General features: G+C 46.6%; 1 protein-coding gene and 1 long non-coding RNA gene across 7 annotated transcripts; one reads left to right on the top strand and one right to left on the bottom strand.

Moving 5' to 3' along the window:
• Positions 1-16,677: 16,677 nt before the first annotated feature.
• On the bottom strand, positions 16,678-26,082 carry LOC147652784 (uncharacterized). 2 transcript variants are annotated; one of them, XR_015287836.1, is made up of 4 exons: positions 25,636-26,082; positions 21,973-22,095; positions 21,750-21,905; positions 16,678-19,373 (listed from the first exon to the last, which is right to left on the bottom strand). It is a non-coding gene; the product is annotated as an uncharacterized LOC147652784 (long non-coding RNA). The 2 variants fall into 2 exon arrangements; XR_015287837.1 differs by lacking the exon at positions 25,636-26,082 and adding an exon at positions 23,997-24,170.
• Positions 26,083-26,118: 36 nt separating this feature from the next.
• TMEM260 (transmembrane protein 260) lies at positions 26,119-59,951 on the top strand. 5 transcript variants are annotated; one of them, XM_086892390.1, is made up of 17 exons: positions 26,364-26,421; positions 26,468-26,563; positions 31,804-31,835; positions 32,925-33,073; positions 45,297-45,474; positions 47,406-47,519; positions 49,347-49,526; positions 51,842-51,882; positions 52,213-52,296; positions 52,665-52,782; positions 53,020-53,195; positions 54,394-54,565; positions 55,763-55,911; positions 56,755-56,931; positions 57,663-57,716; positions 58,118-58,208; positions 59,307-59,951. In XM_086892390.1, exons 1-17 carry the CDS (start codon positions 26,364-26,366, stop codon positions 59,577-59,579), a joined length of 2,142 nt encoding a protein of 713 aa, XP_086748516.1. In that variant the 3' UTR covers positions 59,580-59,951. The 5 variants fall into 5 exon arrangements, with proteins under 5 accessions (XP_086748515.1, XP_086748513.1, XP_086748516.1 ...); XM_086892387.1 differs by lacking the exon at positions 26,468-26,563 and having other exon boundaries at positions 26,123-26,403; XM_086892386.1 differs by having other exon boundaries at positions 26,377-26,563.
• Positions 59,952-63,848: the final 3,897 nt, after the last annotated feature.

The raw sequence follows: 63,848 nt of genomic DNA, 5'->3' as shown, positions 1-63,848 counted from the left end.
ATTTGTGGGTTTCCTCCCCCTCCCTCCCCTTTGTTAAAGGACAGTCTCCTCCTTCAAAGTGAGTGATGGTCTAAAGTCGTAATGCCGATTATTGCTGAGATTCTCACACAAATGCGGTGGGGAGAAGGGGGGAAGAATAAAAATCCCTGTAGGGTAGTTTAAAGTCGGCGTGAGTAGTGTGTAATCTACCCAACAGGATTGATCCAGGTCAGGCATTAAAGGCTAAAATGGATTAAACAAAAGACATTCCCCTTGTAACAAGAAGGAAAAACTTCAAAGGTGGGATTTGTTCTTGTTATGACAAAGGAAGTGGATTTACCAAGTGCCTGGGGGCACACACCCCTCCGTGGCTTTCAATTTGCTCGAGTTGCTCTGAAGAAACAGGACAAAATGCGTGGGGGTTTTCGCCGCGCGCCTCGACGCTGCCGGGGCCCTCCCCGGGGTAAGAACGCTGGGTTAAGAGGATCGGCTTGGCATCGCTTTTTCTTGTTTTGTTTTGTTCGCTCTTCAGGGGGAGGAAAAAAAAATAAGAAAAAGGAAGCAAAAAAAAAAAAAGAGAAAGGGCGGGGCAGGAACAACAAAAGGAGGGAGAAAGGGAGGGCTGGTGGCTGTCAGAGAGATGCGGTGGCTGAGGGTGGTGGGGACAGGTGGGACAAGTGTAGGCAGGGGTGAGATGGGATGGGAAATGGGAGTTTCAAAGCAAAGAAAGAACAGGTTGTCCCAGACAGGTGTGAAGGGCTGGAAAAGGGGCTGGTCCTGTTTTCGATACCAACCACCCTCTGCATGAAGATGCCTTTTCCCTCCTGCTCCTCACTGGTCACACCATGGCCAAGGTCAGTGCTGATTGTCCCTGACCAGTGGAAATGCAGCTCTGAATGGACCACGAGGGAAGGGGACGGGACCTTCAGGCCAACAAATCTCACCAGGCCAACAAATCTCACCAGGTCTCCAGGAGAGCGTTGCGGCCACTTGTTTTTACAAGATTTGCACCCTGCGGGGTGTGGGGGGGGATTATTCTTTTCTTTCTTGTTCTTGAACCCACTCCAGGGTGAAGCTAATTCTCCTCCCTGGCTGGGAAAAGGCATCGTGGCAGTAGGCATGGTGACAGCAGGGCCTGGTGGCAACCAGTCGTGGCTGCAGTGAGTCCTTCTGCCTGCAATAATGTTCCCTCCATCCTCCCCAGGTCCTGCCACACGCTGTGACACCAAACACCTGCAGGACTCAGCGAGAGAACACTCCAAACCTTTCCTAGCATGGTGCTCCCATAAAGCCTGAAATGGTCCTTGGTGTCTGGTGAACCCAAATCTGGAGCATCTCAAGCTGGGCTGGACAGGGCTGTTGGGTGATCCTGCAGATGTGCTGGATGATGGCAACGTGCTGACTTCCATGTTGTCCGGTACCTCTAATTGCTTGAATTCAAACTACAGCTTCTTTGGGACCAAACCTGTGCCATTTTGAGCTATTTCTTGAAGGGAACAAGCCCCATGGTCTAATCTGTGTGATCATGGCCGGGTTGAGTTGAATGTTTCTCTGTGCCCGTGTGTATGTACAAGTTTTCCATACTAAAGCCAGGTTAATTCTGTTAGGAATTGGATCCTCGCTCTGGTGCAGCACAGGGTTGTTGTATTTCTATCTAATTAGCCAGGTAATGCAATTAGAAAATCAGGTCTAAGCTGACATCAAGAGGAGAGGTCCCCAGGTTTGCACAGCAACAGGACTACAGCGATTAAATGTGCCACACTCAATTATTGACATGTGAAAGAGACTTTGGAAAACTCCATCTCCACCCACATTCTCTATAACCAAGAGATCTGAGCTGCAACTCACTGCTTTGTGGACAGAGAAGGATTTTACGAGGGCTTGGGGTGACAGGACGAGATGGAATGGATTCAGACTGGTAGAGGGCATGTTTAGATCAGATATTGGGAAGAAATGCCCTCCCTGTGAGGGTGGTGAGGCCCTGGCACAGAGTGCCCAGAGAATCTGTGGAATTGTCCAAGGATAGGGCTTGGAGCAGCCTGGTCTGGTGGAAGGTGTCCCTTCCCATGGCAGGGAGGTGGGAAGGAGATGAGCTTTAAGGTCCAACCCAAACTATTCTGGGATTCTGTGACCATGAGCTCCTTCTCCAGAGTGTCTGGGAGTGGGCTGACTCATCTCTTCAGGGCCTTCTGCTTGGGCTCAGCATCTTCCTCAGGAGACCTCCCCATGCAGAGAGTGTGAGGGACAGGGATCACCTCTAGCTGGGAAGGGCACTGGAGGACAGATGGGGATAAACAGCAAATAAAGGTGCTCACAGTTACCACAGAGCCCCTTTCCCTTTCCTACAGCACAGTTATTTCCACAGAGCATGACCAAATCCCTTTAAACACGAGAGTAAATGGTTCCTGCTGAGGACAAATGATGGAGCTGTGGATCTTCTCACCTCAGGAGCCCAGGCAGCTCCAGAGGACCACCCCTGGCTGGGAGCAGTGGCCTGGCAGAGCAGTGGGGGTGAAGAAAAGGTGTGAAGGCCATGCTTAACTTCTTCTGACCTCCAGCAGCATCTGGAGAGGGGTGGCTGTCCCTGTCTTTCTCTGACACTGCTGTCTGGGCAGCTTTGGCTTAATGCACTTGTATTTATCCATGTCTGTGCCAAGCTTTAGTGACAGTGTCATTTATTTCTGTGTGAAGGAGTTGTGGACTGACTCCTGCTGTGGTTTGTCCAGCTCTATGGCTCTCATTCCTTTTTAGCAGGTTCTGGCAGTCCTTCATCGTGTCCTTATATCCCCTCAGCTTTGCTGGGGGTATCAACTCCCTCTGGTGGCTGGATGGATAGCCAGGGACATGGAGTGGTCTCTCTGCCTGGCTGGTGATGGCAAGATACCCCACACAAAGGCTGATTGTCCAGAGAGCTGAGCTGGTCCAGGTCACTCCATGCCTCAGTTTCCCCCCTCTAAAGCAGGGGTGCTGCCACACAGTCCTTCCTGCCTCCTCCAAGCAGAGCACAAGACATCCTGTGGCACATCAACGTCCTCCCACAGCATCTCCCTGCAATACTTTGGGGTCTTTTTAGGTGTCTCAGTTTTATATTGAGATCTTGGAAGTCTTTCCACACCAAATCACAGAATCGCTTATCTTAGGAAAGGCCTCCAATATCAAGTCCAACCTTTGATCACCATCAGACCAGAGCACTGAATGCCATGTCCAGTCTCTTCTGGAACACTTCCAGGGATGGTGACTCCTGGGCAGCCCATTCCAACCCCTGACATTCCCTTTCCCTGAAGAAATTCCTCCTGATGTCCAACCTGAACCTTCCCTGGTGCAGCTTAGGGCTGTTTGGTCTCGTTCTGCCGCTGGTTCCCTGGGAGCAAAGCCTGACCCTCACCAGGCTGCCCCCTCCTGCCAGGGAGTTGTGGAGAACTAAAAGGTCCCCCTGAGCCTCTTTTTCTCCAGGCTGAGCCCCCTCAGATCCCTCAGCTTCTCCTCACAGTCCTTTCTCTCCAGTTTTGCATTTCATGGCAGGGCAGTGGGCACATGGTCAACCCCATCAGCCCCAAACATGTTCCAGGTGGTCTCTCCTCACTCCCAGCTCACTCCAGGCTTCGAAAATCCTCTCTACCTCCCCTCCACCATTGCACAGCCTCTTTCTTTGCATTATCTCAGCACCTACCAATGCACTGGGGCCACCACACAGCGTCCCAGTGGGAGCTCCCGAGGGCTGGCAGCTCCTCCATCCTCTGCAGCTCTCCCACCTCCTGCTCCTTTGCAGGATTCTCGGAAATCCCGCTGGGTTTTGTTTGGGTTTTTGCAAACACCCCCTTGCCCTGCGTTTTCGTGTTTGCCTCCCTATTTTCCGCTCTCTTGGAAGGGGCTGGCGCTCCCCGCGAGCTTGGCACGCTCTGAAAAAGACAAGCGTGAGTTTTCTGTCTCCACAGGTGAGCTTTCTGCGCTGGGATCAGCAAGGAGCCCTCGCACACGGGGAAAACATTCGCCTGATTACGCTCTACCACCGCCAAAGCTCTTGTTGGCACCGGGTACGCAGTGCAGTCAGCTTGAAAATGGGGGAAAAAACACAAAAAACCGCGCAAAGCGAAGGAGGCGCGGAGTTTGTAGGATGGGGCAGTGGGGGAAGACAAGAGGTGGTGCTAAAAGAGCAGCAAGATAGGGATGCTGGGCACCACGGGGCAGAGGATGAGGGGATAATTCCCCATGGCAGGAATATGCTGTCTGTAAAAAGCCATTTGGGCTGTTTTTATAGGAAGCAAGGTGGTAAAACTACATTCGCTAGCAAATAATTTAAATATTGCCAGTCACGTCACATTGTGGTTGTTTGGAAATAATTATATCCATATCACAGACAGTAAATAATAGATGTGCTTTCACTAACATTTTATTCATGTTCTGTTTTAATATGGCAAACTTAGAAGTAATTTAATCTCCCAGTAAATTGAACTGGTAGGGGGTTCTTCACACAGAAGATTGCAAGTTATTAATTCCAGGCAGTCTTCATCTTGTACAATTAGTCACTGTTTGCAGCTGGAAATGTTTTATTAATTTTCCATAGCAGTTGATTTTCCACAGTTTTCTCAGTTTAAATTAAGCAGTAAGAGCCGCTGTTTCTTCTTAAATAAATTTCCTTTCCACAAAAATACATGCCTCTGGCTATGTCAATTTTCCCGTTTGATTAAAGTGCCAGCAGGCAATTAATAACTTAATGCATTTTAAAGTACTTTTGGAAAAGTAATTTGAATAGCCAAACTTGTATATTTGAATTGATTGTTGCAGAAGATTTAACACACATTCTTAAATCACAGAACCTTGTAAAGGACAAATGAAGAGTTGCAGAAGAAGCAGCCACCATCCAACACTGTCTCCTAAAAACAGAGGGATCTTCTAAGGCTCCTTCTCTTCTGGGATTGTCACCTGGATTGTGGTCCTGGGAGAGGGGTTGAGGCCTGGTTCATTGCAGGCTTGCAAGAGAAGGGATTTGCTGTGTTGGCTGAGCAAATTGGAGATGAAGTCCTTGGGAAGCCCCGGGGAAAGGACCTGCTCTGGTCAATAATTGTCCCTTCTCCACTGCATGGGCTGGGACATTCCCAGCCCCAACAGAGGCTCCCACTGGCAGCAAGAATCTGCTCTCAGGTGGATTCCAGAGGGTCCTTATGGTGATTCAGACCTAATTTCATTGCACATCCATTGCAGAATCACAGAATTGGTTCAGCTGGAAAATTAAATATCACCTGATTCCAACCACTTCCACATGGAGGGACCCCTTCCACTAGATGAGGTTACTCCAAGCCCCATCCAACCTGACCTGGAATTCACTTCCAGGGATGGGGCAGCCACAGCTTCTCTGGACAACCTGTGCCAGGGCCTCACCACCCCCACAGGGAAAAATTTCTTCCCAATATTCTATCTAAACCTACTCTCTTTTCGTTTGAAGTTTTAGTTCCCCCTTATCTTGTCACTTCATGCTCTTGAAAAAGTCCCTCTCCATCTCTCTTGAAGTCTCTCTTCAGGCACTGGAAGACCAGGTCACACCAAAGCCTTCTCCTTTCCAGGCTGAGAATTCCCTATTCTCCAGTCTTTAGCCATCAAGAGTTTCATCATAACCAGTCTAAACTTGCCTTCTGTCAAATTAAAACCATTGCCCCTTGTCCTCTCCCTATCTGCTCATGTAAAAAGTCACTCTCCATGTTCATCTCCATGCCTATGGTTATATCCATGCCCTTTCCCATGTCTATCCAGGGTCAGCCTCAGCAGGAGCAGCTCAGCTCAGCCCCTCCTGTGATTCCAACCCTTCTGGGACCTCAAAAGGCCACCTCACCCATGCCTGGCTCTCAGGTGGGATCAGCAACTTCCAGACTAGAGAGATGTTTGTCTGACTGGCTCATGAGACCCCACCACATCCCCTGGGCGCCCACCCAGGCTTTGCTGCCCTTCCAGCGACTCTCTCACGGCTGTACCTCCTGCTGGATGTGTTTTCCAGGGAAGCTGAGGCCGGGTGTGCCGAGGTCACGGTGGGGCGTTTCTCCTCCCACACCTGACACCCTGATCCAGCAAAGCCCTTAAGAGCCCTCATAAATATAACCAGATAAACACCCCCTTTGAGTCGGTGGCATTATTCCTCTGCTTGCCTTAAAGCAGGTTCTTAAGGACTTTGTTGGATTGGATTTGAAATGCTTTAGCCCTCGTCTTTATCTGCCTTAAAAATCAATCTTGGAATAAGGGCTGTCTTGTATTTGTTATTCCTTTCAAGACAGCAGCAATTCCATCAACATTTCTTCCTTTTTGCAGAAGTTGAGGAATGCTGGGGCATCACCCAGCTGCGAGGAGCTGAGGGCACCACGAGAGACAACCGTGGATTTCATCTGGTGCATCCACAAACTGGAAAGAGATTATTTTTCTCGATGCTGAGCTGATTTTTCTGACCATCTCGATGTAGACCTGGAGCCAAGTGTGGGGTGGTGGGAAGGGAAGGGAAGGGGTGGGTGATTCCTGCTGTGGCTACCAGCGTTTCACACATCTGAGAGCGCCGAGCGCCCCAGCTGAGAACTTCAATTCACTTAGTGCCAGGTGAAATGACAGCTGTGTTGGATTGATAAAAAAAAAAAAATAATAATCGTGATGAAATAATAGGATTAATGCCAGCTAGTGCTGTTCAACCAAAAGGTCATTTTGACAGAGGTAACTTTTATTAGGAAGCATCAAAATATCAGATTAGTTTTTGATTTTTTTGAGGAGAGGGCAGTAAGAAGACAAAGTAGGGATGTTGAATGTGCCAGGACTTTCCTGGGCTATGGCATTTGGCTGGAGCAGCTCCCAGTCTGCAGAGAGCAGGTTCTCAGCTCCAGGGACATTGTGGCCAAAGCTCTGCCATGACCAGCACCAGGCTCTGTGTCCCAGCTGAGAAACTCACCCTCCAACCATATTCCTTTGGGAGAACTCTCAAGGGTTTTATTTTTCTCTAATTTTCTGAAACTGTGGGGTAGTTTCTGATTTCTCCACTAAAAAACACCTTCCTGTTTGTCTTGAAAACCCAATTCAGCATCACTCCTGTTCCCAGCTGCCCCTGGAGTCCTGTCTGGTCCCCGTGGGCAGCCTTGGCTCTCCAGGGACTGCTCAAGTTATGCCAGCACTGACAACTCTGCTTTTCCTCCCTGAACTGGCTTAGTGCCCATCCTAAGGATGATGGGGCTAAAATACACACAAAAGAAGAAATAAAAAGAGGTTGTAAAGCTCTGCTCCTGGCCTGGGGCTGTGGCAGAAGGAGAAAAGTTGATTGGGAGGAATAAGTCTTCGTGTGTCTCCCTCCTGCCGGTGGCGTTTCTGGATCTCCACCTCTCTGCTTTCCCACCAAGCCTGTCCTGCAACCCTGGATTTTCCCAGTGAGTCTCATGTTCCTCCTGGAGGAGGGACCCTGCTGCCAGGGGACTCTGGGCTCTCCATCTGTCCTTGCTGCACCATGGACTGTGCTTGTCCTGTCCTCCGAAGGCCAGGGTGGTGTCCTTGATCCTCCCGTGCACCTCACTGCCATGGGCACTGGTCCAGGGATGTCATCGCTGGCTTCCTCACGCCATGAGCAACCTGAGGAGTTGAAGGTGTCCCTGCCCACAGCAGGAGGGCTGCACTGGATGATCTTTGAAGGTCCTTTCCAACCAAAGCCATTCTGTGATTCTGTGATTCCACGACAGCTTGCACCTAGCTGTGCAGTCAGCCTCAGGCTCTGCGTTTTTGGAAGTTCCTTGGCATCCCAGGACCAGAGTTGGGGGATTGTCCCCTCCTTTCCTGCTCCACCTGCCACCTCCCTGCTGCTCAGGGTGGTGTGTATCTTTCTGGGTGTGCACCCTCCAGCAGAGCCCAGTTAAAACCAGCGTATCCCAGTTCAGCAAGCGAGCGGCGGAATAGCTTTATTTTTACCTTTGGAAGCAAGAGGTGGTTCCCAGAAAAAGCCAAAAGTGGGTTTTCTCCAGGATTTGGCTGCTGAAGTGTGGGACTGTGCTGTTTCCATCCCAGGAGCTGCTCTCCCACCGCTCCCAGATCAAATGCAAACAGGAGCTGTGGGAGGCCAGCCCGTCTCTAACTGTGTGAATCCATCTGAAGGGAAGAGACAAAATCCCCAAATCTCGAAATAATGAAAACAAAGATATCCAAGTAATAAAATCTGCAAGAAGCACAAAGACAACATAACTCAGATCTCAGCTGGCTCAAAGAAAGTGTCCATTAACAAGGGATTAGCGAGAGGGAAGTACACAACCAGTCAATAGGAAGTGAAAACACACCAAACAATCACCTAATATCACAGCCCAGTGCAGGGTTAGCATGAAGGATGTGTTGGTAAAATCAGAATAACAGCAACTCCAGAAATCTATCAAATAAAAAAAATAAGTGCTGCCAAACCTGCCTTTGCTGCGGGGCCTGGTTCTCAAAAAACCTTGAAAAACAGAGATTTTGCTTGCCTTGGGGATATCTCCTCACAGATTTGTACTTTTGGGGTGTCTTCTTCACACAAATAGGAACAAAAAACCGAATGAGATTGATTATATTCTCCCCACTGCTGTTTTTCAGCTAGTCAGAAAGGGTCCCAAACTCTTCCTTCCCAAAATTGCATTGTAATCACTTGTTTGAAAGGCACTGGTAGCTTGTGGAGTATTTCTTCAAAAGCAGGGCAGGAGCAAGTGCTGTGTAATTAGATATGCAGAGAGCGTAGCGTGTGTGGGTGATACATTCATTTGGAGTAATTCACACACTTACACTTCCATCGTTATTTAGAGATTAAACCAGTTCAGCTCCTTATTGCTCACGTCTGCCCAACACCCCCGTGGGCTGCAGGCACTGGGGTCCCTCCTGAAGCCACAAAATATTAAACCCCATCCCAAAACGCTGCTCTGACATGAGTGTTCACAAGCAAAGCCTTATTTTAGTAATGCTGAGTTTTAGCTGCTCTGTGTCAGGAGGATGGGGGGGAGGCTGGGTGGCACCCAACACCCCTCCATGGTGATTCACAGCCCTCTGGGGGGGTCAGCCCAGCTGCATTGGAAACAGGGCCAGGTTTTAAATAGGGGCTTAATCTGAGTTAAAATTAAATGGGTTTAATCTGGTCTTAATCTGAAATAATACCTCCGGTGTTCTGGATGTATCGGCGGAGGGCTGGCGGGACCAGCCGCCGTCCTTCACGAGCCCTGGGCAGCGCTGCCAGGCAAGCTGGCTGGGACAGCAGCACCCTGCTGCCCCCCAAAATCATCTCTGGCTCTCTGTGGCCACCAGCAGTAGTGCTGATCACACCCTCATCCCAACCACCCTCTGTAGACTGGAGACTTCTGAGTGCAAGACAGAATTCTGTTGGATTTGTAGGTTTGTGAAGGGCCTCACAGGCCTGCCCTGGAGTCAGTGGAACTCCTAAACCAGTGCAGGTGCTGTTGGAGGTGGTGCTGTCAGGGTCCCCTCAAGGCAGTGCTCATAGGGAAATGGAGCCCTGAGATAAAGGCTGTGGGTTAGCTGCTTAGGATGCAGGTGGAACCATTTGCCTGAGCCTGGAAGAAAAGGAAAATGCAATGGGAACAACAGGGAGGATGGGAAGGGAGTGTGACAGACCTCAGGGACAGGGTCACACCGGCAGCCCAAGAGCAGCAGGACCTTGGTGGGGCTCAGCCCAGCACTGGGGTCAGACACTTGCACTTCAGACATGAGCAAAAGTAGCAGAAGGTTCCTCCAGGAGAGGATGGGAGGCTCTCCTACCACCAAAGCCTGTACATTCATAGGAGATCCTGAGCTGAAAGGGCTGCACAGGGATCATCAAATCCAACTCCTGGCCCTGCACAGACACCCCAACAATCCCACCCTGTGCCTGAGAGCATCATCCAAACACTCCTGGAGCTCTGGCAGCCTCGGGGCTGTGCCCATCCCCTGGGGAGCCTGGGCAGTGCCAGCACCCTCTGGGGGAAGAACCTTTCCTAAAATCCAACCTCATCCTCCCGTGCCTCAGCTTGATGCCATTCCCATGGCCAAAACCCAGTGAAAGCAAAGGGGGAGCTTTCAACTTCCTCACTGGAGCCTTTATCCACCCCAAAGCCATCTCAGCACCCATCAGAGGCATCAGCAGGTCCTGCTAAAATCCTTCCAGCTCTTCCAGCATGCCCCAGCGAGGGTAGGGTATGCACCCAAAGCCTTGCATGCCTTGCCAGAGGATCTGGGCACCTCCAGCTCAAAGGTTTCTGCTCCCTGCGTTTGCAAACTTAAAGCAGAAGTGTTTTTCAGGACGTGTGTCCTGAATCCTGCTCCAGCCTGATGGATTTAGGTGAGCATTGGTCTGAGTGGCATCACCTGACATCAACTGGCACCTCTGGCAACAACTCCTGCGTTGGGGGAGAAGTTTTACAGCTTTGATTTGCTTTTTGCCTGGCAATTGGCATGCAAACGCCTGCTCCCCAGAAAATAATGTACATTGTCCCGAGGATTTATGTGTTGCCAGCTGCAATTTATGAGATTTTGCAAGCTCTGCTGGTAGCTTTGTATACTGGAGGTTTCATTTTAGTGTCATCAGCCACAGATTATGACTGCAAGGGGTGCCTCTCTTTAATCTCATTTTTGAAGGAATAAATGTTATTAGTTTTGATGAATTAATGGTATTTAGGTGTGCAAGGTTAGCATGAATTAATGTCCACCTATTTCTGTTGTGTGGCTGACTATTGTAAAAGGACTCTGGTAAGCAATCTTTACACAGTCTCTTTTTTTCTTCCCCTTCATTCTTTTCTAATGCTCTTTTAGAAGCTTAAAAATAATGTTTGAGATTTCTTTTTTTCCTCTTTCTTTTTAAGTAAAAAGAAATATTGAAGATTTTCCCCTGGGTAGAGCTGACATTAACTTAGCCACTGCTGAGTCACAGAAGGCTAACAAGCATTTGGGAGCCCAACCAAAAGGCTCTGATTTATGGATGCTGCAGGTGGAGGAATAATTCATGGCATAGCTCAGCTTTCTGGGGAGGTCTGGCATTGCTGGGGGTTGTGGATTTACTGGCTGATAGAGGAGCACCGAGAGGAGTTGCAGGGAGCCTGCCACCTCCAAAGTGGGTCACAGGAGCACAGGGCCACAGGGATCTGCTGCCACAAGGAGCCAGGGACCACAATCCCTTTATGAGCTGTTCACCTTCTGCTTAAACCACTTTGTTTTAATTTTACCTCAGAATCACTGAGTCACAGAATGGTGTGGGTTGGAAGGAACCCTGGAGACCATCCCAGGGCCATGGGCAGGGAAATCTCCCACTATCCCAGGTTGCTCCAAGCCCTGTCCAACCTGGCCTGGGACACTGCCAGGGATGGGGCAGCCACAGCTGCTCTGGGCACTCTGAGCCAGGGCCTCCCCATCTTCACCCTCAAGCAAGAATTTTTTCTGTATAGCTAATCTAAATTTCTCCTTTTTCAGTTTAAACCCATTACATTCTTCTTAAACTTCCATGCTTTCCTCTGATCAGAATCAACCAGCCCTGGTAATTCCAAAACCTCATTTCCCCATGGCAATTCATAATCATTGTAACCTGGCTTGTTTGGGGTCCACGCTGTCCGTCAGATCAAGGCAAGTGTGCCGCTTCTACTTGTTTGAGATGATTCTCTAGAATAACATCACTTTTATGCTGGGGGAAAAAAAGAAAAATCAGGACAAACATTGAGTATTTCATGTCCAAATGGTTGTGACAGGTCATGTTTTGAATTTCTCTGCTGGCCTGAGAAGGTTTAACTCTGGAATGGGTGGACAATGTGTTGAAGGCCCTCACTGTCACTTCATCCTTTAAAAGTCAGGACAGACAGATATATCTGGCTCTTTGCCCACCCTGCAGGGAGCTTGGCATGGGCGTTTCACGAGGTTACAGGTGAAAGATTAGACTGGTCTAATAAATTTGGCCATTTAGAAGGGGACTCAGCACAGAGGTTTCTGGTGGCAGCTTTGTACTTGTAGGTGCAAACAGTTTTTCTGAAAACAGCAATATTCACTTCCAAACCTTGAGGAATAATTCTACCAGAAAAATAATTTTCTGGGACAAAATAAGTGAAAAATCTGGTTCCAAATAGATGTGCAATGAACACCTAGACCAGGTATTTATTTATAGATCCCTGGCAACGTTCAAGGAAGGCTGGAGAGCCTTGGAACAACCTGGTCTAGTGGAAGGTGTCCCTGCCCATGGCAGGGGGGTGGAATGAGATGAGCTTTAAGGTCCCTTCCAACCCAAAAAATTCTATAATGCAATGATAGTCAACAACCTGGGGACTGAGAACAATGATCATTAAAAACCCCGAGATTTCTTTGCCTTCCCTTGGTCCCATCAGCTGAGGCCTTGCTCTGTTATAAGATAATCAGATCTAAGATCTGGAAGTATTATCTGGATGGAAGGAACCTTTAATTGAGGAATTTTTTTCTTTCTTAATGAGGAGTCTGTAGGAATGGGCATGGGATGCCTTTACAGCTGGAAGGATCCAGGTTTTCTTGTGCTTGCCTTAAGGAGATGCTGTGTTACCTGGTGACAGCTACACAGCCTTCCCCAAAATTGGGTTTGTTACAGTGGATTTGCTGAAAAAAATTGAACACAAAAGATCTGAACCCCTTTACAAGGGAAGCACCTGTAGTATGTGATAGGCTTCTTTCTCCCATATAGGTATATTTAGGAATAACAAAAAGTCTGTGTAAAACTGCCTTGAGCTGTTCTTTAAGTTAATTATCACTTCTTTTGGTACTATGAATGGCTGTTCAATGACACTGTCAGCGAGTGGAATGAACCAAATTACTTTAATTATGGAGTAATTGCACAGAGTGATGGTAATTAAATCTTGATCAGTTTAAGTGAGTGAATTAATTGCTCCAACTTGGAATGCACACCGCAGCAAGAGGAGTTGTTTTGTAGTTTAATTAACACCAACCACTAAATTCTTATCATATCTAAAATGCAGACAATTAATGAGTTTGATTCTGCTCTCACCTTAATAGGAACTAGGACAGAATGCACGCTGAGAAAGGTAGTTGTAGTAGCAAAATGACAGAAAACTTAATATTCCTGTCAGTGGTGGAGATACATTAGCTATACTCTCTGCTTTGCCTTGCAGTGAAATGTGCAAATAGAAATATTTCCATATAATTAGCTCCTGGACCCATTTTATTTCAATACTTGCTGATCTGCCGAACAGGAGACATTGCCAAATTTGTTAATGTTTTCAAGTTCAGCTTCCTGTGTTTCCAGGTGATTTTTAGCCTCTTCCCCCTGTGTTATCCCAGCCTGGATAAACAGGCTGCCACTTTCCTTGTGCCACGTGCAAAGGTGCTGCCATAATTTTGGGTGTGTGATGGTCACAAAGACCACTCCTTAATGCAATGTTCACCTTCTGCCTCACCTGACAGCCTCCCAAAAGTGACTCCTCTCAAGGGAAGGTCTTTGTATCTCTTCTTTTCACTCCTGCCATGATAACATCTTCCTGAAGGGCCAGGGGATGTAGAGGTTGTGGTGTTCACATGCTGACAAAACCGAGGAAAGCTGCAAATGCAACCCACAAGTGCTTGCCAAGCCTGTGACACTGCTTAAGGGACACTTAAATATACAGAAGAAGGGAATTCCCAGCAGATGATGCATCTGTGGGCTCAGAGTATTAACTTTTAGCTTAATCATGGAGATTAGAGGAAGGGAGGAAACTTCCTGGACTGATACCAAATGAGGAACTTGGCTTAAAGGTGCTTTTAAATAGTAAAATATCTCTCCTGAACACCTGCCTGGGGCACTTCCATGCAGACAGACAAACAGACAGCTCCATCTTTCACTAACAGCACGAGGAGGTGATAATTCACTCTGCAGAGAAGCTGGTGGAGGTGTGAGCCTGAGCTGGAGCTGCCATTCATGAGGTGACACCCACCACCATGCCACCAGGGCACTGATGGCCACTAGCCATCATCTTGGAGGGCAGTGGCCACGGTGGGAGTGCCATGGCTTCAGTGGCACCGAGGTTTTACAGGTGTCAAGTATTTCACTGGAATTTGCACCCCTGAAGTCTCTGAATTTGACCAAACACGGTAAATTTTCCAATGCAGAAGAGCACTCAGTGGTGTGGCAGGGACACTGCCCAGCTGGCAGTGCCAGAGCAGCTGCCCCTTCGTTAGCTCTGATTTCTGCTTCCTCTTTAATTGGTGCTCAAAGCACTGCCATGGGTCTACAACACTGCTCTGCCCAAGGCCAGCTCTTGATCAAATTTTCCACATCTTGTCCCGACCTTGGTCACATTCCCTCACTCCTTCCACATCCCCACTCAGCTCCATGTCTAGGACACAGGCACAGCTACAGGAGATAATTCCCTGCTGAGTGATATCTCCTCTGATTTGAATTGCTGTCAGTGGCAAAACACCATCTTTTGGAAGGGAAAGAAAGAACCTGCCGAATTAGAGGTATTTCTCCATCCATTTGCAAGATTTCACGGAGTTAATTCGAATGCATGGCTCCTGTGGCTGCCATGACAAAATCAGAGCCTTAGAGATGGCCAAGGAATTCCCATTTGTAGGGATTTTTGATCCCCCGAGGCATGCTCAGCTTCTGCTAAGGACTCAAGCCACATAAAGGGTTTAGATAGCAGCTCCCTCCTCCTCCAACACCATCAGACTCACAAACTAATTTTCATTTGTATCAAAGCGTTTTCCTACTGTTTTCCGAAAATACCATTACAGCACAATGTCTGGGGCTCACTACTCAGTACCCAAGATTTTAATGTTTTTCCTCTTCCTTCTGTGGTGACTTTGTTCGTGGACTGGTGCATGATGTTTGTCTGGGTTATGTCCTGAGGATATTTGAAGGCAAAAGGATTTTTTCATTTTGAAAACTGGGCCCCTTGAGTGAAAGGCCTTGTTGTTTGATTTTTGTGGTGCTGGTGTAGTTGGCCAAAGGACTTGCAGCAGCTCGAGGCTGCTGTGTTGAAGGCAGCATCACAACTTATGTCCACACCAGGAAGGGCTGCCTAAACTGTGTGACAGGCTGGGAAATGGCAAATCTCAAAGTCATAGCATTCCAGAATGGTTTGGGTTGGAAGAGACCTTAAAGATCACCTTATTCCATCCCCTACCATGGACAGGGACACTTTCAACTAGGCCAGGTTGCTCCAAGCCCTGCCCAGCCTGGCCTGGAACGCTTTCAGGGATGGGGAAATCACTTTGTTTTACATTTCCCTCCAAGTTCAGGCACTTATTCTTGGCACTTATTCTATCTGTCCACCCCTTTCTCCACTCTTTCTTCTCCAGGCTTCACGCAGCAGATTTAAGGCCTGAATGAAGGAGGCTGTGCCAGACTGGGTGGGCCCTCATCCCCTTTGGGACCTTTGTCCCACTCTGCCTTTCCCCACAGAGCACCACCTTCATTTTGGCACTGGAGAGGAGGCCACACGACCCCTCCACACAGACAGGGCCCTGTGCCACCCACCAGCCACCTTTGGGCACCTGCCTGAAAGACAAAGCACAATGTTTGCCTGTGGAATGACAGGGAAGGAAGGGAATTGCTTGTTTTTACTCTAGGGAGGGTCTGGACCCACTTGGACCTGAATTCCTTCCAGGTGCTCATCCCTAAGGCTTTTCTGCTATTCTCCCTGGACCTCCAGCCTGGGTCTTGGGTGGTGCCAACCCTCTCCAATGCCACTGAGACAAGGATGACCAGGAGTGACTTGCAGTGATGGTGGAAAGGTTTGAACACCACCCCCCAGCTCCCTGTCCCTCAGCAATCCATCCCTCCTGCAGGACCCTGGCTATCAGGAACGGTGTGGAAATTCTGCTAATCCCATGCAGCCGTAGAGAGCTTTTCTCCCATTTGCTGGATGTACGAAATCCATATGTCATCAATCTCTTTCTGGTGGCTGGAGCCTGTTCATGAAGCTTAAATCTCTGGCATGTGGCTGGGAGCACGAGGGCCAAGTCCTGGTGCCTGCCAGCGCGAGCTTCCACCTCCCACTTCTCCTGCTGCCCTCTCATCTCCCTCCCCAGCAGCCAGCAGCCCCTGCAGCAACTTTGGGATCCATTTTAGGGGAACCAAATGGTTCCTGCGTAAAGCTGCTGGTGGAACAGCCCAGATGTGCTGTTGGAGAAAGGAGGAGGCAGAGCTTGGCAGCTGGCTACGTGCTTTCCCCTGGGGAGGGCATCACCAGTGCTCCAAAACCTTCTTCCCAGACCACCTGCCAGCCCTCAAGCCGCCAAAAAAGCAATAGCTGAAGTGCAGCAGGGTCAGCTGCCTGGCCTCCACCAGCACTGGGGAGCTGATGCTGCTTAAAAATGATGGCATTGGCAAATTTGGGGGCAAAAGTCAGCCCTTTGTCGATATTGTCTTTGCTTCAGTACCTGGCTTGGGCTCTCCAAATTCCTCTCCAGAGGTTGGGCAAAGGAAGTGGGCAAAGGGGGTTGGTCTGGGAAACAACCCAGCCCTCTGCAGTGGGAATGTGTGGCTGAGGAGGTCCTGCAGCTGGCAGGGAGAAGCTGGCAGAGGCTGGGCTCCGTGGAGAGGTGACAGAGCCGCTGGTGGGGACCAGGGTGCCAGGAACACTGCCCCACCACTGCCAAGCTGCCCCTGAGCCCCAGCACTGGTCAGGCACGGAGATGTGGGAGGATGGGGAGTGCTGCCACAGAGAGGTGCACAAGAACAGGGAATGAAGCCCAGGAACAGCACAGGATTGCAATGAGGGGAGAATTCACATGGGGTCAGAGCCCTTCTCCCTTTATCTTTGGGAGATTTGGGTAGCTTACTTTATTTTAGTCCCTTGCAATACATTTATATAAAGCTGCTTTGGGCTGAGTGCTTCTTAGTGCTGGTCTCTGCTCTATTTAAACATAAATGTTTTAAAGTGCACAGATAGGTTTTTAACAGGGGAAAAAATTGCATGTGAATTACATTTATTTCTTGTTTACCCATACGGCTCCAGCCGACACTTATCAACAGATTAACTTTCACTAAACTTTCTATGTAATATGTTTTAAAAACCCACTTCAAGTACAGATTCTATTAGTTCCTGACCTTATGTTTTAAGAGGAAGAAAGTGGCTTTCCACCACATGAAATGTGTTAATGCATGGATAGAAGTCCTCTTATCCTCCTGCTTACATTAGGTCCAATCAGGAGAATGGATTATGTTTTTAATAATCTGACATTAGTATTAAAAGTAATATTTAAGGCATTAGGATCCATAACTGGTGCAGTGTGCTCAGAGCTTTCTCTTTGTGTGTGTGCACACACGGCTGGGCTAAAACATATGTTTATGAAACAATGCATTAGCCCAAAACCTCCCCAAATATATGGGGATAAATTGGGGCAGCAGATTACTGCTGACATCACTTTTTCAATTAGAGGTGGAGGGAAGATTTGATGGCCATTTTAAAACTGATTATGGAGGGCAGGGATTAGAGGCTGTTAGGAACAGGAGGTCTTGCTCTCCTCTCAGCCTTGGCCTCCTGGAGCTCTGTGAACTTCAGGAGTGGGTGCTGTTTTATGGGGTGGAATCAGGCCAGAGGCACTGGTGGCACTGGTTTTATGCACAGGTCATCTGCCCATGGGGCTGGGCCTCTCTCCCTATCTTAGTCCCTTGGAAACATTGAGTGGGCCCAGAAAGAAATTTATGGGAAATGCATGGACATAGGAAGAGTGTTTATTCCTAGAGTAAATATTTTTGGGGAAATCCAAGCCCTCCCCACTAGGAATTTGATATCCTGGTGGGTAAACACTGAACCCTGCTAGACTGGATCCCTTCTGTCTGTCTTCACTCATGGCTGGAGGGACACTAAAATCATCTCGAGCCCTGATGTCCCCTGTATCCCCTGGAAAAGACAAAAGAGAACTGGAAAATAAACAGGGAACACCAAGAGGAGAAAAAGGTGTGTGGGGCCATCACCATGCAGAGGAGTGAAAATCTGCCATCCCAGCCAGATTTCTGCAGTGTTTAATTCCCTCCACTCAGAACCTTACTTCTAGGTGTAGTTAGTCTAATTGCAGCTTTTAGCACTTTGGGTTTACTTCAGCTTCATCTGCTCAATTAATCATCCTTCCAGAGTCAGAAATCTTCTCCTCATGGGGCACTCACAGCCCACGGCCACATTACTCCCTGCCCTCCTCTCTGTTAAGCTGTAGATTGCTCAATGGAATTACAGAGGGGTTTTTTTGCACCCTGCCTGGTGCTCACAGCAAATTTTAGACCTGTCCTATGTTTTAAGAATCCTCCTTGGGAAGCCCAGCCTGAGCCTAATGCTCCCATCAGTGCTGGACCAGATGTAACTCCAAGACTGCTATTTCCTGTTGGCAAGAATTTGAGATCAAAATCAGCTTTCATTCCTCAGCTGCTGGGAGAGCATCCTCCCTTATTTTCACATACACACACCTTTCTCTCCCACATCTCTTGGACAGCGGGAATTGCAGGGAGGCTCTGCCTTTTCCCCCTCCGACGGCAAACAAGGCTTTATCTTCCCAACATATGTGCAGTAACTGTTGTTTGGTGGCAGAAGGGAAATCCACAAGCTATCCAGCCACTGCACCTGCCTGCTTGGACCGAATTCCCCTACTCGTGTTTGTTCACTGGAGTTAAGCAGGTCCTGGGCTGGGAAATCCAGTGATTACAGGCACAGAAAAACCAGCGAGGGGTGGGGATGGGCAGCCGCTCCTGTTTGACCACCACCGAGGGAATTTGGCAACACATCATCCTGACTCCTTATTTTAACTCCAGTCTGGGGAAATTCCAGCAAGCCAAAGGAGGTGGGAGACAGGATATCCCCCACCCTCCAATCTGGTGAAACATTTTGTCTGGGGGAACACAGCAGCTCGAGGCGGCCACCCTGGGGTCCACAGACTGTCCTGCCTTCCTCCTGCTCTGCCACAGCCTCTTCTAACTCTGAGGGGGTGTCTGAGCACAGATTCTTTGTCTTCAGCTTCCAGACACAACAGCTGTTTCATAGGGCCCTCCTGGCAGCCTCTCACAGGTGTGGTTTTGGCCAGCACACGGGTAGGAAGTGCCAGGTGAAAGGATGGGTGATGCAGAGCTTGTGGTGTTTAGCTGAAAATTACCTTCCCCAGAAGTGCTGCAGAGCTGGGTCGTTTCTGGGTAGATAAGAGATGAGACCCCACAGATATCTCCGTGCTTGGTGTCTCCCAGGAAATAACAGGAGTGACTCCTTGAACTTGGCACCACAAGGGATTTCACCCATGTGTAGAGGAATCAAATGAATTTTAAAGGTTTTTGTTAGTTTTCATGGTGTTCTTTCCAGTTGGTCAGCTGCAGTGGACAAAAAAACAGCCCAGATAAACTGATACCCATGAATACCAGTGGATGTTATTCTGCAAAAGCTCTGTTCAGGAAGGTCAAGTTGAATGGCATTATCTCATATTTATGAGTGAAAAAAAAATCCACAAAGTTCCTAGAAAACGGAAAAAGGCTGCAATTACCTCCTGTATTGTAGAAGAATTATCTGTGCTGATTAAGCTGTCGCTTATTAGCTCACCAGGCTTATCAAGGCCTCAACCCACAAGGCCTTTGACCCCAGCAGGAATGATAGCACAGAACATTTGGAACACCTTGGGTCGCCATGCACCCATTTTTTCCTTTTTCCCTGCTAATATCATGTGTAAATATATGCACAGCTGACCCTGCTGGAGAGTCCCCTGTCCTCTGCAAGAGGCTTCAGTTCCCCTGCGCTTCCTTTTGCAGTGTAAGTTCAGGCAGATTTGTGGAAAGCAGGAGATTTTGTTTGCGCCTAAATCTTTTTGTAGGATTTTCCTTAAAGGCCTTAATGCCATGGAAAAACATCAAGAGGCAAATTCTGCTTTGGGTTACACCAAAAGGGGAGTAAATCAGCTGAAGGCAGCGAGGGAAGCTGGATTTATCCCAGTGGAGACAGAAGCAGAGCTCAGCCCCTTGCACTTTGCTATTTTCTGCACCAGCAGTTCTGGCCTTTGAAAAATGAGATGCATTTTTCTCATTGTGGCTCGAGAGGAGCCTGCAAATGCCAGATGACAGAAAGCAGAGGAGGAGAAGTCTGAGGCTCCTAAATTAGAAGATGTGGCAACTTCAGGCACTCTCCTATAGAAGCTGCCCTTGGCTTTATGTTAAATGTTGTTTTCTTGTGATTGTCAGCATTTGGTGTTAAAAGGATGCTCAGGGAAGGCTCATTTTACCTCAAATCCATGATTGGGAAGTACCAGATTGGAAGATTTGCCTCTTTATGGGATGGGATTTGGAGCAACTTTGCCTAGTTGGAGATGTCCCTGCCCATGGCAGGGGGTGGGATGAGATGGGCTCTAAGATGTTTCCATCCCAAACAATTCCACCAAGATTTTGGGGTCCTTCCCACAATGTCTGCCACAAGCTGGTTTGGGCATGGACTTCTCATGGAGTGCTCTGGCCACATGGGTGCTGAGCAACTGGTGATGTTACCAGGCAAGCCAGGTCTGGGAATGTGCCAGGATTTAATCTGGACTTGATATAATCCATTTAATCTGTTTCCTAGCCTGGCCTTCCACAGGAAATGGGAGATGGAGCCAAAGTATTCTGATTCTGTTTTTGTGCTTCCTGACCTCTAAGGAGAACAACTGCAGGACCTGAGCAGACCTTAAAACAAGGGGATGGAGCACATTCAGGAGATTTGCCTGGATGTGTGGAGGGTAAAATTCCACCTGATCTCTGGGGAGCTGCTGAGCTGGGACATGCTCCTGTCATGCTGAAGGAAACACGTCTGAGGTTTTGCTTGTTTTTTGAAGCTATGGAGAATCCCACTGTCCCAGCCAGAATTTGCTGTATGCTTAAATGGTTCAGCCATCACTGTGAGTATAAAAGAAGAATATTGTGTTCTGCTCCTGTGTAATAAAAAAATAAACCAGCTCTGGGACTGTCACCCCTGGGACAGGAACTGAGGGGCCTGAGCCAGAGATTAGGCTGGGAAAAACAAACCAGTCTACTCAGCCTAACTCAAAATCCTATCCTTGGGTTAACCTCCCAACTTTCTCCCCTCCAAAACTTAGATTTATTACATTGGAGCTCTCCAGTTAATGTGAACTATCCATAGGATGGCATGTCCAGCATGCTGGCACATCTCTAACATAGGTTAGAGGGCATCAGCAGGGCTGCTCAGATCCAGGGAAATGGGAATCATGGAATCCCAGAATGGTTTGGGTTGGAAGGGACCTCAAAGCTCACCCCATTGCACCCCTGCCATGGGCAGGGACACCTTCTACAATCCCAGGGTGCTCCAAGCCCTGTCCAAGCTGGCCTTGGACACTTCCAGGGAAGGGGCAAGTCCACCATCTCTCCTCTATTCCAACACTACCTGCTGCTCAGCATCTACACAAGTTCATTTTGGCCGCGTATCAACACACCACAGTCCTTGTCTGCAACTTCATCTATGAAGAACAGGGGGAGCAGAAAAGGTTCCTATCACAATCTTACCAGAATGAGATTAATACAAAAACCCTGTGGGAGAACACAGGTTTTGGAACTGGCTCTGGAGCTGCACCAATTTCCAGCTGGAATAAAAGACAACCTGGAGTAGCTTAACCACGAGCAGCAGCACCAAGGATTTGTTCAGTGGAGGAACACAACAAAGATATGCTGGGGCCAGGCAGGAAAAATCAGGTTAAACCAGATACAGAGAGAAATTTTGGAGGGTACAAGTCTTGTCCTACTTGACATCTTTTGTGCAAGTTCCCTGAGCATGATCCTCAGCTGACACAGTTCTGATAGAAGCTTAAAGAATGGGAACGAAACAAGAGAGGACTGATGGAATGTGAAAAATTCTTACCTAAATGAGTTCCTTGATGAGTTTTGCTGGACCTGTGAGCACAGGTGAAGAAATTAGAGTTTTAAACCCTGGAGATCACTGAACTGCTGGTACAGATTTTCAGCCACATGCTGTGTGGGTGTTTCTTGGTATGAGCTAAAAATTGATGTCCTACACCTGTAATTAAAAGAAGGATGAAAATATGTAAATTATTAAAAAATGTTCCCTTATCCCAAACACTTACCAGAGAGTAATGGAGCAGCCCAGGGATGAAGGGAACAGGGCCCTCAAGTGGTGCAGCAGCCAGAGAAGATGGTCTGGGAGGTGGTGGTGGAGTCACTGCACAGATCAGACACCAGACCTGAGTCTGCCAATAAGGCATGGGGATAAATAAATAATATTAGTTCAAGGAAATCAGGTGTGAAAAGACAGAGATGACTGCCAGCTGAGACAAATGGGGTCTGTGACTGCTCAGTGTGATAGAAAATCAGCTGGGAGGCCACTGAGACTGGTGCAGGAAGAGACTGGAGTCTTCTACAAGCCAATAAAGCCTTTCTGACAAAGATGCAAAACTGTGGGAAACAAGAATTGGGGAAATTAAAATTAAAAATTGAAGCGAGAAATGTGGGGAAATTAGTTCAATCCATTTTCCTATTTGGAGAATAAAATGCAGCTGAGCTTTGAAACAAAGAACAAGAGGTTCCACAGAAATGGAACCAAGTCTGTTTTCCTATGGATCTGAGCCCCTGTTTATGTCCAGACCTCTGACTCCTTGTCACCTGGGAGATCTTTACCTTGCTTTTGAATTTTGAGGGGTTCACAAGGCACTGGGCATTTCCTGGTGGATGTGCTGTGAGTGAATCTGGGTCCCTTGGATGGCCAGGGAGAGCACAAGGAACCAGCACAGAGGTTCCCCACGTGCTTTGGGTGACCAGCCACATCCAAGCCTGTCCTTGATGCCTGGATGTACCAGGGACAACAGGATGTTCCCTGGACCCAATGTGCTTTTATTCCACTTTATTCCCTTGGAAATTCCCTCTGCACCATCTGCAACATCCACTGCAGCCACGTCACTGTAACTATGGGAGGGATATGGGAGCCTGGTCTTGCCCCCCTTGCAGGCCATAAAAAGCAGCTTATTCAAGCAACTTAAGAACAAATAAGAGCAGCATAACCTCCTTTCTCGTGCTTTGCAGGCAGCCATAGATTGTTGGCAGAAATTCTGCCAAACTTCTTGTTTAAATGTAGGAGCTGTGCTTATTTGTATTGTTGGTAGTCCCCCACGAGGATCTGCTCTCCTTGCACGGGGATATTGCTTAGAATGAAGCCCAGGCTGGCTACTTTGCCATTAAAATTCCGTGCCAGCCCAGCGCTGACAATATTGAAGCTTTGCTAAATGTGTGTACGTGTAAGTTCATTAAATGGGTGCTGACTGTTGTTACATGAGTACAGCAGTTGAGTGCTTTCTGTATTAACCTTATCACCTGATGGGCAAAAGAAAAGGTTTAACTAAAGCTTAGGACTAATTGAACGGTATTTCAGTATTTTCTTATGTAAAACTGGTTCTGGTCTATTGTTTTTATTTATTTGCAATAACTGTGCTCATTCAAGTTTGTAATGACACTGCCATGGGTGAATAGAATTTGCTTTAAGTATTATTCTCCTTTTTTCCTATCTCCTGCCTCCTCTAAACTGTGTCTCTCAGGAGAAAATCTGCAACAGAGCCTGGTAAAAAGACAACTCTCTAAGTACACACTCATTTTGGGGAGATACATCCCCAAGCTGTGTTTTTAAAATTACTTTTAGCAGTTCCTGTTTATTTTCTCTGCCTGCCTTGGGTATTTCCTGTCGGGCTGAGCACTGAGCGTTGAGCTGGAGGAGATAGGAGAGAAAAAAACCTCTGGAAGAAAGGTGGGAGGTGTCTTATCATCAAGACACTGCACAAACCAGAGCACTTTCTTTGCTCAGTTGCCACTAGAGTATGCTCTCGTGCTACAAGTTCCAAGGATTTTTTTTAGAAATAAATCACTCTGTGTAGCACGAGGCCACCTTTCAAATGCTTTCCACTTGTCCCAGTGGTTTGGTTTTTTCTAAGTAATACTTTTTTTTCTTTTTTTTTTTTTTTCTTCTTTTTTAATTGCTGTTGAGCACAGACTCAAAGATTTGAGAAAGCCTGGAGGTCTGCTCTGAGGTGAGGTGAATCTAACTTGGCTTCGGACAACTCCCAGTTCCCAGAGGGTGGGTGAAAATGGCCAAAAATTATCTTACCTGCCTCTAAAAAACAAACAAAAAAAGAGGTTTGCACGTCCTTCCTGTCTTGGCCGGACCCCTGGGTCATGGCTGATGAAGAAAGAGGGGGCAAATCTCACGAATTAATAGATTTCTGCTTACAGAAGAAACATGTAAATTCCCCTTTTCAACATAAAGTGTGCCTGTAATCCCAGCCTTTGAAATGGTGGTAGTTATTCAGTAAGATAAAGGCTGCTGTGAGCCTGCCCTACCAGATTACAGCAAAGTACTTTGTCACTGGCACCCTAAAAGTTCCAGTTTCTGCATGACAAAGATATAAAACAACTTGCAGGACAATTAAAGAACAGTTTGTCCTCACCCTATTATTACCAGCCATTCTTCCACGTTTCGATATTTACCCGTAAATTGCTACCTCCCCCATCAATATAATTGTAATCAGCCACGGTTAACATTTGTCTTTGGATGCCTTTTCCAAGGGAAACACAAAGAAGGAAAAATACGGCAAAGAAAAAAGCCACGCTCTGGATAAAGAGCCTCGCCACCAGCCTGCTTTCACACACAGGCTGCGCACTTTGCTGCTAAAATTACATTTTAGGAGCCCCAACGGGCGCGGGAACAATGACCCCGCTCATTTCCATAGTGACAATGGCTGGTGGAGGATTGGAACATGTCTTTTTCCTCTCCCCGATGGTCCTCAGCCAACAACGGCAGAAACCTGCCAAGGAGTTGAGTCCGTGGAAGCTCTCGGTGCCCACGGAGCTGGGAGGTTCCCTTTGGGATGGGAGGCAGCCACTGGGCTCTCCAGCTGGTGAGAATTTCCATTTCCAGATGGTGTTCACACCCTCAAACACCAGTTCCTGCAAGCAGCCCCAGTGACTTCTGAGTGGGTCAAAACTTCGGCTTTTCTGTAGAGCCTGGCTGAGTGCACAGAGCTTCCCTAAATTCATAAAATCATGCATGGTTTGCCTTGGAAGGGAGCTCGAAGCCCATCTCATTCCACCCCTTCCATGGCAGGGACACCTTCCACTGTCCCAGGCTGCTCCAAGCCCTGTCCAGCCTGGCCTTGGGCACTTCCAGGGATCCAGGAGCAGCCACAGCTGCTCTGGGCACCCTGTGCCAGGGGCTCAGCACGCTCCCAGGGAAGAATTTCTTCCCAATATCCCATTTAACCTACTCTTCTTTAGTTTGAAGCCCTTCCCCCTCGTCCTATCACCAATGCCCTTGTAAAAAGTCCCTCTCCAGCTCCCTTGGAGCCCCTTCAGGCACTGGAAGGCCACAGTGAGGTCACCCCAAAGCCTTCTCTTTTCCAGGCGGAACAAGCCCAGCTCTCCCAGCCTTTCCTCTCAGCAGAGGGGCTCCAGCCCCCAAATCATCTTGGTGGCCTCCTCTGGACTCCAGCAGGTCAATGTCCCTCCTGTTCTGGGGACCTTGGAATCCTTTAATGCCTTCTTTGCTTCTGTCTCCGGGGGTTTTGTGCTGCTGTTCTGGGGCCCTTCTCCAGCCCCCAGAATGCGACGTGTGTTTCCTCACTTGTGGCAGCCCTTAATCCTGCTCTTTTTTTTTTTTTTCCTTAATAAATGCAAACCTAATTTTCTAACGTCTCCACTTAGATCTAATCCATAAGGCTGTTTATTATCCTCGTTACCCTCTTCTATACCTTTTTCATTTGTATTCAAAAGCCTCTCTTTAATCTGTCTCAATTCTCCAGGTATGGCCTCGCCGCTCTTTCGTACAATCCCATAATGATTTCCGCGGATGTGTTTTATTCCTCTATCGATAGGTCTCGGGATGCTATTTGCCTTCCTTAACTGCTTCCCTCAGCGGGAATCGCCGCTTTTAATATTCCATACACTGACATCTTCCATCTTTTCCTTCACCAGCATCTCGTGCCACCCCATCCAGGGGTTAAATCTTTATTATTTGTGTATGGGCACACTGAGGCTGTGCTGGAGGGGCTGCTGCCTGTACCCAGCAGTGTCCGAGGAGGGGTTTGATGTGTCTGAGAGCGGCCAGAAGGCTCCGATCCTTAAAAAAACTCGTCCTGAAGGGAAGATCCCGGGAGCCAGGGAGAGGCAGGACGAGGTCCCGTCCCCTTTCCCCCCCCGTCTCTCTGTGGTGGTTTCGTCCTGTCCCCCCCCGCGCGCGTTGGTCGCGCCCGGCCGCCCTGCCGAACGCACCTTTCGCCGCGCCCCCTTCGGCTGTACCAACTCATCTCAGCGGGGGAGGATGGAAGAGAGCGAGAGGCCCCGCTGAATGGCCGCAGCGGGTCTGCGGCTCTCTCCGCTCACTGTCTGAGAGTTGTAGATAAGGGAAGCCGCGGAAGGCGCTTTGGAGAGAGCGAGAAGACGGGCGGGACAGGGATGCTCCCCTCTCCCCAGGCGGTGGATGGCACAGCCCGCCCGCCCCGCGCGGCCGAACCCGGAAGGTGGCGGCGCACATGGGCGCGGGGGCCGGGCCCGGGATCGGCACCGGCACCGGGATCGGGATAGGGAACGGGGCGGGAGGCGCCGCCGGGGCGCTGGGCGCTGCCGTGGCTGCTCTCTACACGGCCACGCTGCCGCCCGCTCTGCCCGGCGGGGATGCGGGTAACGTACCGGCTCAGCCAGCGGCGAGGGTGGGGACCCTCGGCCCGTAGGGCTGGAGCATCGCGGTCAGCCTGCGGCGGGGGCGGGCGGGGACGAGCCCTTAGGGACTGGTGCATTGCTGTCACCCCATGGGGTTGCTTTCACCTCGTAGGAACTCGTGCATCAGTGACACCCCCCCCCGTAGCGTTGGTGACTCCAGAGGTGCATGGATGTCACCCCTGGAGGGTTGGTGTCACCCCATAGGGTTGGTGTCACCCCTGGAGGGTTGGTGTCACCCCATAGGGTTGGTGTCACCCCATAGGGTTGGTGTCACCCTATAGGGTTGGTGTCACCCCATAGGGTTGGTGTCACCCTATAGGGTTGGTGTCACCCCATAGGGTTGGTGTCACCCCTGGAGGGTTGGTGTCACCCCATAGGGTTGGTGTCACCCCTGGAGGGTTGGTGTCACCCCTGGAGGGTTGGTGTCACCCCATTGGGTTGGTGTCACCCCATAGGGTTGGTGTCACCCCTGGAGGGTTGGTGTCACCCCTGGAGGGTTGGTGTCACCCTATAGGGTTGGTGTCACCCCATTGGGTTGTCATGGCAGAGAGCTGCGCACTCCACAGGGACTGGTGCATTGATGTCACCCCCAGCCTTGCTGCCACCCCATAGGGATGCTCACTCTATAGAACCTGGTGCATGGCCCTCACCCCTATAAAGCTGTTCACTCCAGAGGGGCTGATGCATTGCTGTCACCCTGTTAGGTGGCTGTCATCCCATAGGAATGCTCATCCTGTAGGGCTGGCACTTCACTGCCACCCTGTAGGGTTGCTGTTATCCTGTAGGGACTGGGACATTAGTGTCACTCCAGGGGGTGGCTGTCACCCCCTAAGGATGCTCATCCTATAGGGACGGGTGCATTGCTGTCACCCCATAGGGTTGCTGGTCCCATTAGGTCCCCACAGCCACTGGTGGAGTGCAGCCACTTTTGGGGTGCTCACCCCATTGGGGTTGGTGCATATGAAGCTCCCCATAAGGGCACTGGCCCCACAGGTGGGTGCAGCAGGGACACCCTGCTTTGGGGTGTGCCCCCCTAAAGGCCAGGGCAGTCATCAGTGGGGTCAGCACAGCAAGGTCCCTGCTGGGGCTGGTGCCCTCAGGCCACCCCATAATGGTTTGCCTGTATTTGAGCCTTTTTGCAAAGGATTTAGCCAGGGGCCCTGGGGACAGCTGGTGGCTTTAGGGGACAGATGTGCCATCCTGCCAGATGTGCTGTCACTGCTTGGACTGTGACTTTCCTGGGAAATCTTTGGATCTGCCTGTCTGGAAGTGCAGCTTCTGACAGGGTCAGACTGTCTGAATGGTTGAGAACTGTCTGAATTTGGCACTGCTGATCCCACAGGTGGGACAGAGTTCTCCTGGTTGGTCCTGCTGTGCTTTTACTGATACAACCTGCTCTTGCTTAAAAAATACTTTAGTTTAGTGTGTGTGACTTGGAGATAGGAGGACTTGGTTTTTCTTGGAGATATGTTGATAACTTTTATTTCATGGAATGAGTGTCTAGGATACTTTCTGTGTCATCCCAGAACAGTGTTCAGTAGCTCTGCTTAACACTGTTCCTTATGGTTATCAGTGGTTTCAAATCCAAGCTGTGCATGAAATTCCTTCTAAATAAATGTCATTTTAATGGATTCATGTATTTTACACGCTCAGGATGTGTGGAGAGAGAGGCACTGGCCAGGTTGGCCATGATGGCTTTTGCTTCTGCTCCCAAATTACTAAAAGGGCTGGGTTAGCTCCTTCTGGGTGTATCAGTTAGTATGTGATGATTGATAATATTTGAAGTTGTTACCATTTTGCTTTTTATTACAATTTTTTTTGCGTTTTTGTTGTCTGTGGAAAGCACCCTGTGCTCTGAGCTGTTCATGCTGCACAAAACCTCTGGAACCTGGTTTACAACTGTTCTTGAGCCTGGATTTCTCCCTCTGAGGTGCAAATAACCATCAGCAGCCTTTGCAGGGATGCAGGTGCTCCTGCTGATGTGATGGGTGGATCTGGGATTTGGTTTTTTGTTTGATGTGAATTATCCCAGCCAAACAGCTGATGGGCTCACCCCACTCTGCATGGGTTATTGTGGTGTTAGAGGGAATCTCTCAGGTCAGTGTCCCCTGACCAGCCCTGTGACTTCACTCCTTGTCTCTCCTTATTTATTTTTGGAATTTTCTTCTAAATTTTCTGCCTGGCTTCTGTGTGTTCACTGGGGCTGAGCAGACACAGGCTCATCCCTGCTGTCCCCTTGTGCCTGTCCCAGCCAGCACTGTGTCCCATCACAGTGCCAGGACGTTTTTGGGCATTATTCTCCTGGTTTCTCATGGCTTGAGCATGGAATACCTCAGCTGGAGTCCCTGGAATGTCTGTGCATGGCCCTGCTCGAGGTGTTTAATTTGCCTGTGCCTGAGCATGGAGCTCAAACTTCTGCCACCAAAAGCACTGAGGCTCCTTGTGTGAGTAAAGAGCTGCTTAAGGATTTGCTGTGTCTGCTTCCAGGCAGGGGGCCTAGTATTTTATTCTATTTTATTTTATTTTATTTTATTTTATTTTATTTTATTTTATTTTATTTTATTTTATTTTATTTTATTTTATTTTATTTTATTTTATTTTATTTTATTTTCATTTATTTTATTTTATTTTATTTTCATTTTATTTTATTTTATTTTCATTTTATTTTATTTAATTTTATTTTTATTTAATTTTATTTTTATTTTATTTTATTTTATTTTATTTTATTTTATTTTATTTTATTTTATTTTTTATTTTTATTTTATTTTTATATTTTAAGCTATCTGTATTTTTAATTGTTCCCAAAGTTTGCAGTAATCCGAAAATGTCAAAGGCAGTCAGAATTTCCACTGGCAGCTTGCTTGTGTTACTTAGAGTTATAATAAAGAAATGAATGAGAGAATAATAGGGGGAGATGGAATTGTAATTCAGAAACATCCACAGATGTTAAAACAGCTTAAAAAGGGATCAAATAAAGTTAAAAAAAAATAGAAAATAAACCAACCAAATGTTCCCTGTGATGTTTCAAACATCAGCTCCCGGACTTGCTGGGAATAAATCAGAGTTCAGGCAGCTTTGGGCCTGTTGCCTGATCACCTTTATGCGGTTGTCAGGCTGGGAAAGTTGTTTACATCAGAATCACAGAATATTCTGAATTAAAAGGGACCCACAAGGATCATTGAGTCCAACTTTTAGCCCTGTGGAGTTGGAGGGAATAAAAACTCTTCAGTCTGAGCCTGTGCCTGAGGATGCCACAGGTTATTCTGTCTCACAAGACACTGAAACCAAGTTTGTGGGTGCTGTAGTTCTTCCTCTGTTTTGTTATTTAATATTAGTGCTCCTCACTCCTCCAGCCCATTGAGGCTGTAAGGGATGCTCAGGTGTGTGGGTGAGAGATGGAGAATTAATCTTACCCAAAGTAGTGGTGTTATGTATTTATTTTGATTTTCCCACTGGAATTCAACAGGACTGCAGCCTGGGAGCTTATTTTTTGGAGGTCTTTTTTGGTTCTGTTTTTTTTTTTCTTAATTCTTACAAGGCAAAGTTGTGCTGTTGTCTTTCAAAGCCTGGTGGTGGTTTCCACCAGTGGTGTATTTATATTATTTTTGCAGCTTCCTGGTTGGTTTGTGGGGTTATTTCTTTGGGGTTATTCTTGCCCTTGATAGAAATGTCGCAGCAATGTGAATGAACTCTAAATTTTTGCTGTTTTAGATGCACATATTGCTGCATCCCAGAAAGACTTTAGTGGGGGTGAATCCATGCCTGGCTTGGGATCAGCATGTCTGGGATGTGCTGGGTGATGGGTACCACCAGCTGCTGCACACTGGGGAACCCCCACAGCGCCAAATTTAGGGTTTCCTTTATTATCATCATCCTTTTCTGTGTGCAGGAGGATTGATCCCTTCCCAGCCTCGCTGTGCCCTAGAAATGTTGGAGCTGCTGAACACTGAAGGGCTGATAATGGGGATGGATGGTTTCCCCTATTGCATCTGCTTTTTTGCAGTAGGGTGAAATTTTCCTAAAATAAAAATAGCCAGTGTTTGCAAGTGCAGGAAACTCCATGTCTGAGAGATTTTGGTGAGGAAGTGGCAGGTTTGGCCCCAGCTCAAATTCTGCAGAAGTCGCTACCAGCAGTAATGAGTTGACTTTCATCTTCATTTTAAAATGCAGCATTTACTGTGGTGTCAGGATTTAAAGGTGCCATTTGTGCAAACCTCCCCCTCCTCCTTTGCGTGGTGTGGTGAGGGTGTGATTGTACAGAAATTTAAAATATTGTTAATTTAGCGTTTAAAACCATCAGCGCCCTTCATTTGGGTCTTTCCCACCTAACACCTCTGCCATCACCTTGGTGTTTGCAAAATGAGCAAGACCAGGAAAATTAGATTATGAAATTTGAGGGGAAGAAGGATAGCCAGCCATAATTTTTAATTTTGTTTGTCCCTGAATGTGTTGTGCCTATTGAATATATTCAATGTATGTTGTTCAGGAGTGTTTGCTGCAAAATGCTTCAGTGGCAAATGCTCTAAAAATGCCAACTATTTCTGCTAATGTGGGTATTTTTGTGGCATAAAATACAAACAAAATGCAAAATCTAAATGTTGTTTCTAATGGGAGCTGGGTGCAGCATCCACTGACAGGTAAAAGAGTTACTTGTGAAGCAGAATTGCTTTAGCATCGAGGGAGAGCAGCATTCCCAATTAAATGGATGCAGATTTGCACGATCAGTGATTATATTTTTCCTCTTTAAAAACTGTAAAGCTCTGGTTTTGTGTTGGTTTCTATTTTTTTATTTTATTTTTTTTTGATGAGAAACAACTGGGTTGTTGAACAGACAATGAAGCTTAAGCGTTGCAAACTGTAGTGCTTGAAAGTTATTGAGTCAGATGGTTTTAAATTAAAAATACACAGACACAAAACATCTGCATTTTGAGTATCTCAGGCCATTCTTTGCCCGAGCCTACCTATATTTTCACTTATCTGTACATAAAAGTCTCGCGAAAACATACAAAAGATATTTTGTGCAATGACATCAGAGGGAGAAAATATTCTTAGAAAATTTCATGCTGTTAAATCTCCACAGATTTACAGTTTTATCCAGTCAAATTAATGCAAAACCCCAATGCAAGCATTTGGATTTTGAAAACTTTGGAGGAGTGTCATTTCCTAATAGTAATTATTGGTTTTACATTATTTTTTCACAGGGGAGCTGATCACAGCCGCATATGAGCTTGGAGTAAGTATTAGTTTTATTGTTTAATCAATGCTCTCATTAACAGTTTTAGGAATTAAGGAAGTTTAATTAAGCATGGAGTAAAGTAGATTAATTTATTTTCAAACCACAGTTTTTACTAACTTATAAGTACAGCACGCGACAATTTACTTCAAGTTTTAAATCCAATTAAACTAAATTATAAAGCAAAGGCTTTACTGTATATACAGTAGCTGGCTTATTATCAACCCAAATTTTGTATAAGCTGGGGAGAATAAAATAAATCGGGTTAACAATTTTAATAAGTTTTATTATTTAATAAACTTTATTATGGTGCATGATCCCTTTAGGCAAGACCTTAGGACTGTCAGCGCGGTGGTAATCCGATAGCAGTGTGGTCTTTCAACTTGCTAACCAATAAAATAGTTGAGAAGCTGCTTTTTTTTTTGAAAAAAAAAAAAAAAAAGAAAAAAAAAAAAGGAAGAGGGGGAAAAAAAAACCCCAAACAACAACAGCCTTTTGAATGACCCTAATATACTGTGAACCCAAACAAGGAGCCCTTTAAGGCACGCTAATGAAACGTGGCACCTCCTTTTCCTCACAGCCTCATTATTATGGGCGAGGCGTGGAGCCAGATCCACTGAGGAAAAATATCTTTGTGGAGCTGGGATGGGCATCCAGGGTTGGGATGGACAGGGGAGGTTGGGATGAGCACCGAGGGTTGGGATGGACAGGGGAGGTTGGGATGAGCTCCGAGGGTTGGGATGGACAGGGGAGGTTGGGATGAGCTCCGAGGGTTGGGATGAGCACCGAGGGTTGGGATGAGCACCGAGGGTTGGGATGAGCTCCGAGGGTTGGGATCGACAGGGGAGGTTGGGATGAGCTCCGAGGGTTGGGATGAGCACCGAGGGTTGGGATGAGCTCCGAGGGTTGGGATGAGCACCAGGGGTTGGGATGAGCACCGAGGGTTGGGATGAGCTCCGAGGGTTGGGATGAGCACCAGGGGTTGGGATGAGCACCGAGGGTGGCTCGGGAAGCAGAGCTGCTCGGGACTGCCCTGCTCCCATTCCCTGCCTCTCCCCCTTTTCCAACCCCGTGTCGCTCTGTCCGTAGGTCGCCCACCCTCCTGGCTACCCCCTGTTCACGCTGCTGGCCAAAGTGGCCACGGGGCTGCCCGGCGGCTCCCCCGCCTTCCGAGTCAATCTCCTCTGCGGCTTGGTGGGAGCAGCTGCTGCCTCGTTGCTTTTTTGCACGGTTTTCAGGTAAAGTCCTCGGGGGTGCTTTTTCCTTGGCTTCCTGGTGCTTCCCTGGTGGCTCGGGACGTTCCCAAAGGCTCCCTCTGCTCCTCGCTGGCCTTCGGACCAGCGTTTGCCCCCCCCCTTCCCTAATTAGTTCCTCTGATTAACCTAACAGCAACTTAATCTGAATTTGACCTTCTTTCCTGCACAAAAGCCTCCCCCTCTTTTATTTCCCCCCCCCCACCTTTTCTTTTCTGTTAAATAATAATAATAGCAATAATAAAAAGTGCGCCCTTTCCCTTGCCCAGCCGTGACAGGTTGTTCGGGCTCATTATCACAAATCACCGCTCGGTTTAACTAACCAGAACTAATGAAGTTTGTCGTTCTCGAAAGATGCAGATGGTCTGTTTAAATTAACAGGATGAGCTTCACCTATCGGGAAACCGTGAACTTGCTTTAATTGCAGCTCCCGGCGGAGGCGGATGGGCAGTTGCCTGCCCGTGGTACCCAAGGAGCAGGGAGAGCATCCCTGCCTTTCCCTGGAGCAGCTCCGGGCTCGGGGAGGGGATGTCCGGAGCCTCCTCTCCGGACCTCTAACCTTGGGGAGGACAGGGAACAATCGGGATGCTCACGTGGTTGTGGGCTTTTTGTTAACCCTGCTCGTCTTTGATGTGCGAGTTCTGGCTGCTCTTAACCTCAGCCTGACCCATATTTGAGAGGATTATGACAACCCGTATAAACAATTTCTGATGTTCTTTTGCAGAGAAAATAGGGCACGTTTTGAGGCTGCAGACGGTATCGGGGCGCTGCGGGATGAGACGGGGCGCTTCCCGACCGGGATTATTTTGACAAAAACCCTTTTCTCCCGCCTGCTTCCAGAGCCACCCCTCAGGGAAACCTTCCCTGGGAGTGAAAGCAACCTAGAAATAAAAGCAGGAATTAATGGGGAGGTGGTGGGGGGCAGATTCTGCACAGCCCGAGATCCCTGAGCTCACTTAAACTTTGTTCCGCAGGGTCCATCTTCCTCTGCTGAAGAGGAGATGCTTTTTTTGCGCATCACCGTGCACGTAGCTTCAGCTCCAAAGCACACCTACTGGAATTGCTTGAGTAGTTCCTAAATATTTCTGTAGGCATTTAAAGTGATTGCTTTCACTGGTGGGTAATACATGTAATTAAGTCAGCATTATTTAATTTAATATCCTGTATTTCACAGCCTATTTGGGAAGCTGGAAGTGGCGCTGCCCTCCCGTGCACAGCGCAGCATCAGAGCACAACTCCATTCTGTTAAAAACTCCTGCAAGGAGTTGCTGAAGGTTTTTTTTTATTTGCTTCTGATTTCTTTTTTAAAGATGGTTATTTCCATTATTGCAGTTATTTGGAAGATCTTCCCCAGTTTTTAGTTTGAACCGCAGTGTGACGGTTCCTTGGGTGCCCGCTTTGTGCTTTGGAAATGGTGCAGTCGTTCTTTTAGAGAAATAAAGATACAGGAGAGAAATGACAGGCTAAATTTGAGAATTATTTTGGGAATTACTTTAGCACTTCTGAAGGTTTAGGAGTTTTGTTGTTGTTTAATTGGATTTGGAGGACGGCACTTCTGTCAAATTTAGAATCTGCATGAAGGAACAGAAAACGTGGAAGCGAGAGATGATAAAAACTATTAAGACTTACAGAAATTATTTCGTAGATACTGACAGGATCAATTATTCAGTCTAGCAGTGATTGATTTATTTTTTTTAAAAATTATTGTAAGGTCAGTTTTATTTTGAAATTACAGTGTTACATTTTTTCCTTTCAAGCACCTGAAAACTGATTTATTTTTCGGGACATTCATTTGGCTAAAAAAAAAAGAAAAAGAAAAATTATTGCTTTTTAATTTACTTTTAATAGAAAAAAAATTAGAAAGTGTTCACTGGCACTGTGTGCTTGAAGCTGTAGCTGTCTGAGGGTGATGTGGTGTGTTTTAAACCGGGCTTGTCCGTCCTCACAAAGGGACTAAACGGGTCTATGAAATCCCTCCTTATTTTTATGTTTAAATACAATTATATGATGGGGTGACCCCTACGAGGTACCAGTGGCAAAATCAGCACCTGCTCCTCTTACCGTGTGAAACGTGGATGTTAATATGAAAATATGTAGATGTTAGGAGTACAAATAATTGATGAAGTACACATCCTTGGGGAGCAACACGGTTCAAGTGGCAAATCTGCCTGCTCAAACAATAGCCACCCTCCAGCGGGGAGGAAGCCATCTCTATGGAAATGGGGCTGACGCTGCCCTATTGATCGAGTGAAGAAGACATTATACAATGTCAGTTGGGTTGTTACAATTTCATTTGTCGTCTGACCTGAACTTAACCTCTAAAACCTTTCTTTTCTCCCCCGCCAGCCGGGCAGGGTTGCTGTTTACCCTCGCACGGGGTTTTGCCGTGCCTTCCTTCCTCCCAGCATCCCCATACAGTAAATCTCTCCCTTTTATTTATTTTATTTTATTTTATTTTTTTTTATTAATTTCCCCATTGATTCTTTTTGTTCGAGTCATTTCCCGGAGTTTATTCCTCGGCGGGTCGGGGCGATTTCATCACTTAAGGAAAAGAGTCGCGGTTCCCTCTGTGGTGTTGGGGATGTTGTGGCACGTGCGGGATTAGGGTGGAATTTATTCCTGGAGCAGATTTCCCCTTTGCCAGGTGATGGCTGGCGGGATGCTCCGCGCAGGCAGCGCTGGGGTCGAGAGGAAGCAGCTGCCGCATCGCGTCTGTTTCTTAATTTTATTGTGTCATAATATATGATAGTACTCATTTAATTACATTATTTTTTTAAGCCTGGATTGTTCTTCTTGAAGCAAAATTACATCACAGCACATTGGTGCAGAAAGCCTTGTTGTCAGTAATCCAGACTATCGCTGAACGAGCCGTTTGCTCTTTGAGTTACTTCTCAAGTATGGATTTTTTTCCCCCCCCCCCCTCTCTGCACAGTCTTAATAAATTGCTTGTAATTATCGTAAAATGCCATTTACAAAGAGTTTTCTTGGACTGCTTGTAACTGAGGCAAATAATTCATCTTTGCTTTGAAGGAGGGGGGGAGCTGCTTTTTGTTTTTAGGACTCGGCGAGTGCGGCTGTAGGATTGTTTCTTTAACAAGTATTTATTTGTTTTACTGTGGGAGGCAAAGCATAGCAAGTTTACAAAGTAAACCAATTATCTTCTTATAATATGATTGCCAAAGTGTCATTTTCTGCACAGGGGATACATTCTTTGCATTCTCTGCTGCAAAGAGAAATAGGAAGCTTTCCCCTGCTCTAAGTGCATTTTTTTTTCCAGGGTATACCTTGGATAGTTTGGCTGTTTTGGGGTTTCTGGGTACACAAAGCTTTTTTATTGCAGAGGCAGCAGCAGAGTAGGCAGTGTCATTGCCCAAGTATTTGTAGGAAGTTTTTGCCAGCTTTTTTCTGGCTGAGTTGGACACAGGGTCTTAAAAAGGGGGAAGATGTTGCATTAAATTAAGCAGTTCACATCTCTTTGGTTTGCTGTTCTGGGTATCATATTAACTTTTGGATTAATACATTATATATGTGTATATTTATATATCTATTATATATTTTATATATATATATATTTGTATTCCCTGCCCACTAAACCTTCCAGGCAACAAACTGTGAGTGAATCTAAAACCCAGAGCCAGCTCTTCTCCCACCATCAACAAAAAGGAGAATTAGGCATGTTGGATAATGAAATCATCGACATGATTCCTTCATTTTGAAATCATAGGGATGTTTTGGAAGTGGCACTCGACACTCTTGATGGCACTGAGCTTTCTGGCTCCCAGGGTGTGTCCTGGAGCTTTTGTGGGAAGGTCCCTAAGGAGGATGAGGAGGATCAGTGACCTTCATGGCCATCCCAGAGGGACCTCATGGCTGATGCTCCCTTAAAATTGCCCGGTGCTGGGAAAAGTTGTTTTCTGCCCCTGGTGAGTGAGGAAATTCTCCATGTCCCTGGGGTACTTGGGTTTGCCAGAGCAGGATTCCTCCCTGAACAGTTTGACCCCTTTTTTTGTAGACATGACTTGGTGAAGATGGAAGGATGAGAGAGGAGCCAATGCCCGCTCAACCAGAGTGGGAAATTAAGAAATTGGGTTCTGGGGAAGGAGGAATCTCCTTATGGGGTGTGTTTGGATTTTTCCAGATTACAGATTATCGTAGATTATCTCTGCTGTAGCACAGCAGGAACATCTTGGGCGTTTGGAAAGCTTCGTGAGAAGCAGTCACAAAGTTTTAGGAGGGAGAGAAGAAAGGAATGTACTCGGGCACGGATATGTTTTTAGAAAATCTGCCATGACCTCTGGCTAATTGATCACATATCTGTTTTTATTTTTTTCCCCACTTGTCCCCAGAATAAACCAGCACCGAGTTCAGTCTGTTTGAAGACGCTGCCAAATCTGTTCATTTGCATTTGGCTCTAAAGTAGGCGCACGAGGCTGCAGTAACTCTGCTTCATTTTGAAAAGGGGGGTGGGGGGGGGGGAAAGAAAAAGCAGGGCAAAAAAACTCTTTTTTTTTTTTTCTTTTTTTTTTTTCCTTTTTTTAAAAAGACTGAAGAGTCTTTTCTGACAGCTAGTCAGAGTTAGAATTAGTTCAAGGAAATGTTAATAATGCACTGCCTGGCTTAATCCCTTTGATATCACCAGGTATCCTCCTGTTCATGGGTTAATTGCTTTAAAAGCGGAGGCAATATTCTGAGCGGTGGGCCGCTTCACCTTTTCACAGCTGTTACCATTGAGTGACAACTAAATCCCATGTGTAAGATGAGGAAGAGCTCAATCTCCAATTGGGAGAAAATTTATGTAAACCGCAATCCCTTCAGAATGTGCGGAAGTCACAGACTTTCTTGATTTACTCTGCTTTTCCCAGAAAGCTCCATTGTTCCCTTCCCTAAGTCCCATCAACCCTTTGTAGCAGAATATCACAGCGGCGGCAGATAGCTTGAAATATATAAATGCTATCATAGCTCTGATTAATAGCGGCGCTTATGAGTCAAGTCTGATAACGGAGCAGCTCTCCACTCAATTTCAGATACCGCTAATGGAATCTGTCTCCTGCAATTGTAATGTGAGAAGGGCTAATTTGCCATGGAGCTTGGAGCTGTCACCAGCCGGGGATTGGGGGGTCAGATGGGAGCTGCCAGGTTTTTGCCCTGCAGCTTGTATCTCTCGCTTTGAATAGCGCAGCCCCCTGCCTGCCAGGGAGCTGATAGGCCGCCGGGGGGTTTATGCCACTCGTACAATAGCGAAGGGCTGCATGGGCTGACTTGGTAATTGTGAAGCCAGCTCATTTTTATTTTATTTTATATTTTATTCTATTTTTTTTTTTCCCCCCCTTCAACTCCTTCCCTTTCCCCCCCCCCCCCCTTCCCTCCTTTTATTTTTTTTTTCCTTTCTTTTTCTAATTTTTTTTTTTTCTGCGGCTGCATAATTTCTAATAAGGGGTTTTAACAAATGTCAGATTAGGAAAAGTTTCTGCAATTACCCACAAAAAAAAAAAAAAATGCCAACTTATAAAACATTTAAATAGCTCAAGTCGGCTCCTACTGCGGGTTGGGGTTTTTTGGCTGCTGGAAGCAGGCACTGGTTATTACAGGAGCCCAGGATAAAGGTGTATCTATTTTCCAAGGATTGTGAATCAAATAAAGGGTTGAACTAATACACCGTTTGCACTTGCAAAGACACCAGGAGAGAAGTTCTCATTTGTAATGGCTGGAAGCACAGTTTGTACAGCTCAAGTGTGAGTGTGGGGTGATATTTCTTAAAGCAGCGCAGCCCTGCGTGCATTTTATAGATCTGTCATGAGCTGTTCCACTCCCTGAGCTGCTCTGGAATAGCTTGGCATGGAGGTGTTGAATTTAAATACCAAACTTTCGTGGCCAGGGGCTGCTGTAGGCAGGCTCTGCTCCAGTGGTGATGGACATCCTGGAGCATGCAGGGTGTGAGGTTGGGATGTCTCGTTCCTCGCTCCCCTGATGAGTTGTCACAGGGAGCTCTTCCCATCCCTGGAGTCCAGACCCAACGTGGACCCACTGAGGTCCTTGCTGCCATCCCAGAGCAGTTTGATCCTCTTAGCAAGAGGATCCAAGGTGTCTTGGCCCTAGGACAGAAGGGATGGGGTGCAAGATGCCTCTTGCATGTGCTGGTGACCTTCACAGGTCCACGTTTCCAAAGCAATGGGCACAGACAATATCCTTCAGAGGTGGTGTCCCAGCTGGACACCTCCAGTCCAGGAGGATGTGTGTGAGAGTGTGCAAGGATCAGCTCCCCTTTGCCAAAATCCTCACTGGCTCAGCACTCCCTAACCACCCTGGACCATCCCCTCTCCAAAAGTGTGGCGTTTCAATAAAATAACTACGAGAAAGAAAAGCCGGGAGGTGGTGGCAGTCCCTGGCTGGGTGTCAGGGAGGTGACATTCTGTGTGTGTGGTGGGAGGTGAGGATGCTGCCTGCTCACCCCCATCCCAGAAATCACAGGTCTGTGGGATGCTGAAGTCCCGTGTCACACGAAGGACGGTAGCTGGTTGTGACCACGCTGGTTTTATTTTATGGTGGCCCTGCCTCTTCCATTTGCTCCTTGTGGCCACAGAACTCAACCAGGAGAGATGAGCCAAGCCCTGCTCTCCTTCCTCCTCCTCCTGCTGCGGGCAGGGCTTAAGTGGCTATTGAGCTCCAGGTCCTTGAGGAAGAATAAAATCTGGTTTGCTATTCCCTGTAGTACCTGAGCTGGCTCTTCAGCGCTGAGAGCAAGAGAAACCTCCTTTTGTCATGGAGTGTTTGTGGCTAAGAGGCAGGCAAACCCAGAGGGATTGGGGTTTTTGGGGATAATTATTGTTACTTAAGCCCTAAACTCGTGTTTGGATTTTAATTTTTAAACAATTCTTCTATTTCAGCGCCGATGCACGCTTAATATTTATCATGGGGAAGCTTGGTTGTTGAGTCTTCTACGTCCTTTTCTGTTTTGCCTGCATAAAAAAATAGATTGTTTTTTTTAAATTGATTGATTAACAAGCAAAACCTCTTAAATTCAAAATGTTAACTCTTCAGTGCACTGCCTTGAAGTAAAAATACATTCAAGGGATGTATCTTTGCTGCTGCAAAGCCACAGAATTGAAAAGAAAGAAGTTGCTGTGGAAGTCAACAGGGAACCACCGACATCAGGGTCATCATCTGCCGGTGCAGGGAGAGACAGAAATTTTAAAAAAAAAGTTAAAAATCCATTATTTTGTTAATTAATTGAGATTTTAAAAATCAGGAGAGTTTTTTTCTTACTCCACTGCCTAATAAAAAAAAAAATAAAAGATGCAAGGCTAAGATCTTCTGTCTGTAAAGTTTTGGAGCAAAGAGAAAGCAGAAATAATCAGCTTATTTCACTAGGTACAGATAGGTGTTGCCAGTGTTAAATACATCAGCTTCAAAAATAAACCATTCCAATTATCTTACTTTTCTTAATGAATCCGGTGAACTGAAGATTGCATTTAATGAAAACATTTTAATTAAATTCCAATTCCCATCCATCTATAGCTTTATGCCGATCATTTAATACATTTTTGGGAATTATTAAATATAGAATGTCTGCCATTATTTTTATTAACTATTATTATTAATGTCTGTCATTATTTTCCAAATAAAAAATAAAAATGCTGGTGGAGTTTTTTTGCTAAATGCATATGACTTGTAACCTTGGCTAAAGGAAAATTTTACCAAATTTAAAGGAAAGGCTAAATTTTAAAATGCAAACTTGCTTGTTTCAGTGATTGCCAACAAATGAGAAGCTAAAAACTATAATTGCAAAAAAAAAACCCAGGTTAAAATATTTAATTTCAGTTTTCCCAAATGTTCCTGCAAACTCTTAATAAAAACTTGTAGCCAAAATAGTCCTGATTAAGGCAAATTCCTACTGGCTGCATCCTTGGAGCTGAGGCCCAGCAGCACATTCTTTCACTTGCATGCTTGAAAAGGAAAACAAATCATAATTCATTTTTTTTAGTCTTTTCCTTTCATGTTTAGAGATGCCATGGGAAAATATTTCTCGCTAAGGACAATGTGACCTCTCCTTTGCTGACTCTTTCTGTCCCTTCTGAGTGTATTTTCAGGTGATGGTCATGAAGACTTTCCCACTTTTGCTGTGGCTTCAATTATTTTCTTCTTCCATGAGTTGGCTCCTGTGTGCTGGGCCTGTTCTTTCTTCTGCTGGGCCCAAAGACTGGGGGAGCAAGCTGGATTTTGGGGGAGCAGCTATCTGTCCTGCCTGCTCCCCAAAATACTGGGATAAAGCTCTCCTAAGATGTTGCTCTTCCATGAGGCCAGTGGAGGGTTCAGCTGTTGGGTGTCTTTGCTGTGTTTTGTAGCACCTCAACTCTATTTGGAAAATGTGTTCAAGGACAGAAGCACGAGTAGAAGTGGAGTGAGGGTAATTCTCTGCTGCTCTCTGCTCTGCAGTCCTGATGTGCTGTCAAAAGGAAAGGCAGTGTTAAGCAACTGGAAGGTATTTCCAGGAAATAAAAAAACCAAAATATTTCCTTCTCCCACCCATGGCACACCTGGGAAGGCTCCAGGCAGGGTGGCTGAGCCCAAAGGCTCTGTGGTTCCTTGTCCAGCAAGACTTCAGTGCAGGAAATAATTTGCATTGTCAGTGCCAGGCCTGGTGTTTGATTTTGGTGAGACAAGTGATTCTGTGCCATCTTCACTTCCACACAAGTGGCTTCTTCATCTTGTTCCCTCTGTCTCCACGTTGGTCACTGAGTTGCTGAGTTCTTGCTGGGCTTGTAGGAGTTCCCCTTTAGCTCTTGCATTTACCTTCTTCCACAAAATACTGTCTTAACCACAAGAATTCTCTCTGTGCCTGTAATTAAGGCAGCCATCACCTTCTGGCTCCCTCATCTCCTGTTTCCTTTTGTAACACACCATCAGCATCTTCAGTTGTAGATTGCACTGCCCTCCTTTGCAAATTTTTTTCATGTTTCTAGAGAATCACAGAGTCCCAGGATGGTTTGGGTTGGAAAGGATCTTAAAGCTCATCCCATTCCAACCCCCTGCCATGGGCAGGGACCAGGCTGCTCCAATCCCCATCCAACCTGGCCTGGAATTCTTCCAGGGATGGGGAAAAAATTCTTGGCTTTTAGCTTCTTGACTTCAGTTTCAAAGCTCTGCCCCATCCCTTTGCTTTTTTAGTTTTTCCCATCTCTATTTTACTCTCCTTTGCAAGTTTTTTGTGCTTTTTCTGGAGAATTCTTTCATCTCTCTCATGCCTTGCATCACTGAACACCCATCAGTGTTTTCTCCACCCTCTTTGGTCCAAAGTGGTGTAGGTGGCTGAGCTGTTTTTTGTCACCTCCTTGGACAGTGTGTCATCTTGGCTTTGAGGCAGGAGAGATGTGGCACATTGTCACTTTGTGCTGGAGAATTCCAGGAGGCAGAGGAGCATGGAGAGCTTCATGTTGAGCAAAATGAGCTGCATGGCCACGTTACCCCAGCTGCAGGGCAGGATTGATTTAATTTGCCCCAAAATCATGCTGACAGTCACATGGGATTAATTTCTACTTGTCCTGCTGGTTTTCACTGTGGATTATTGCTTTTCTTCTGCCAGGTGCCCTTCATCCTCCTCTGGAGATACCTGCTCTGATTTCTTCATCTTTTGAGGATTTTCCTCTGAATCAGCAACCTCACAAACCCATCATTTCTACTGCTGGTAACAGAACCTGCAGAAAACCCCTTGGTCTGCAGCTTGCACTTCCCAAAGCTGTTATCTTCATGTTCAAGAATGCAGCACGTTCCCATTTGGTTTTTTGACATCTGTTCTACTTAGAGGAGCTTTGTGCTCCATGCATGAAATGGGCTGTCACAAAGGAGATGAGCCAGGAGCTCAGCAGCTTGGCTTTCCCATGAATTTCCTGAGAAAGTTCTTGAGCCCAGAGAAGATTCCAAGGAGACCTTAGAGCCCCTTCCAAAACCTAAAACAGCTCCAAGAGAGATGAGGAGAGACTTGGACAGAGGCCTGAAGTGACAGGACATGGGGGAATGGCTTCCCACTGCCAGAGGGCAGGGATAGATGGGATATGGGAAGGAATTCTTCCCTGTGAGGGTGGGCAGGCCCTGGCACAGGGTGCCCAGAGAAGCTGTGGCTGCCCCTGGATCCCTGGGAGTGTCTAAGGCCAGTTTGGATGGGGCTTGGAGCAACCTAGAGGAAGTTGTCCCTGCCATGGCTTAGGTTGGAACAGGATGATCTTTAAGTTCCCATCCAGCCTAAGCCATTCTATGATTGTTTTTATGGTTCTGGGGACAGACAGGTCTGTGGGCTGGGCTTAGTTTGGGCTCCTGACCCTGCTCTGCTCAGTGAGGAGAGGTGTCCTCTGTCCCACACAGCTGGGATAAGTCTTTAAGCTTTGGGTTGAGTGGCTTTTGCTTAAGCCTTATTTCACAAAACTCGACTCGCAGGTTTGAGACGTTTTATCAAGAGGATGGGATTTCTTTCATCTCATTTGAACTCTCATGATATGTTTGAGTCTTCCCTGGGAAAGACAAGGAGAACAGGTGAATGACTGGGACATTTGCCTAAAATGCTGCTTTTCTGAAGAAGATTTTTGGAAAAGTTGTTTCACCTTTTTTTTACCTTATTTCCCTGCAGGAATTTCCAAGGGATTTATGAAGTTCCTTCTTTATAACTAAAGGTTTGAATAGTTTAAATGTTTAAATGTTTTAAAATAGTTTAGTCAAAACAGGAATGTTACAAAGTGGATTTGTGTATTGGGGACCTGTTGGTTTTTAATTACACATGGTCCTGCTGTCCTTTCCTGGTAATTTTCTTTAGGTTTTTTCCCAATTCTGTTGTTTTTTGAGATTTCTTCCCACAGTCTTGATGTTGAACTTGCTGTGTCACCTTGAGCTTGGCCTGGAACACCTCAGAACTGTTTCCTTTTTCCCCCCAATGTTAACTCCATACTTCTCACCCTTTGGCGACATCCTGCAGGTGCAGATCTCAAAATACTTCTCAGAGGAGATAAAAATCATTAGTTCTGTTTTCCAGACACCTTTAGATACTCTGGCAAACCAAGTATAGATTGGTTTTTGTAGATTTTTTGTAGAGAGGGCTCTGTCAGGAGCTTCCTCATCTCATGTAGAAATCACACATGTAGCTCAATGAAGAGGTGGGGTAACTTGCAATTTTTTTAATTTAAACCTGCTAGAATTGTTAGGATTAAATGGAACTCTGTGTGTCTGGACTGGAATTAGAAAAAAATGTGGTGGAGACTAGCTGAGTCTTACAGTGGAATGGTGAATTTTTGGAGTGTAGCTTTGACCACAGCCACAGCTGTTTGTGGTTTTGGATAAAGCTTAATTGAGTATGTTGTGGTGCCCCACACAGCATCTTTTCAGGGTGACTTCCTAAAAGGGGGGAGCTTCCAGACAGGCAGAGCCAGAGCTGCTCCCAGTGAGGCTGGCTGGGAGGAGAAACCTCTTCAGGGTTTCCTGAATTCCACCTCGGGGGCTCCCTGTGCTGGCTGCAGCATCCAGCTGAGTTGGGCCGGCAGCTCCGTGGGGAATGTGTGCCAAAATCCCATCTGGGAGTCCCAGAGGTGCCTGGCTTTGGGCTCACAGCCATCCCAACAGCGGCTGCTTCCCCCTCTCCCTCCCTCTTGCTGGATCTGGCACCCTTTTCCCACAGTCCTGACCCTGGTGGGCCCCTCTCCCTGCTGGGACGGTGGGTGCTGAACCCCCACCCAGCCCCAGGACACCCCTGGAAAGCCCTGCCAATGCTGTCCATCCTGAATAGCTCTAATCCACTCTTAATTCAGCTCCTGGATGAATTGAGGGCTGCACCCTTGCTGGCATCTCCTCCAGAGTATCCCATTAAAGCCATGACTCCCTGGCTCGGTGCACCACAAACCCTCTGGGCCTTCACTCATCAGGATTTCTGAACCAGATTCAATCCTGGAAGTTTTCATGGCGAGAAGAAGCAGATTCTGTGGTGTTGGGTGGCTGGCAAACAGGCTCTGCTCTTCCCCAGTGGCAGTCCTTAGCAGAGAAATTATTAGGGAGATCTTAACCATATAATGTTTTGGCAGGGTGCTGGGTGCCACTCATTGCTGCTGCTAAAGTGTGGTTTTGTTTTTTAAAAAAAAAAAAATTAAAAAAATTCAAGAAAGAAGGACAATGAAGTAGGCTCTTTTTTTTTTTTTTGTTGGAAAAGAAGATTTCATGTTATCTGTGTTTGCAGGCTTTCTGGCTCATATGCTGGAGGAATCCTTGCTGCGGGGGTGTTTTCATTTTCTCGTCTAACATGGCAGTGGTCCATCACGGCAGAGGTTTTCAGCTTAAACAATCTGTTTGTGGGGCTGCTGATGGCTCTCACTGCTCATTTTGAGGAGGCATCCACTGCAAAAGAAAGATCAAAGGTAAAACATCTCAAGCAAAGTGAATTGTTCTTTGTTTTATTCGTAATTGGTTATCGCCTGTTTGTTTAATTTCCTGTTCATTTACTGCTGGTTTAGTTTTGTTTAAATAAAAAAGCCAAATTTTGGGTCTTGCTTCAGCACCTGTGCTGAGTGAGGTCCATCCCTGACCTACCTGGATGTTCAAAAGTGACAAACATTGAAAAAACCCTGCCCACTTCGCTTAAGTATTGAGTTGGGATTTGTTGGTTGGGTTTGGGGTTGGTTAATTGAATACTCACAGGGTGGAAGCAGGAAAAACAAAATCATTTCAATCTAAACATTTTAGTTCATCTTGCATCAAAGACACAAACTAGGCTGTGGGTGTTCAAGGTTTTGTTTTAAGAACTGGTAATTTTCTTTGGGATAAATGGATATATTTTACAGAAAACTTTATCTAATCAGAAACCAGATTTCAACTCAAAAACAGGAACAAGCAAATTTTCAATCAGTTTTTCTTATGAAATTAAATGTGCCCCTAAAATAATGGCATTGTTAAACACAGAGACTTAAAATTTCATGCTGTATTTTCTACTTTATAAACAGACTAGGCAGCCAAATGATATTTTTGCTCAGCAGTCTTGTTCTTTCTACTTTTGTTTGCCCGAACATCTGATCTCTTTTCCTCCGACAGACTTGCCTGCTGTGACTCCTGTGAATTGTGTGAATAAAGGGATTTTTGTCAGGCTAGGCTAGAATTTCAGGAGTCTGCAGTGGTAGTTTACTCAGCTTCGTGAGTTCTCAAATAATATGTTTTATCAATGGCTACAGAGACCTTGTTTCACCATTAGATTTTTTTTTTTTATTAGTATTATTATTATTATTTTCTAATGAACAGTGTCCCAAGATCCCCACAACCTGAATTCCACTGACATGGAGCTGGGCATTTCCCAACCTTCTCCCATGTTTTGCATGCCCAGTTTCCAATGGGATTTTCAAAATTAGATTTTCAGAAGCAGTTAAGGAGCTTGTTCCAATGGTTTTTTTTGAGTGTCTGGCATCCCACGCCTGGAAGAAGCCAGGCTGCCAACAGCAAGCTTGTAGGGCTTTTTATAAATCAGATGGTCAGACAGACATCATGTTGAAGTTCATCCATGTACTTTAAAAATTACTGAGGTGGTTCTGAGCCCTGCCAGGCAGCTCTGAAACCCATAAAGGTTTTTGTGAACTTAGGGCAAGGTGTTTCCATGGCAGGGCAGTGTCCAGCATGGAATGCTGAGCAGTTAATTAAAAATTACAAGGTGATCCCATTACTACACCAAGGCAAGTGTTTGCATCTCACACACTGCCCTCTCCAGTGGCTGAAACAAGCAGGGGAGGTTTAGGTTGGATATCAGGGAAAGGTTCTTTCCCCAGGGGGTGCTTGGGCACTGGAACAGGCTTGAGCTTTTGGAATAATCAGAGGTGCCACCTTTAATTCCCTTGGCTTAGGAGGTTTGTGCAGCCCTAACTTTAGCCCTCTGTGCATAACGAAGAGGAAAATACCATTCCTGTTACAAAAATTAGATTTCTGTAGATAATGGTTTTATTTTAGGACATTCCTGAAAACTCAATAAGAGTGAACTGCTGGGCAGCCTCCCCTGTGCAGCTGGGTTCAGGAACTGGACTCATCACATCATTGTGATGTGATGATGCTGCACAGGATCTCTGTATGCATGGAGGCATGGCTCTTCAGCTGGACACTTCTTAAAGAATGTTTTCAGTTAAACAGTTGAAATCTCCCTCCAGCTAATGAAAAAAATCCCCTGAGTTCTGTGTTACAACTGACCAGTGCTCACTGGTGTATTTGCCTTTCTCCTGTAAGGATGCTGTGCTGAATCTTTTTTGATCTCTGGATGTTTTTGCAAACTTGTCATTAGTAATTGTGAATTTTTATATTTTTTTTCCCCCCTCAGATCTCTAAATTGGGTGCTTTTTGCTGCGGGCTCAGTCTGTGTAATCAGCACACAATTGTGCTTTATGTCATTTGTGTTGTGCCCTGGGTTCTCTCACGGCTTTTCAGAAAGAGGGTACGTATTTACTGACCCACACCTCTGTTTTTCTAAGGCTGGGATTAATTCTTCTCCCCCAGAACTTGTGCCACTTCTAAGTTGATGTATGTGATTAATCAGAACCCACTGAAGTTACAGCCTTGACACCACAGCCCCTGATCTCAAGGGGGTCTGATTGCAAAAGGGTCTACAAGATGGCTTTTGACAAGAGCATGGAGTGATAGGACAGGGGACTGGCCTAAAACTGATAGAGGACAGGGTTAGATTTAGATATTGGGAAGAAATTCTTCCCTGTGAGGTGCTGAGGTCCTGGCACAGGGTGCCCAGAGCAGCTGTGGCTGCCCCATCCCTGGCAGTGTTCCAGGCCAGGTTGGATGGTGCTTGGATCAACCTGGGATAGTGGAAGCTGTCCCTGCCCATGGCAGGGGGCTGAAACAAGATGATCTCTTAAGTTCCCTTCCACCCCAAACCATTCTGGGATTCTGTGGTCACAGTTTAGGGCCCTTGCTCATGCCAGTGATCCATGACCCCCTCGTGTCCCTGGCACAGGAGTGCTCTGTCCCAGCTGCTTGCAAATACCCTGCGAGCTAAAATAATACTTGGAGCTAAAAACTCGAGATTCCTCATGCCATCAGCTCACCTGGAGATGAGTTTCTGTGTGTTGGCTCCCTGGTGGTAACCAGCAAAAGCCACATCCACCCTCTGTGGTTCTCATTAGTGGCACAGGGTGTAACCAAGCCTGAGTGAAGCACACGAGCTGCAAGAAATGTGATGCAGCTCAGACAAGCTTGACCCAAAATCCCTTCAGCATCTGCAGCAAACACCTTTTCTGGCCATATGTTTCCATTAACACAGTCAAGAATGACTTTCTGCAATGTATTTATGTTCTTGAAACAGTTTTTGGGTTTTTTTCCAGAGAGATCTCTCCACAGAGAGATCTCTGTGATTTCCAGCAAGGGCAGTGCTATCCCAGTATAACAATCCCGGGAAACACTTTGGACAGCCCAGTAGTGCTTGCTGCAGGAAACCACTGAGTAAGAGGAAATGGATGGAAAACTGCCTTTTTAAAGTACAAATGAGCCACCTTTCTTCTGAAGGAGCTCTGACCACCACCATTATCCACCTCCTTTCTCTGCTCCATAGATCATCACTCCCAGTAACCCCAAATGCTGAGGAAGTGCTTTGATTGACAGGACGGTGGCTAACGACAAAGCAAGCGTGCAATATTCCAGGGTGGGATTTTCCAAAGCACTTAAAGGAGTTAGGCACAGAAGTCCCTTTGAAAGTCTTGTCTCCCTGACCCCTTAGGCAGTCTCGAAAATCCCACCCCAAAAGTTGGCCTATCCAATTTAGCCAGCGTAATCACGATCAAGTAAATGGCAAAACTGACTCCTGATGATGGTGATGATGTGTGCAGTTGTACTAGAGCAGCATTTATGTGGGGTTTTTTTTTTTAATTTTTTTTTTGCCAGATGGAAAACCAGCCAACTCTTAATCGCTGCAAAGTGGGTTATCTCAGCCTTGCAGTGCTTCAGCCATCTATGCATGTCATGCCATGATTTAAATGTGAAAGATGCAATGAGTATGATACTCATGAGTCCTAGCTAATATTATTTGCTTCACTTAAATTTCACCCTGCCATGCAAAGGAGATCAGTTTGATGCAGTTTCCTAGTAATCCACAAAATCGTAAGGTTTAACATAGCATTTTGTAGGGACTTACTATAAATTGAGAGATCAGCTCTGTGTAAATATATTTGATGTTTTTTCTTTATCTGTTCTTGAAGTTCCAGCGTGATTAAACTAAAATAAACATTGTTATGCAATATGACATATTTTGGTGCAGGAATTGTCCCTAGGCCATTTGCTGAAGTTGGGTTTATGCTTCTTGGCTGGTTTGCTGCCTTATCTCTATCTGCCGGCTTCGTCCTACCTCAATCGAGCCCGCTGGACATGGGGAGACCAGACGACTTTTCAAGGGTTTTTGACCCATTTTCTGAGGGAAGAATATGGGACATTCAATCTGGTAAACAAGGGTCATTTCCTAAATTACTTCCTTTTCATTTATGCAACAGCAGAAATGTTCTGTTTGTGACGATTAAGGGCTTGTGGGGAAGGAAATTGAAAATGTTTCATTTTTCAAGCATTCATTTCTGATTTCGACCTCCTGACCTGTCAGGTTTTGTGGGAATGGGTCACTTGACTGGGAAAGCAAAGAGATAATTCTCACTGCTTTATGGGGTGAGCCATATTATTTCCTGGGAGCTGTATGGGTGTCTTATGTGTGTAGGAGCCCAAATAACAAACTGTGCCAGAGGGACTCATCCATTTCTTGGTGTTTTTAAGATGAATATTATCTTATTTTTCTGTTTTTAACCCAGGTATTTAAAGAGGTTGTAAACAGTTTTCATTTAAAAACTATCCCTCTTTAATTTACTAAAGTTGAGTTTAAGTGGGTGGTTGGTTTGAGGGTTCTAAATTATTCCCCTTAACTTACTAATGTTGAATTTAAGTGAGTGGTTGATTTGAGGGTTCTCAGGATCCTCTGCTCTGAGTTATTGAGGTCTCTGCTCTTGCCAAGAGAGGGGAGAATCTGTGGTTGCTTTCAGAGTGTAGGGTTTGCATCTGCCTCCTCCAGCTCTGACTTGGATGTTGTGCTCTGGAAGGAGCATCCAAGGAAATCACCAGCCCATCACCCCAGAGTCTGTCCTGCTTCAAAGATTTCAGGGCAGAGGGCTGGGAAATCACACCACTGGGAGCAAAAAGGATTAAAAGGTGTGGTGTACATGTTCTGTCACTCCTTGGAGTTCTGGAGCCCCATAGCCTCAGAAATCACCCCTCACATGCAGGCATCCCTGTCACACATCCAATTCCACCCTGCTCAGAGAGCTGTCTGGCTGTAGGATGTGTGTCAAAAGACTCGATAATTCCTGCTGCTGCCACTAAATCTGTCCAAAGACTCCTACAGAGACCAGAGATCAGTCCCCTGGAGGACTTGTGAGACTTGCCCTGTTGTCCTGTTCCCAGCCATCTCCTGAGAATCAGCCTCCACTGGGCAGAGCAATACCAAGGCATGCAAATCCCTTAACTCCTCTCTCCATCAAATGTGATGAATTCAAGTTGATGTTCAGGAGGCTTAGGGATGGACTGCGTGTAATCCTACACCACAAATCACATTTAGGATGAACTTGTCTGAAGCAGGAGCAATAAATACAGCAAAATCCATGCATTTGGTCCCACTGCCAGATGGGATAATGCCAGAGCACTGCTGGATGGACAGACAGCTTTTACATCCCATAGCTCTGTTCTAAGGGCAGGCAGGGGCTGAAAAAAAGCCCTGAAAATATTTTGGAGAGGGTTCCACCTGTAAGCCATGGATCAGAAATGTCATCTCTCTGCTGGATGTGTCCAGGGCCATCAGCTGTCAACAAGGTGGGGCTTCAGGAGCTGTGACCTGGCTCTCCATCCTCTAACACTTATTTTTTTAATCAAATCCTGGATGCAATTAGCTACTCCATTTTTATTGAGATTAAATATTCCTTCCAGACCTCCTGAGCCTGTTTATCTTATCTTTTATCTGGTAGCCACCACTTTTCCAAGAAGCAACAATGAAGGTAATTCCTCACCTCCACACAGTGTGTCTTTTTCTCAGACTTGTGCTGTGGTTTGCAGGTCTCTGCAGTAAAAATTCTCATTGTCTCACAGATTTTGTACATCTCTGCCTCTGTCAGGGCAGAGGAGATAGGGGCAAGTGTGGTGAGCAAGGAGGAATTGAGCTTGTCTCAGGCTGTGGGGAGATGTCCCAGTAAATAATTGCAACATGAAGATAGAGGGCACGGTCTCAAGTTGTGCTAGGAGGGGTTTAGATTGGATATTAGGAAAAAAAAAAACACAGAAAGATTGGTCAGGAATTGGAATGGGCTGCCTAGGGCAGTGGAGGAATCACCATCCCTGGAGGGATTTAAATGATGTGTGGATGTGGCACTTGAGGACCCGGGTTAGTGGTGGGCTGGGCAGGGCTGGGGGAATGGTTGGACTCGATGATCTCAGAGGGCTTTTCCAACCCAAATGATTCCATGATTCAGCAGAGATCATGGCTAAACCATATGACATGCCCTAACCACAGGATAATGTGTTGTCAGCACCTTGAAGACACATTTTCCCAGGGGGTAAATCCTTCAGTGGCATCACATAAAACAGGAATGTGGGAGAACATCTTGCAGTCAAGGTTTGAGTAGAGGTTGCCTTTCTTGCAAACAGAAAATGAGAAGACTTTCCTTGCCCCAGTGATACCAAATCAGTGTGTGGGTTCCTCATGGGTTTCCTTTGTTTTTATTTTAGGCCAAGTCCGAGACAGGATCCAGTATGGGAGAGCTGCTGCTGTGAGTAACACCACTGGAGAGTAACCTGTTGCTGCTGCTCTCCTTTGGGCCAGCCTGGCTCCTGTCCTTCCCCTCCTCATCCTGTCCAGAGGGACAGCATTCCTGCCCTCTGTCTTCCCCACTGAAGGAAAAACACTGGATCCCCCATCCTGGTGATTTTCCCTTTAAAATCCTGCCACATAACCCACTCTTGTCTCCATTTCTGGTAGACTTAATCCCAGAAGAATGGGAATATGTCCTGTTGTGCTTATTCCCTGCTTCTCCTGACACTTTAATGGAGTGCAAGGGGTGATTTGGGGGTGACACATACACACTTGAATTTCTCCACAGTTTCCAGCTGGCACAGATGAAGTCAGAGCTCTCCCCTCCCGTCCTTGCCCTGGCACTCGTGGCCTGTGTGAGCCCAGCAGTGCTGTAAGTTGAACAATATTTGCTTCAATGTGCATTTTTTGCACTTTTTCTCTTACTGCTTGCATGGGCAGCTCGCTTTGCCTTCTGCTTGCTGCTGCAGAAATTGCAGCAATTGGCTGTGGTCATCTATGATTAAGAGCAAAATATCCCTTTCTCCTGGTTAACCCCATGGCTTGGTAGATGGCAAGCTTAAAACTCCTGAAATCCTCATGGTTTTGTGCTTTGAAAACAGAAGTTTCATAAATGGCAAAGGTAAAGACTCATCAACTCCTTGTGCTAAATGCATTTTGGTATGCAAGGAGTTCAAGCACATACAATTTTTGCTTCGTTTTTCATCATGTCTCAGGTATGATACATTATTTTTTTAATAGGAAAAAGCATCAGAAGTCATCTGTGATCTGGCTGTTCACTGGAATGCTCTGCCTTTATTCCCTTTTCTTCGCTTGGAGAGCAAATTTAGATGTTACAAAGCCTCTGTTTCTAGGCGTGGTAAGTTGTTCTGGTATGTTAATTTTTGAGAGAAACACTTAAAAAACCTTAAAACCACCTGACCAGGAGCAGACAATTGTCTTGAAGCTGCAGAAGCTGCCAAAATACAGCTCCAAGGCCAGGTTGGGCAGGGCTTGGAGCAACCTGTTCTGGTGGAAGGTGTGAGATGGGGGTGGAATGGGATGATCTTTATGGTCCCTTCCAAGCCAAGGCCAGTTCTGGGATTGTCTCTCCTAGGTGGAGCGGTTCTGGCTGCAGAGCAGTGCTGTGGTGGCTGTGCTGGCAGGGCTGGGGCTGGCCACACTGGCCAGCCTTGGGAGGAGCACTGTGCTGGAGGGCACCTGGCTGCTGCCATGCCTGGAGTGGCTTCCTGCTCTTGCCCTCGTTGCTGCTCAGCTTTGGGCGAATTACAGGTGAGAAGTTCTCTTGGGAACTCGCAGGGTGGGCTGGGGTGCTCCTGGGGTTTCTGTCCTCGGCTGGCAGTGGGAAAGGCACTTCTCACACCCTACCTAAGCTTGCCTGGTCACAGCCTGCAGGACTCCCTGGTTTGATCTCCCTCAGAGTCACCAACTCCAGGCTGTACATGGGGATGTCACAGAGGTTGAAGGAAAAAAACTCCACAGATGTGTAAACTTCTACTTAAAAAACCTTGTAAATCTCTGCTTTGTCTCCTAAGGAGGTTTGCAGAATTCATTTGACCTGAACTTCTCTTGGTTTCCTTCAGGTTACCTTGTGCCCTGAGGTTTTTTCTATTTATTTTTCCCATTTTGGAAGAATTTATCTGTAGTTTGGGGCTTCCCTATCCCATAACTGTGTGCAGTCACTTGGATAGATTCCTAATGTCCTGCTCAGGTACAGGCTGACCAAGGAAGTGTAGACTTCATCCTCAGGAATCCTTTTTTTGGCACACCTTTTCCAAAGGCTTCTCCATAGGTGAGCCAGCCATAGCTCCTATCCTGAAGTGTCCTCTGGGTCCATACCTGTGTATGTGCACATCACTGTAATGAGAAGGACCCAACCTCAGGTGATGTAAATCTACTTCTGCCTGATATTGCAAAATCTTGGCTTTTTCAATCTTAATTAAAACACTAAAGGATGAGGAGGATTTCAAATGCTCTACAGAACCATTGTTGTACTGGCACTTCCAGCACCAACTAGTAAGGTTTTAGATTTAAGGAGAAATCAGAATTAAGGTGAGGGTGGGCAGTGAGTGTGTATTTTGGTGAAACTGTAGTGGGTGGTGCTGTCTGAGGGCCTGTGCTTTCAATGCTTTGTTTCTGTCTCTCAGTTTCTCTGGAAATGGAGATACTAAGTTGTTGTAGTGATTAAGTTATTGACACTCTCCATCCCTGGCAGTGTTCCAGGCCAGGTTGGACAGGGCTTGGAGCAACCTGGGATAGTTCAAGGTGTCCCTGCCCATGGCAGAGGGGTGGAATGAGATGAACTTTCAAGTCCCTTCCAACCTAAACTATTCTGTGACTCTGTGATGTTTCTAGCCTGACCAGGGTGGGTTTTCCCTGTGGGTGCCCATTGCATAAAATCCTTCTGAACTTCTGCAAAGCCATGCAAATATCTGGTTCTAAGATTCTGTTTTTCATCTGTCCTCTTCAGCACTTGTGATCAGAGCAACAACTACGTTGTTGATAAGTTTGCAAGGAATGTGCTGTCCTCCATGCCAACAGGGGCAGTGATCCTGCTGAGAGGAGACTTGCCTGGCAATGCTCTTCGTTACCTTCATTATTGTGAGGGCATGAGGCCAGATATCACCTTAGTGGATCAGGAGGTATGTCCAGAAAATGCTGTTTAGAAAGGCAGGTTTAAACATGGGCAGCAAAAGTTCAGTTGTTCTTTGATCTCCTTGAGAGGGACTTTCTGTTCAATAAAGCTCATGATGTGATGAATAAATAAAAATGATTTTTTTTTAAAAAAAGAGGTTTATGGTAACCCTGGGATGGAGCATGGTGTGCACATTTCTTTTTCACTGAGAAATGGGAAAAGGGAATAAAAAAATGTTCCAGGATGGGTCACCCACACTTTCACTGCCACATCATCCTCACACCTGTCTTTGCAACAAGAGTCTCTGACTTGTTGGCAAACCCCAAACCCAATTCTTGGTGTTTAACCAAATCCCTGCTGTGTGTCTTACCAGCAGTGGCTGCTTTGTGTTGGAGAGAGGACCAGGTGCCTCTGATCAGAAGGCACTGGTGACCCAGTCTGGTGCTGTGGTGTGGCCATGGTGACCCAATCTGGTGCTGTGGTGTGACCATGGTGACCCAATCTGACCATGGTGACCCAATCTGACCATGGTGACCCAGTCTGACCATGGTGACCCAATCTGACCATGGTGACCCAGTCTGACCATGGTGACCCAATCTGACCATGGTGACCTAGTCTGCTGCTGTGGTGTGACCATGGTGACCCAGTTTGACTGTGGTGACCCAATCTGACCATGGTGACCCAATCTGACCATGGTGACCCAGTCTGACCATGGTGACCCAATCTGACCATGGTGACCCAGTCTGACCATGGTGACCCAGTCTGACCATGGTGACCTAGTCTGGTGCTGTGGTGTGACCATGGTGACCTCAGTCTGGTGCTGTGATGTGACCATGGTGACCCAGTCTGACCATGGTGACCCAGCCTGGTGCTGTGGTGTGACCATGGTGACCCAGTCTGACCATGGTGACCCAGCCTGGTGCTGTGGTGTGACCATGGTGACCCAGTTTGACTGTGGTGACCCAATCTGACCATGGTGATCCAGTCTGGTGACCCAGTCTGACCATGGTGACCCAGTCTGGTGACCCAATCTGACCATGGTGACCCAATCTGACCATGGTGACCCAGCCTGGTGCTCTGGAGCCGTGTCATTGCTGATGTGATGACTTCCCTGAGCAAATGGTCATTACTCCTGCAGAATCCATTTCTTGGATTGTAAATCTTCAGATTCCTCTTGTAGTTGTGATAATATCTTTTATTCCAGATGATGACTTATGAATGGTATTTACCCAAGCTGGCAAAGCATTTACCTGGCGTTTATTTTCCCGGGGACCGGTGGAATCCTGTGGAAGGAGTATTACCCGACGGGACACTCGCCTTTAATCTCCATCGTTTCCTCAAAGTAAATAAACAGTAAGCATTTCTTTCATATGTAACAGCTTTCCTAAAATCTCTGACCTTTTTTTTTTTGCCTCTTGAAATTGTTTATGGAACAGCTTGCATCCAAAAGACCAATTTTCTCCACTGACTTCCTCCCCGGTGGCGAGATTATTTTTGCAATTAAAGCAAAATATCTCTGCAAAAGTAACTCCATCCGGATAGAATATTGCCTGTTGTTTTGTGGTTGGTTTGGTTTTTAGGAAGGAAGGAAAAAAAGGTGATCTGCAGAGTGTTTACTGATGATTTTTTGTTGTTGTTGTTGATACAATTCATCACAGAGAATAGGAACATTCCTGTGTACTCAGAACAACGATGGTTGGAGAGCAAATTGCTGCTGCTTCTCTTTTGTGAACATTGTGGCCAACTGATTAGCATAGAATGAATGTATTCCAGGAATAATCATCATATAAAAATAGCTCAGTAAGAGTGGAGAAAGGATTAGATACTCACACGAATAAGAATAGCATCTGCATTTAGACTAGCTGGGGTGAGCCCTGCGAGGGTGGGGAGGCACAGGAGCACAGCCAGGTGCCAGTGGGGAGAAATGGGCTTCTCCTACAGCTTCTGCCTGTTTGGGAGGTCCAGGAGAGGGGACAGGATGTGCCAGCTGTGCTGGCTGCTCAAGATGGGCAATGCCAGATGGGGAATTCATCTGTTTTCCAGACTGCCCCACAACGTGCCCGTGCTGATGGGAGATGTGCTGGATGAGCGAGTTTGCTGCACAGTGTGGTGGGGTTTGGTTTGCTCAGGGACACGGGGTGGCCTCAGTCTCTGAGGTGGCTTCACCATTGCTCTCTCTGTTGGTTTTTTTGGCAGTAAGGAAGTATTTGTATGCATAGGTCTTCATGAAGGGGACTCGACCTGGAGAAGGAGCCACTCGCTCTGGCCCTGGGGTACATGTGAGAAGTTGGTTCCTTCTGGAGCTGTGTTTGACCCAGGAGAGTGGATTCGTCTCACAAGGAATCTCTATAACTGGACTGAGGACTATGGCAGGTATGAGGCACAGGAGCCTCTGCTCCTTCCTGCTCCTCATTTTCTGCCAGCAGCACTGCCACACCTGCTGCAGTGTTACAGGAATTAAACAGGAGCCATAATCTCAGTGTTTTGTGTTCTGGAGAGATAGCAGGGAGAAATTCTTCCCTGTGAGAGTGGTGAGATGCTGGCACAGCCCAGAGCAGCTGTGGCTGCCCCATCCCTGGAAATGTTCCAAGCCAGGTTGGATGGGGCTTGGAGCAGCCTGGGATGGTGGAAGGTGTCCCTGCTCGTGGCAGGGAGTTGGAATGAGGTGGTCTTTAAGGTCTCTTCCAACCCAAACCATTCCATGAGCTGTGATTTTTAATAGTGTAAAAAATAGCAAGGACATCTCTAATCAACTATGAAGTCCAATTCAGACCTTAAAATTTGATCAGGATCTAAAATTACTGAGACATCCAGAGGTTTAAATGTCATAGGCTGACCTGTGGTGGTAAAAAACATCTCTGGCTTTGAGAACTGGGATGCTGTGAAACACCTGATATACCAGAGGCTCCATCTATGGAGAGAGAGGAACAACGTTCTTTGAAGGACAGAGAATCAGCTGAATTTCCTGCTGTCAGAGCCACAGGCTTCATGACAGGTTTTCTGCTGCCTGGGAGGTGTGTAGCTGCCTGGGTTGGAAGGGTTGTGGTGGGTGAAACCCAGCCACGTGGATCTGATGGCTGAATTTTGTTTCCATTCCTGTTTAGTTTCAGCCCCTCTTCCTGGGAAGCTGTTGCCAACGAGGAGATGTGGCAAGCCAGGTAATTTTCCTTTGCTCTCTTCCAACAGCCAGTGGGCTCTGCCAGCTCACTGGTGTGGAAACACACACCAAAGCAGGCAGCTTGATGGGCCATGGCCTTATTGGGTCTACATGTGCCAAGCTTTAGAAGGAAAAGGCTGGCAGGATGAGATGAAGCGTGCAAGGCCTCCAGCAAAGCCTTCAGGAAAGTGGCTGTTTTGTTCACCAAAAGGTTCTGCTCAAAGTCTCTCAAAGGTGGTTGGGATGTAGTGAGGAAATAGATTATGGAGAGAAATTTGTATCACTGATGGTTTAACTGGAGCTCCTGTGTGCTGTCCCACAGGTGGATATGTTGAAGCCATGTATGATGTGAGCTGGTTGCATTAGGCAGTTACCACATGGAAGTTTTTCTTGTTTTCCTAGGATGAAAACAGCTTTCTTCATCTTTGACCTAGCAGAAACAGCCAGTGTGACTGCAGAAATGAAATCACAACTTTACACATTTGCATACACTGTAAGTCCTGAATTTGGGTTAGGAATCCCCCCTGCAGCCTCCATCATAATTTTTTTTCCCCCCCTTTTCTTTTAAATTTCTGGAGTCCATGGAAATAGGGTGTTTCCATGCAGGCCCTGTAATCTGCATTCCCCTTGTTTATCCAAACTGGGAGCATAGCCGATTCAAAGAGATTTGTTCAGGGATTTTATCCATTCCTGCTTGCCCCCTCGGTCATGGAGGATGCCAAAAGCAAACCAGTCAACACCCTGCTCCTGCTATAATTATGTTGTCTGTGCTGGGCTGCAAACCCATGCCAAGAGATTGCTTGTCCTGAAGTCCCCTCTATGCTCTTGTCCCCTCTGTCATTACACAGTCGTGTGTCTGAGCCAGCAAGTGTAAAATCCGACAGTCTTCTCACTGCAAATTAATTCTGCTGCATTTCACACCAAAGAATAACACCCATAAGCTGGTGTAGGTATCTCTGGAAATACTGGACTGCCTGAGATGCCAACAGATGCACAGAGTGATCAGTGTGTGTCAGCAGAGAGGAGCAGTATTTCATACTCCAGCAGAGAATCAACAAATAGTTTCCTTAATTCTTGCCCGTTTTGCTGTGATTTTTGCTGTTCTGCAAAGTTCCCAGGCACATGCCTGCTGTTGAGCTTATGAATATTCCCACTGAAGTCAACAGACTGCTTAAGTCCTGTGGAAGACGTCCTGATCTCCTGAAATATTGAGTAAATGTCTCGCAGGCGCGGCAGTTAAATCTCTTTTTTCCCCCAGCTTGGTGTAACACCTCTCTGGGGGAAGCACATAATGTGCCGTGGGGTTATCACCATCATCTGTAATGTTTCTAAACAAACAGCTGCTCTTGGAAGGGAAACATTTCAGCCCCCCTTGGATTTCTGATTCATGCTGCTGAATGGCAAACACAGAGCGAATTACAGAAATACTCCAGCTCTGGACTTGGACATCTAAATAGCATCTGCTTCTTTCCAGGCAGTTTTGTAGCACTGTTAAAAGCTGTTGCTCCCACTTCATTCAATTAATTTGCTGCCCCTACCTCCTTTTTTTTTTTTTTTTTCTCCTTTTTCTCTTTCTTTGTTCCTTTAACAGTCGTACAGAGAAATTGTCAGCTCCCATCCCCATCACCCGGTGAACTGGCACAAGAACTACGCCATCGCCTGCGAGAGGATGCTGCGCCTCCGCCGGGGGGACGTGGATCCCGAAACGCTGCTCTCCCAGGCTGTGAAACATTTCCTGCTCTACACTGAGAAGGCAGAGGATGATCCCCAGCGCCAGGACATCCTGCAGGCTGTGCAGCACCTCCGGGAAGAGCTGCAGGGGCTGAGGAGAAGGAAGGCGGAGCTGAGGCGCGCAGCTGGGTAGCGCCTGGTCCTGCTGAAGTGTTGAAGCCGGGACTTAAAATATGAATTAGTTCTTGGCAGCGTGAGAGGGGTTTTAAAAGGTGACAGAAATGGCAGCAGAGAGGAAATCAGGTGTGATCCCCTCTGCAGGAACACAGTGATGTTTGATTTCTGTTGCCAAATGAACTTTTTTTGGGGGTAGGGGAGAAGCTCACCACTAAATAGCGGGTTTCAAAAAGGAGAGTTTTCTTTTACAAGAAAACTATAAACTTGAACTGTGAATATATATGTTTTTTATGAGTGCAGCATCCATTCTAGATGTAAAAATGTATTTAGCATTTTATTGTTTCCTCTGTTGCTGATCCAAGAGGTTTCCTAAAGCCATTTTTCATTAGCTGTGCTGTGTCTGGGTGTTTTTGTGGTGGGTTTCCAGCAGGATGAGCTGTGGGATGATGCCCCCCTCAGGAGCCTGGTCATTCACTGTTTTGGATGTGCTCTGAGCCCTGGCTGTGCCTGTGCCCAAGGGCACTGCAGAATCATAATCACAGAATCCCAGAATGGTTTGGGTTGGAAGGGACCTTAAAGATCCTCTCATTCCACCCCTGCCATGGGCAGGGACACCTCCCACTATCCCAGGTTGCTCCAAGCTCCTTCCAGCCTGACCTTGGACACTTCCAGGTGCTTCTCTGGGCAACCTGTGCCAGGGCCTCACCACCCTCACATATTCCTTCCCAATATCCTGTCTAACCCTGCCCTCCTTTGAAGCCTTCCCCCCTAGTCCTGTCACTTCATGCCCATGTAAACAGTTCCTTTCCAGCTCTCTGTAACCCCTTTAGGTGCTGGAAGGACAGGATGTCCTGCTGGAATGAGGTGGGTAGAGACCAACCCATTTTTTTCTGCCTCCCTTGCTTTTCAGGGATGGCTGCTTTCATTCCTTTGGGATTTTATGATGGGATGGTCTCTATTGCTTAGAGTTCCAACCCTGAGCAAGCAACTCGTGTATTTACCCCTGCAGAGGGACTCTGCTGGCAGCAGTGTGACATCTCCTGCACTGGGGCAGAGGGACCATGGTCCTGAGACCTCACATGGGATATAAGAGCAGCTCCCCTGGGATGCTGCTGTCTCCATGGGTCATGGCATCCATGCTGTGGCCTCTTTCTGTGTGAGCCCAGAATCACCATCTGCTCTGCCACATCCTCGTGGCTCCTGGGGATGCCAGAAGTGCACTTTTGGAGGTGTTGAGGCTTTAACCAACATAATTGAGCAATCAATTATTATAAAAGCAAATCCACCCTGCTTTTCAATCTGCCCCAACAGCAAAGTGACTTCTGGGGTTAACAAGAACTCGGCTTCTTCTTTTCAAGAAAAAAGACATAAAATGCGTTTTTCAATATTTTGTCAGTTAACAGTACTTCAAATACTTGAAACAGACCCCAAACTCTGCTGGTGTTCCTGCAAAGCTCTGTTCATCTAAAACTTCATACGTTATTCTGTGGTTTTATGATAGCTCAGTGTTTTTCACAAATTGCTGCCAGGCCAGGATTTCTTCTGGTAAAATTATCAGAGAAGAAACAAGTACTTCTGTAAAGATGACATTATCTAACATCATCTCTGGAGCAGACTGGGATGGGGGCAGGAGCAAGGGGTGTTGCAGGTGGATGCTCTGCTGGTCTGGGGTTTGAGGTGTGTGTAGGGACATGTGGCCACTATTCCTAATAGATCCTTTTAAATCCAAGTGCTGATTTCCAACTTTGAATACTTCCCATGTAAAAATCAAGCTGCTGTCTGGGAATCTCTTAACTCCAGATGCAAAATAACATCCTTTACTTTTCATCCTCTCACACTTGATTTGTTTTTGTAGCATATGTAATTCCCTGTTAATTCCTGTGAGCCATTCCTGTACGAACAGCGGATGAGAAATGATCAATAAAAAGATGGAAAACTGTGGCTTCTGGGTTGCAGAGCCACAAAGCAGAGGGGTGAGAGGGAAGAGGAGCAGTTCAGGGGTGTCCTTTTAACTCTTTGTGTTGTAATTGACTACATTTCAGGTCGGCTGTGCCTCACTTAAATCTCTTCCTTCCTCTCAATCCCCACAGAAGTGTTTGTACAGAGTGAGGGAATATCACACATTCCTCCGTGCAGCTTTCTCAGGGAGGGCTTTCTCCTTCCCTCCTCCACCCCCAGCAGAAAAGCATCCAGAATCCAATTTTTGAATGCTTTTGTTACCTGCATTATTGCAAATCCATTCAAGCAAATATACTGAGCTGAGGGTTTTCTTTATCTTGATTAGATGCCCCTCCTTAGCCGCGTAGTCTTGAAATAATTGGAAGCTTTTGTGGATCCCGTTATCTGCTCGGGAGAAAAGAGGGGCTGTGCTGAATAAAGTATCATCCTCAATTGTAATAAATAGTGGTGGTGTCTACAAAAAGGGCTTTACCACTGGCAAAAGCCTTCCCAGGTGTGAAGAGAAGTAGGACGGTGATGCCTTTTTCAGGGAGAAAATCAGAACCCTGCCGCTGATGTGCTCTGTCGCCTTATAAATCCTGCGCGTGTGAGACGCAGGGGTCTGTGCTGGGTGTTCAGCAGAAGATATTCCATGGAGGGGGGAAATACCTAGCACTGATGGAACTTCCAAAATTCCTCCCCCTGGACCTGTTCAAATGAGATTTGCTGGTGCTCGCAGACGGAGCCGCTGTGTGGATGTTGCTGAGTCTGTTGGCTAAAAGGCGGTGCGGAGGGATGCTGGCAGAGTTTAATTTTTATCAGCTCCTCTTAGGTGGCACCCTGAAGTTTATCAAACAAGCAAAGCTGATTTGCTCTTCGTTAGTCTCAGTTGCATGAATCGGTTGCCAAGTAAACAGGATTTTGCATTTCCTAATTACTTTCATATTTGTGTTTTACCTCTATTTGTTCTCTTGCAAAACGGGTCCTAATAATTAGTCAGGCTCCTGCTGCCTAGACCTTAAAAAAAAAAAAAGAAAAAAAAAAAAAAAAGGGGGTGGGGGCAGAGGGGAAAAAAGACTTCTGAGGGTCTTTTCTCCCTTATAAATTCATTTTTGTTACAAGCATCTTTTATACATATTACTAAAGGGAGCGCACTAAGAAATGCAAATAATAGTTCTTTATTTTATTATGACAGTTAATTAATAGCAACCTGTTTTAATGAATAAAGTCACTCAGAGTCCTTCAGCACTTCCTAAGTAGAGGCCAGAATCTGTAGGGATTCTTTTTTCCCCCCCATTGTATAGCTCCAAGACTCGGTGCACTATATAGGGGCTGTATAGAAATGCTCGCTAATGAAGAGGGAGGGTGAGGAACTTGTCTGCATTCAAAGATCACTGGTGAGTCATTCAGCGAGAAAAGGCCCCTTGCTAGGAATAGTCACAGTTCCGCGGCATTGTGCTAGCAAAAGGGTTTGATCAAAGGTCTCCTGCCGAGCTTGCATGGTTTCCTTTCATACGACGACCATAATTAAAACCACTAATTCTCTTTTAAAATGCTGCAGGATGCCATGTAGGCATCTGTCTGGAGTGTCCTTTGTGCTGTCGGGAGCTGTTAAGGACCAGCGCCGAGGGCTTTTCAGCGACATGCCAGTCAGGAAGGTGATTCGACATAAGGGTGCCTCTGAAGGCTTGACAGGGCCTTGACTACACAATTCCAGCTGAATTTGCCCCTTGTCAGCTGCCAGTAAATAAATCTCAAAGAAGAAGGAGGAGGGGGGAAAAGCTGAAGTTTCATTACCTGATCCCCGGGGCTTTGTTGGTTTTGGCATCGCCCAGGGGGAAGCCCTCGCCCCTCGGGGCCAGGAGCTGGAGTTGGCCATTGGAGACCCCGGCGCCCGGCGTTTGAAGACCGTCAATACTTGTAACAGTTCAGCTGTTAGGAAGACAAATAAATGGAAGAGCCCATTAATCCCCTTTGGGTACTCGGTGCCTTTTGCCCTTTTATCACAGCCTTATTAGGTTCCTACTCATCTTGAACCAGGAGGGATGAATTGAAGTTGTTGAGCGCTAATTGGCAAAGACTTTTCATTGCGGGCCAAGAACTTTCACTGACTTGAAAGTAACTTCGCCACGGGGAGGATCAGCAAATTTTTGCCTTGCCATTGAAACAAAACCCCCAAAATCCCATTGGGATTTGATGTGGTATTTAAAAAAATATCAAAATAATATATATAAAAAAGGGAGAAAACTGCTAAATTATTTGGCTCGTCTTTCATGAAGATATCGACAACTTGTGTTTGCTCTTTAAAAGAGAGTGATGGAGGCAGATGTGGCTCAGGGAGATGCAC

This window comes from Cyanistes caeruleus, chromosome 6 (assembly GCF_971803275.1).
Source record: "Cyanistes caeruleus chromosome 6, bCyaCae1.hap1.1, whole genome shotgun sequence".
Classification (NCBI taxonomy): Eukaryota; Metazoa; Chordata; class Aves; order Passeriformes; family Paridae; genus Cyanistes; species Cyanistes caeruleus.
Note: the sequence above shows the minus strand (reverse complement) of the source record. Positions and strands in the feature narration are given on the sequence as shown.

What these genes read in the sequence shown, in the direction of transcription:
- TMEM260 (XM_086892390.1), top strand. Translation starts at nt 26,364, where the DNA reads ATGGCACAGCCCGCCCGCCCCGCGCGGCCGAACCCGGAAGGTGGCGGC. An exon ending in CTGCAAAAGAAAGATCAAAG is followed by an intron (nt 45,475 to 47,405) that starts GTAAAACATCTC and finishes TTCCCCCCTCAG; the next exon opens with ATCTCTAAATTGGGTGCTTT. An exon ending in CACGGCTTTTCAGAAAGAGG is followed by an intron (nt 47,520 to 49,346) that starts GTACGTATTTAC and finishes ATTTTGGTGCAG; the next exon opens with GAATTGTCCCTAGGCCATTT.